At 41.4% G+C, this 72,089-nt stretch overlaps 1 long non-coding RNA gene across 1 annotated transcript; it reads right to left on the bottom strand.

Annotated features, from left to right (window-relative positions):
- Nucleotides 1-37,213: 37,213 nt before the first annotated feature.
- Nucleotides 37,214-55,937, bottom strand: LOC135318682 (uncharacterized). The gene is made up of 3 exons (XR_010376953.1): nucleotides 55,788-55,937; nucleotides 40,029-40,169; nucleotides 37,214-37,508 (listed from the first exon to the last, which is right to left on the bottom strand). It is a non-coding gene; the product is annotated as an uncharacterized LOC135318682 (long non-coding RNA).
- Between the last annotated feature and the right edge of the window lie 16,152 nt (nucleotides 55,938-72,089).

The raw sequence follows: 72,089 nt of genomic DNA, 5'->3' as shown, positions 1-72,089 counted from the left end.
GTTTGCCTAAACTAAGAATCGTTTTCTCTCTCCTGTTCCAAGTCACAGCAGGGAAGTGGACTACCTCCTTATATCCAGAAAGTATCATGTTTACCCCAGAAAATCCTTAGGGCAGCTGTGGCTTGCCCTCATCTCCTGACAGCGTGGATGAGGAGAAAGAGCCAAAAGACACAGCATCTCTCTTCCAATGAAAACTCAACTTCAAAGAAGAAAGGGACCACAGTTAAGGAGGTGAAGTCACAGCCGCAGCAAACCTTTGAAGCTGGAGGAGAAGATGTAAATTAAGCACAGATGAGCAGAGTACAAAAATAAAATCCTTGAAGGAAAAGCAGACTCCTCTGCCATGGGTGTGAAAGTAAAGGAAGCTGGCCAAGGCAAGGAAGAGATAATCAGGATTGCGTGATGTAATCACACTATAAAAAGGCAAATTGGATGAGAAATATAAGGAAAATACATGGAAGTTTGTAAATTGTCTATTTTATCTGAGAACTTGTAAGAATCAAAGTGGAAGCAAAGTCAATTTTCTCAATATTCAATTCATTGTAAACCCTCCTGGGAGACAGGAAACATGACTTTATTTGCTGTTCCTGTGATAGTGTTATTCTGGTGTTTGACAGAGCCATGGGGCTCTGTAATCTTGTGTAGGGCTACACGCCAAGTGTCATTCATGAGCTTCTTGTAGCTTTTTTCTTATGTCTTGTATTAGTTAGAAATTCAATTGCGTATTCATTAATGCATTCATTCATATATTCATTCATTCAACAAACGGATTTTGTGCCTGCATTGTACCAGACACTGTGCTGGATGCTGAGTAAACAAACAGAAACATGAAGTGTTTATACACTTAAAGGCTCATGGCCCCATACAAAGATGCATTTAAGTCAGCAACCAAAGGTCAGTGGAGTCAGTTTCTGACAGAAGGAAGCAAATGATTCCAAAGAAAGATAGGGTGTAGTGAATCACATAGTGTCCACCTCAAATTCATGGCCACTGGAACCCCATTATGTAACTTGATTGAAAAATAGGGTCTTTACTAATGTAATTAGTTGAGTTTCAGTGAGGTCATAGTGGGTTAGGGTAGGCACTAAACGCAATGGCCATTTTTTTTTTTTTTTTATAAGAAGAGGAGAGCACACACAGAGAAGAAAGAAATATGGCTGTAGAGTGGGTGATGGGAATGATGTGGCTGCAAGCTGAGAGCTGCTGTAGGCACCAGGAACTAGGAAGAGACAAGGATGAATTTTTTTCTCTAGAGCCTTCAGAGGGAGCACAGCTCTAAGGACATCTTAATTTCAGATGTCGAGCCTCCAAAATTTGAGAGACTAAATCTATTGCTTTAAACCACCCAGTTCTTAAAACCAAGAACTCTTAACTGATATGGGGCCCATGGTGAATTTTCTAGTTATTCGTTACAGAAAACATAATAATCTTCTGTGTTTAATTTCATCTTCTATTATTATTATTTCTTTGCTCTGCTGCTACAAAGTTTGTGCTATATTTCTGGTTACCTCTGGCCATAGTGGGAGAACAGTTTATGGTGCACATTTTGCAAACATACTCCATTCTGGGCTAAAATAATACCTCGATTTATGCCTGTCGCTCTGTTTGGAATCTCCTCTCCTTTGATCAATTTCACATATCAAAAAGATCTTTTATTTTTAAGATCCAAGATGTTACTTGAAGAATGAATAGGAGAAATAACACAGTCATTGGTGTTTAACTAAACTGGGCTTTACCTGAGGCACCAACAATTTATGTGGCCTGTATTTGGCCAGTCACTGAAGGTTCCGCATAGTCTTTTCTATGCTTGGATCATTGTTGGAACCAAGGAGACATTATCAGTAAAGCCCTCAGCCCAAGGCCTAGCACATATGCTAAAAATTGTGTTTTTCTCCTTTACTTCTTCCAGTCTGGCTCTTCAAAAGTCATGCTAACTACCTTCTCAGAGCCTGATGTTTTCTCTCTTCACCTTGAACTGAGGCTACAGTCTAGAATGAAAAATGGAAGCGTGACAGTAGGTACCTCTTCAGCCGCCCTCCTCCTTTGAGCTTTTTGCCTCCTGACCGGACGATACTCTGCTAAGAAACCCCTCTCCCAACCTCACATACATAATAAAAGGGGTCATTCTTACACAGTATGTTGTTTATCAATTCAGTCCATTCTCAAAGCATGTTTTGCCTTTTGAGTTGAAATTTTCTTGCTTCTTCCTCCAAAGTATACAAATGTGTTTAACTGTAAAAGTGATTAATACCTCAGATCATTATATGTGGATCACTGTCTTTCCAAACATGCACAAGCGTTTTACTTGGATCTGCAAGAAATTCTGAGACACATTTTCGTCTGGGTGACTTCAGGGTTTATTTTGATACCAGCTGAAACATTCTTCCAACAGAACGGCCAGCCATCCAGACCTGCTGAATCTTGTAAAGTGATTGATACCGTAACCCCTCCAAAGGCACACGTTATTGATTGGACATCTCTCTTAATTGCATATGAGAAAAACTGACTTCTCACGGACTCACCTTGGTGTCCATTTGACGTCTTCATTTCCACAACAGCGTAACAGAGTTATCAACACTTGCTTCAGTCAGGCTATTAAAACAGTTCACTTGGGTAGTTTCTTTTTTTGAGTATTTCTTCTTAGATAAGGAGTTTACCTCATCACTGTCATTTGTAAATTTCTAGAAATAAGTCATCGGTAACATCAGTGTACTGGTCCACTGAGTGGGTTAGCAGCTCTTTCTTGGTTTTCTTCCATCAAGGCCCCCATCATACCCTGTACTACGTCTAGGATAGCAGTTATCACTTTGTACCATGACAAAGATGACCATATAAAATGTGATCCTTCAAACCAGGACAGTTTTTAGAGTTAAAGGGAGTATAGTTAATGATTAAGTCAGGGCAATCAGAATAAACTGATACTGTCCTGAGGAAAAAATAGGTCACTCTGGTTTTAACCATCCATTCACTTGTCCATTTAACTTGTCCACATCCTCCCTGGCATAGTTAGCTTATTCTCTGCTCTCTCTCCATCACCTACCGTAGTGCCCGACACAAGGAAAGCTCTCTACTTCAATCATGGTCCTATGTCATGGCAAAAGCACAGATAAAGTCATCTTCCCCAATCTACAATCCTTTAGGTGTAATAACTAATTCATAGATCATGCTAATATTACATAGTGCAGCAATCGTTCAGTCTCTTCTTGTTGCCTGGTTCACTACTTGTCCTTGAAGATATCTGAACCCAAGTGCATTAAGGGGCATCATGTTCCTAAAGTGTCCTGTCTTTATACCTTTGTGTTGACCATGCTCTGTCCTAATGGCTGGTTTGTAGGAGGTGTTGGCCCTTGAGCCTCTGGGCTCCCTTTCTTGTGTACAGCAGCATTTAACACAGAGCCTGTCACAGAATAAGGAAACAATACCTGCTAGTTGAATGAATCGCTGATGGAGTCATGGGTGAAAAAATGATATATTCAGGTTGATAATGAGAAAATCTCAACTGCTAACTTGCCATTTGGTTTATTTAATATTATTTAGATACTCAGTAATACAGAGAGCTAGCATCATGGGCCTATAGACTAATATAAACTTAGAAGCAGTTCCACACATTAGTGAGGTAGACTAGAATTCTAGTATATTATAAAAGACTAAATCTGACACTGTAGTCACCAATGGCATGATGTACTTAAAGGTGATGTAGAGCTATCGTTCATGTAAAAATCATCCTATGATATTTGTTGCTGGTTAACATTTTTATTCAGTCTTACTGGAGAACAAAGCGAGTGATTAAGAGCCTAGAGAATAGAATTCATGAGAAAAGGTTAGAGAAATTGGAATTATTTAGCCCAGAGAAAAAAAATATATGTAGCCATTCAGTGAAATCTCATTATCCAATATCAATTTACTCAAATGAGGGCATAATTTAAACTGACAGCTATGTTTCCAATGAACAAATGACCTACTGTTCTTTAAAAAAGAGAAAAATGATAATCAGAAACTATATAACTCAAATATCATTTTTTTTCTTTTTGACTTCTTCCATTTTAGATTATCAAGGATTCATTTTATATGAAAACTTCTGGGCCACATTCTGCATGTAGTGAAGGTAGCAGTTTATCAGTTAGAATCAGAGGGGTTCATGCCCCACCCATTTCTAGTCCCTAATATTCTATTCTCTAAAATGAAGGTGTTGGTTCATTTATTCAATAAACATTTATTAAGTGCCTACTGCGTATCAGGCTCTGTGCCAAGCACTAGGAATATAGAAGTTATAATATGTGATTTGCATTATTGTGAGCTATTTACATCCACGTCTCTCCCACATTCAGCTTAAAGGTACCAGGAAATCTATTAGAAATTCATATCCCTAGGTTAAGACATCTCCAAAGTGCAATCTTTCAGTTTTGGGAGAAGGGAAGCAGCTTGGTAAGATACTGTCTGATCTCTTTTCACCCAGTTGCTTTTCAGATGGGCACCTGTCCCAATGAAAATAGGATACAGAACAAAAGAGTATTGAAAAACAAAGAAGGATGGATATTTTAAGAACTGACAACCAGGAGATGTTAGAGCTAGGAAGTACCTAAGGGTTAGCTGAGAAATACGAAGTTCACGGAAGTCAAGTTGCATACTCGAAGTAACTCAGTAAGTTAGTAGCAAACTGAAAGCTGTAATTCTAGTCTCCTAGCTATCCTGACCTCTGTCTAATGTTATTCTCCCCATCCATATTAGTTAGTAACTGCATTCAGTTACTAATAGTAAATAGTAGTCTATGGTTGCTAATAATAAAACCCAGTATAATGTCATAAGCACATAAAGATTTATCCACTCACTTAAAGTCCAGAGATGGGCAGTCCATAGCTGCTATCAAGGACCTAGCCTCCTTTTGTCGCTCTGTTTGGTAGGTAGCTATAATCTTCACAGTCACAAGAAGGCTACTTGAGCTCCAGCTCTCACACGGTCTTCAATTAGGTACATTTCTGCCTAGTATATATATTCAGTTTTTATTACTAAGTGGAAGAAAATGACTATTAAGTACGAAATTTGTCATCTGTACCACATTGTTGTTCAGAGACACTTTTCCATGGGGCCTTTTGCATTTCTGCACATCTTGCAGGTAGAAGCCCTGCTTCCATTTGTTCTAGGCTGTTTTTTCCCTCAACGTTTGTATAGTGAACAGCCTTGGAAGCTAGAGATAGAAGGCAGAAGGCAGGTTTATTTACTTCCAATAGAAGAGGTAGTGACTCTCTCTGGGGCAAAGGTTCGGCATGGTCAGTATTCCTCCCCTGTCCACTACGTACTGTGTATGTAGGCATCACATGGCCCTAATTGTGTCACCCACCATATGGGAATTGAGGCTCAAGATCTTGGCTTAAAAAAATGATGTTACTCTGGTTCCTATTATTGCTATAAATAATCACTTGTCCTCTTTCTCTGACCCGGGAGTCTCCTGTCCTCTGCCAGCCACCATGAAACTGTGGCAGGCTAACTTCTTAGCTTAAAAGGAGAGTAAACCTTAGACCCTTCACTGTTCTTGACAATCATCCATAACTTGCTTTGTATGGTATAGTATCTAAGGGGCCTAATTCCCAGGCATCTAGAACAGAGTAGCTGACCAAGACACACTTGAGTACATCAATAAATAAGCTTAAGCCCTCAAAGGACATTTTAATGCAGCAAGCCACTTGCTAATGACACCCTGGCTACAGCCCTTATAAGCCTTATGACCTACACAAAGTCGCTTACCCTGTCTGACCTCAGTGTCTTGACTCAGTGGTCTGCACTTACTGCCTTCACTTGCTCAAGCTTGGTTGACTCCCTAACCTACTACTGCTCTTTGGCTTTTGGCTTCATGACTCCACAGAATTTCTCTTCCAGGGTCTCTAGTGGCCGACTAACTGCCACAGCCAGCTGACCCTTTCCCACCCCTTATCTTAGTGCCTGTTGCTCTGTTGACACTTGGCTCCTTAAAACCCTTGTGTCCCTTGCCTCAGTGAAAGCTTTCTCTTCTCACTTTCCTTAATCGTCCAGTAAACGATTTCTCTATCTCTTCTTCCTTCCTTTACCCTTAAATGTTGGCCTGCCATGAGTTTCCATTCTCTGCCTAGCTTTCTTCTCACTCTAGAGAATAAAGCTTATCCCTTTTTTCTTTTCTTTTCTTTTTTCTTTTTTTTTTTTACAAAAACCACCTCTAATTACCACTTGTATGCTGATAACTTGCAAATCTCTATCTCTAGCCCAGACTGTTCTCCTAAACTCCAAACTTGTTATCTTTAATCCCCCATTCACTATCCCTACCTGGTTGTCCAAGTGGAACTTCAAATGAAAACACATTCAAAGACAAGCTTATTTATTTTCAGCTCTTCTGGAAACCTGTTGGACTTGGAACCCCTCTCTTGGTGAATGATGTCACCATCCGTATTTTTTTCATGTCAGAAACCTTAACAACCCTCGTCAGTATTCCATCGTGTTCTCATGCTTCTCTCTGAAATAGCTCTCAGAACACCTGTCTTCCTTTTCCACTGCATCTACATTCATGTAGCCCATCATTATCTTTAAATTTGACCCACTTTCAGACTGGATCTAAAATCTATTGGAGCGTAGTTCCCAACAAGCCACCAGAATGAGCCCAGAGAACGGAAGTCTCATGACACTGCTGTCCTGATTAAAATCCTTTGTGGGCTCTTCTTGGTCAGAACAGGAGAAACTCTAAACTGTTTAGCATGGTGCACAGGCCCTGGCTAATCTGCCTCTGGCCTGCACTTCCTATGTCTGTCCATCTCATAGGCTCTGCCCCAGTCATGATGGACCGCTCACAGCTTCCAGCGTGTCTCCTGGTAAATCAGCCCTCTGAACCTCCAGGTTGACTGATTCTTCTGCCTGTTACTCAACAAAACCTCCAAACCCAGACCAGGGAATCTTTTATCCTTTGAAAACTAGCTCAGCTTGCTCCAGCCCTGGGATGTGGGCTTGGAACTACCAAGCCCTCACTCTTGAGAATGAGTCATTGCTGCCCACTTTATGCTTCTCTCCACCCTAAGGAGTCTTGTCACAGCATTTATCATATCACACTTGACTTGCTTGTTCACATTCCTGAATTTACAATGAAACGTATCTTATTTATCTTTATATACACACCATAGAGCACAGATCTAGGTGCACAGAAGAGGTTTAATAGAAGTATTTTAAGTGGTAAGAAAGCTAGAGAGCTCAGGTTATACCAGCAAAAAGGCAGTCACCAAAGTAGAATGAAAGAAAGAAAGGGCACAATTTACCTTCTTCACAGTTTGCCTCAAATAAACCCTAGAATGTTCCTGGGCAACGTTCACCCTCCTGGGTCCCACAATAAGAAATCAGGTTTACCAAGAAGTAATGAATTGGGAATTGCACATACAAGCACAGCATCCGCCTCCCAGTTGGTCCAAAGATAAGACAGTGGGGAAAAGGGCAGCTTGAAAGCAGTGGACCGTCTTGAACCACACCCATGAAGGACATGTTGTGAACATTGGGAAACTGGAGTTCAGAAGCACAAGCTGGCTTAGATGAGGCTGTACATGAAAAGTAGGAGAGAGCGTTGCCAGGATAGAGTCATGGCAGAGGGCTGGAGTGGAAGTGTCACTCCAAAACGTGCTACTCCTGGGTCTTTGGGCAGCTTCCTTCCCCTAAGTCTCAGTTTCCCCATATGGAAAATGGGAATAAGTACACCTGCTGCATGGGTATGTTAAGATCAGAAAAGAAAACGTACCAGAACCTAACACAACATTGTAAATCGACTATACTTCAATTAAAACAAATGTGCATGGAATGCTTTCAGAGTGCCCAGAACAGGGATCAGTGCTCAATAAATGTTAGCCATTATTCATAGTAAAGGTGGTGTTAATAAAGCCAATTTTTTCTAAGCATCAGATCCTTCATTTATAAAATGGAGTTGATTTCTCTCCCCGAGTTGTGTGAGGATTCAGTAAGGAATATATGTAAAAGCATTTCCAAAGTTTAAAGCATCATTCCACTGAGAAACTCTTCTTAATGCTATTATTATGAGAAACTAAGGGTCAGAAGCTAGCCAAAAGGGGCCCAAATACGTTTGTGGGTTTAGCTCAGAACAAAAGAGTAGTGTCTTTATGTACAAGCCGCTTGAAAAAACACACATTGGGAGAATAAATACTGTTGCCATTTATTAAGCATGGGGCCTGTGTGCTTTTTATTAATGTATGTGACTAATTTCTCCCAACAATATACCTTTCAGTTGGCATTACTGTCCTTGTTTAGACTAACAGCTACACAGAATATTAATGTAACTCACAAAACATTCACCTAGGACTCAGCCCTGTCCCAGCGATTCTGTAGGAGGTGCTGGCATCTACAGCTGTGACGACAGCTGTTACTGGTTTGGTTCAGGGACTTCTCTTCTTCTCGTACAGTATGTGGTGGGATTCCTCTAGATTTTATTACAGAAATTAATTTTAACTGACCAAATACACCATGTGGCATGAAAATCATAAGTAACTACTGTAATATCAAATAGTTATTACAGCATTAATTGCCCAAAATTAGAGAATAACCCACATGCATGATATATTATAGCTCTGCTCGTGATTTCTGGACCGTCTCTCGTTAGGAAATTGATGGAACCCTTAGCCAGGCTCAACTAAAGGAAATGTCTCTGTCTTTACTCCACTTCAGTCTTCCTGTTCTTCCCATAGGCACATCCTGCAGTGTCCACTGATGTCTTTTATGCCATCCAACGTTTTCATCTCATATCGTCTGCACTCTGTGGTTGCTTTCTTTACTAGCGGTTTTATACTAACTGCAATAAACTCTTGGTCCTTCTCTGATCATTTCCTCAGAGTTTGAACTTTAGGCACAGTCTGCATCAGTTTTATTACGGATTTCCACCTGCCTACTGATATTTCCTTTTGCATGTTCTGCAGACAAATTAAGCTTCACAAGTCTAAATTTGAACTCATTTTCTTCTTCCCAATGCAGATTCCTTTCCTGTGTCTTATAACAGCAGATAAAAATCTCACACCATTGATAGCATGGACTCCAAAGCCAGATTGTTTGAGTTTAACTCCTGGCTCCAATGGTAGCTTGCTGTGTGACTGGGGGTAAAGTATTAATTCTGCTGTGCCACATTTCTCTCATCTGATGTTTATGTTACTTAACTTTAACTCATAGGGTTTTATAAGGATTACACAAATTACCATGTGTAAAATGCTTATAACAGTCCCCGGCATATGGCAATTATTACATATACAAGTATGTAATATACTTGTATATGTAATATACAAATAGCCACTCGCCATGTAATACTAACCTGGAAGCCATCCTTGAACTCCCACACCCAAGTGATCACTTGCTAACTCAGTTCCTCTGCTACATCCACGTCAATTATCTCTCATTACCTTTGTTTACCTCCCATCATCTCTCATCTGAGCTAGCACAACAGGCTCTTAAATGGTCCACTCATTTGTTAATCTGTCAGGAAACACGCATATATTCACTCCTTCTTTGGAGCTGGTATTATGCTAGAGTGGGAAGCAACAATGGATCCCCACTGTCTTCATGTCCAAATCAAAGCTTCCAACATGCCATGATCTGGCCCTATTTACCACTCCAGCCTGTCTACTCCCCATTCCCTGCTTGAACCTTAGCCACAAGCTTTCAACTCTGCTATTTACAGAAGGTGCCATGTTCTTCTTTCCTCTGCACCCTTGCACCGGCCATTTCCTCTGATCCCTCCAACTCCGCCGGACCCACATTCTTCCTCATCAGTAATTCCTATGGGCTATTTAGTTTTCAGCAGGAAGTTTTCCCTCATCCCCAGATCTGTATTCCCATAGTACATAGAATGATCAGGATACAAAATTAAGTGACACTGTAATTTCTGGTTTATTCATCTGCCCTGAACACTATAGGGTGTATTTGTTGAGGAAATCCTAGTGGATTTAACAAATAAACTCTGAAACACCAATGGCTTATATTTTCACGTACAGTCAAAAGTGTGTTTTCTACTCATGTTAGCAGTTGGATGCAGATGTTAAATGCCAGCAGTCAGCTTTCTACATGTGGTTCAGGTAATCATGGTCCCCAAGTCCTTTAGGGGATTGTGTTCATCCAGCAAATGAGGAAGGCTATGTGTAGAAGGCATATCCGCTCCTTAGGTCCTCTCCCTGGAAGCATAGCACATCCCCTCTGTTCATTCTGTTTGGCAAAAATTCACCCTAAGGTCTCACATGATTTTGAAGGAGGCTGAGAAAAGTAGTCCCTGCCTGGATGGCTTCTCTCCAGTAACAGCTCTCATCTGTGGAAGGGGAAGCAAATATCTCTGATGGCCAGCTGGTCACCTCTACAACAGTTTATAAATTCCCTGAAAGGCTGTGCCTGGTTTATTGTTTGCTCTCTCTGCCTAACATAGTACATAGCACGGAAGAGACTTTCAGTAAATGTGTGTTAAATAAAGTGATACTTTCCTTCTCTGGCTCGACATGCCCTCTTCCTAATCATATAGATATGGGGAGGTTGTCTAAGCCTCAGATTTTATAATGAACCCTTTTAAAGTTATAAACATCATCTCTCAAGTCCTGTGGCATCTCAGTCTCCTTCTGCCTCTCTGCTCTAAGTGCTTGTAGGTCACCCGAGGCTACAGCTAAAGAGGAGACATCATGCTCCCTTCCAGTTGGTGGTAGGAGGGTGCTTCTCCACTGGACAAAATATTGGATTTGCTATTTCCTAAGGGTCACCATCAAGAATCTTTTTCACAGACTGCAAGTTTCTGGGGTGGTGGGAAGGAGTAACTAAATGGTTAATTCTTTCATTTCCAAGCCAAGGAGGACTTCATTAGAACTTGAAGGGACCTCAAAGCTACCTCAAATATCCTCTTGTCTATGGATGGCAAATCATATCATATATGATACCAACACCTTAATATCTATGGCAAGCATTGCTCATCATTCATATTCCTCCACCAAGCCTGTCTGTGGCTTCAAAATGAGTTTCAACACAGAGATTCAGACTTCGACTCAACGCTTATTGGAGTTGGCATTGGGGTGACTCTACTTGTTATCTTTGGTTCTTTCTATCTCCTTTTTTTTTTTTTTTTTTTTTGTGGATACAAGGAAATTGAAGGAAAGAGAGATGAAGTAATTTTATAAAGATCACACAAGAAGTTGGCAGGCAAGCTAAAACCGAAACTGAGGGATCAGTCAGTGGTTCCAAAGCAAAAGGAACCACTCTGGAAGGCTTGATGTAGGTTGGGCAAGTGGATGTGGGCCTGTGCCCTGCAGACAAATGCTGTGTCTCACAATTTGACTGAGCACATTCTCTGGCATTTAGGAAGGTCTTGAATTTTGGGTTTACAACATGCTCACTCATTTCTCAGTGGCACCAAATTGCCATAAGATGCGGTTACGATCCTGGGCCCTAGAAACAGGCGGGTAGGTATTTCAGTCTGTTGCAACAATGAGCGGCTGGGTGACCCTGGGCAAGTTGGTATCCTGCCCAAGGTCTCAGCTGCCTCTTCTGCAGAATAGAGAATGGAATATTTGCAGTAAGATTAGATAATGCATATAAAGCACTGAACCCAGTGCCTGGTGGGTACTATAGCTTGGGTCCCCACACATTACCAGAAAAAGAGATGTTTGAGCAGCTTAAGAGTAGGATGAAAAGAGTACCTGCATGTTCTCCAGCAACCTAATTCTAGTCCTGGCTTTTCTGCTCTCAGTTGTTTAGATTTTGGGTGAATCACTTTGCTCTCTGGTTCTCAGTTGTCTGAGTAGGAAGATTGGGAAAAAATCTGAGAGTCTCCTTTCATTTCTACACTCTCATGATTCTATGTTCTGTCACTATCTGAGTCCCCAGAACTTTTTTTCCCTGAGCTTTTTTCCTCAGTTGTAAAAACATGAGGGGGGCCACTAACCAGGTTTATTTTGGGTGGAATGACCAGTCGCCCTTGCACTTGGCGTTTGAGATGAGTCTCCTTGAGCAGAGTATGCTCCAAGTATGACTTCAGCCTGCTGGCCCCACAAGGCCATTGGCTGCTGCCAGCGGGAAAAGGGGACAGTTCCAGCCATGAGGCAACTGTTTCATTACAATTCACGGACATGGGGGTAAGGGGTACGTCCCTAGGGCATATCCTTGTGCCCACCCCAAAGAGGTTATCCCAGGTAAAGGCTCTAGGGAGAAATATTAGTAGAAATATATGGCAGAATTGTAGCTTCCAACTCCAGGCAAACTGCCACTACAAGCAGAGTGAAGAGACATAAAAAAGCTTCTGGGTGTGTTATGGAAGGTGAGTACCTTGGTCATTTCTTTTTGGACCACAGATCACTTTGTGCCAAGCATGGTTGCTGGGTGCTAGACATACATAGATGACAAAGAACAAAACTGTGGTCCCTGTTTTTAAGATCGCAGTTTACTAGGGCAAGTATACCAGTAACAGCCTGTCTTACGACTGTAATATATAATATCATGGGCCTACAGACTAAAATTATGATTTCAGCAAGAGAAGTTGGCATCTACTTCAGATTATAGATGAGGATGATAAACTATCCAGAATCACTAAGCAGGGCTTCCTTTAGAAGAACATAATTCAAAGCACATTAGTCTCGCCAATGCTGACTTCCCCTTAAAGGAGGATACAGGAGGAGAAGACTGGACTGCACTGGAAGGAAAAAGAGTCAAGACCTGGGAGAAGGAGCATCACCGGAAGGACAAGGAAGTGGATTGTTTCTGAGCTGACATTGTGGAAGTTTCTAGAAATGGTCTTTACTCATGTACCCGGAGACTAGTCAGTGCTCCCAGCTGTATGTGGGAACTAAAAGATCTAATTGCTGGAGCTGTGTTGCTTTTGACTCTAGCCTAATAGATGCTTCCCCCCTGAACTGTAGCTCATTGAAACTTCCTAGAGCTACTTTTTAAAAAATTCCTGGACCTACCTGTAGAATAGCTTTAAAGGCAAAGAGAGCTTCTCACCTCTTCTTAAATCAGTTAAGCTCTGCTAGGGGAACAATGAACACTAATATAGTAGTGACTTAATACAAGCTTCTCACTCTCATCACAGCCCGAGGAGGGCTGGGTTGCTCCCTCACCCTAGAACTCATTAGACATTGCCTAGAAGAGAAAAAAGAGCAGGAGGGTCAGGATTTTAAAGGCCATGCCTAGTACGCCTTACATCATTCCATGCACATTGCTTTGCCCAGAATTCAGCCATATGACTGCAGCCTATTTGCAGCGGAGGTTGAGAAATGTCTTCCTACTTTCTCAAGGAGAGAGAACAGTGTGGGGGAACACATGGCACTTGTTCCTGCCATACTTCCCTGGGATGCATGCTTCCCCCAAGCATTTCTTCAATCCTTTGTTACAGTGTCCCAAGCCCTTTATATTTTCTGCAGAGGAGATTTGAATACCGTGGGTTTCCAATCTGACTTGAAACAACCAGGCGGCACCACAGTGTCCCTGGGTGCTGTTCCACCACAGTGCCCATCTCCATGCCTTATGCCACTCAAGCAGCAGGGAGAGTCTTTGATTCCAAAGGCCCTGCACAAGTCAGCTGGAGCTCTTCTGCAGGACACCAAGCTGCTGCAACGTCTGTGGCCATCATTGGAACCGTGGTATTCCCTGTAGCTGGGGTTTGAACCCAGCCTTCACAGGCCAGCTTCTGTCACTCCACCAGCACTCCTATGCCGTAGAAAGTACACTGACGTGAGACCCAGCCGGAGGGACCACCTCCCATCCAAAGGCACTTAGAGTCACCTGGAGACCACCAATTAGTAGCAGAGAACTAAGGGAGACTTGGAGAGGTCTGAACTGCTGGTTCTCCAGCTATTGGATAGGTCAGGGAGAAGTGGGGATCCCAATTTTATGCATTCTTGGTATAGAAAAAGGTACATTCATTGTATCACAAACTTTACAGGGAAAAACTCCAGTTATACTAATGTGACCTCATTAAGTATTAATGTGATGTAGAAGGAGAAGTTTTCATGGAGGCAGTAACATGTGAAGTCAAAACTTTAAGAAAGAGTAAGACTTTGCCAAATTGTTCTGAGAGAAGGGGGAGGGAGAAAGTACAAATCAGGCGAAGGAATAACGTACGGGATGGAATCACGAAGGAGTGGGTTCCTTACTCCTCAGGAACAATCTGCAGGCCAGAAGCTAAACTGTTCACTCCAATATAACCTGAAGACCTTCACATTGGCTTACTGAAGCTTCAGGGTTCCACTGTGATCCATGAGACTCCCTTGAAGAAGTGGCCATCAGTGACCTGAAGGGAAAGACAGAGCCAGAGCATCTGGGGACACTGACTCAGAGAGCCAGGAGGAGAGCCATGCCCTCCTTGGTGTGAAAAGGTGGACAGAGGGTCTTCTCCATTCATAAAAGGAAAAAAAAAAAAGACTCTCGGGCAGTGATTCAGAAGAAACATGAAGAGGGAGACCAAGAAAACAGTGCCTGCCCTTCATATGCCTTTCATAATTGGGTTTTATTTACTCTTCTTTCAAGTGACATGAATCAAGGGTACCATCTTTCACTGAACACTCAACACTTGATGGTTTAATCCTCACAACAATTCTCAAAGTGAGCACCAGCATTTCCATCTTATTGATAAGGATACTGGGGCTTTGAAAGCATGAAGGACTTGTCCATGGTCTTCCAGTTTGTCTGAGGCAGAGCCAGGATCGCACCCAAGGAGATCTGAGTCCAAAGCCCACGCTGTGTTCCCAAAGGGCCAGAATGAGCTACTGTGTGTTCGGAGACAAAGGCTTGGAATGAAAATAAATCCCATTGGCAGGTTTCCTTTTGCTGTAAAAGGTGCATGTGGGAGAAGGAGCAGTTGAGACATCATGGAGTTAATCTAAATTTAGGTTTTCCTTTCCCCTCAAGAAGGCACCATGGAGTATTCTCCAGCTTTTTCTCTAAAACATATTCTAATAACCTTTCTCTCCACTTGGCCTTTCATCTCATTTTAATTTCTGGGTTCTTATCATTCTGAGCACATTATAACATTCCAGCTCAAACGTCACCCATCTGCCTGAGCAGGGTGTCTTGAGGGCTTAAATGTACAGTGTGGTAGAGGAAAGGTTAGCACTAATTTCCTCTGATAACAGAAGAATTTGCTTACCAAATATGAGACAGGAAAGTTCACTGCATTCATATGGCAGGTTACTTGTTCGTCTGCAGAATGGAAGACGACTTAGTATTTTATTACCAGCTAATTTCTTCTGTAAATGAATGAACACTTTCTGAATTTAATTTGACTAAACAAACATTTATTGTGAGTCCACTCTGCAGCAGACTCTGTGCTATATGAGGGAATACAAAAAATGAGTAAGGCAGGCTGCACTCACGGCTCAACAGTTCAGTTGGGTAAAGTTACTAGGTAAGTGAATAGCGTCCTGTGCAATGGGGGTTAAAATAAAGATCTTTGGGTTCACTTTACAAGTCATTGAAGACTATCAGTAAATAATAAATTGGCTGATTGCTAAAGTACTAGAGTGTTTTAGGTCTAGCTGTTGAATGTGATTTTGTTGGATGGCTACACAGAAATGCCTTACATTAGCTTTAATACTGACTACAGCTCTTACCTGAGGACAGAATGGCTTCCAACCATTGAAAATAATGCCAGAATTCAGTGAGTACTTGTTATAAGCCAATTGTGTCTAACAGTAAGTGCTCAATAAATGTTAACTATTATTATTGAGCTTTAATTAATCCCCTAGCAGCACTAGGTGGTAGATACACTTATTACCCCAATTTTGCAGGTGAAGAAACTGAGGCTCAGAAAGTTAATTTATTTGCCCAGAGTCACCCGAGGAGATTTGTGGATCCATTTGACTTTTTCTAAGTCATTTTTAAGCTTTATTAGGACTGATCTGGGGATTGTTTAGCACCCCCTTGCTGTGCGCCCCTTCCGACATCTGTAACAAAATCCCTGTGTGTTCCATAAGGTCTCTGTGTCTGGCTGGCATGAACTCAGCCAATTCCCCAGCTCCTTGTGAACTGTGGCAATTTTTTTAGCTTAGGGCTCCCTAATAATTCTTCGTTCCACAGAGTTGCTCTTTGCCTGGTCGCATGGAGTTTCATCGCGTGCATGTAGAAATTGCTACCCATGGTGTCACAAAGAAACCCCACGTGCACTTCTGGGGCACTTCATCTTCTCCAGTGCTGTCCCCCAGCAAACTCCCGCCGCCTCTGCTTCTCCCCGGAATGAGCCCTTCCTCCTCAACTCAGGAGACAGCCAGGCTGTTTCAGAGCCTGCCTCTTGCCCCACAGTTCAGAAATGGTCCCTAGGGAAAAAGCGAAGCTGATGGTAGGGCTAAGCTAACTTGTTTCCCTCACCTGCGGATCGCGGTCCTGCACTACCTGTTGTCCAGTAGTTGAAGTTGTTTTAAATATTTCATACCATTGTCTAGTGGCTTGTGACAGGGCAGTAAGTCTGAAGGTTACTTCCTCGTGGCTGGCAGCAAGTGATCTCCCAACATGTAACAATATTCATGGTGTTTTGAACGAAAAAAGTACATTTTAATGAAACATGTTCAGTGTAGTCCCATTATGGAAACATATAAATACATGTTAAGAAAAGATCTAAAAATGTATACCTGAAATGTTAATAGCGGTTTCTAGGTGGGTAAAATTGTAGCTGTTCTATTTTTTTCTTCTTTTGGTCTCCGATTAGAAACATACATTACTTAAGTAATATAAAGAGGAAAGTTTTAGGGAAAAATCAAATGATGAAATATACAGTATTCAAAAGCAGAATTATAACTGAAATATGCCACCTATGCTTATTCCTGAAATTGAGTGGTACCAGTCAGAATCGTGGATATCCTACTAGAAAAATCAGTGGCACTATTTATGCATGCAAGAATCAGTTATTGCTCTTTAATTTAATTTAACTTTTTTTTTCTTTTTCTCAGGCTAAAAAAATTTGACACAAAGTATTCCTTAATTACTCATAACAGCTTCCCAAAATTTCAGCAACACCTCCTTCTTATAAGGAGTTTCTGCTGAAAGTTGCTTTTAATACATTTGTCCCTCTAAACTGAAGAAAGGATTTAATTTCATCAGTCATTTGTCTAAAATTTGCTGTGTAATTTTTTTTTCCTCTGGCCTGTTCTATCCTGAGAGGAAAGGGAGTTGAAATTTACTATTGATACAATTTACTATTGATCAGACACTCTAGTCTCTTTCATAAACTTTGTTCCATTTGATCCTCAGAACAGCTCTGCAAAATATTTTTAATTCCCATTTGATAGGTGGAAACTAAGTCTTAAGAGACAAAAGGACCTTCTCAAGATTTTAAAACCAGAAAGCAATGGACCCAGGACCAAGCATTGGACTTCGGATGTACTTTTCAATTTACTGAGAGACTATTACATAAGAGTTAGTTGGAATTTCACCTCCCTCTCCACTAATCTCCACTGAAACTTTACAATATGCTACCAAATTCATTCACAAAAAAATGTGGCTCTGTCTCTTCAAACCGTGTGTCTGAGTACAACACTGCAGAGTATACATACCACAGTAGAGAGATTAGCTTAGTCCCTGAACAAATTGTACATTCAGATTTGTGAAGCTGTTTTTATTTTGATCATCGTCTTCCCTCTGCTCCCATAGAACTTGGTTAATTCATTTATATAATCTTTTATTGAAAGAAATTTACTTAGAAAGCATTATGCTTAAGGTTCTGGTTCTGGAATGATAAGGAAGACTCGATTCCTACTCTCAACAGAATCTAGTATGAAAACACTTGCACATAGTGTGGTATGAATGATGTCAGAAGCAGGCATGGAATGCTATGGGTTCACAAAGAAAAGACCCCTTATTTAATCTGGGGAGGAGACCAGAGATGGCTTCTTGGAGAAGATCATGACTGGGTCAAATCTTGAGGGTAAGTACGAGTTAGGCAGATAAGACAGGAAAGAGGGTTCGGGTGTTGGACATATCCCGCAAAAGTGTTTGTAAGCATGAAAAAAATCAGTACATTTGAAACCTCATAAGAATCTAAATCTGGTTGAAGAAAAAGCAAAACCGCAGAATGGTGAGAAAGAGACCAGAGAATTTGACGCAATGTAGATCCTGGGAAAGATGGCAATAGTGGAAATTTTAGATCTTAAACTAAGGGCTGTCTTTCATTGAAGACTTTCAAGAACCGAACGATGTGATCAGATTTCCTCTCAGTGAAATCATTTCGGATCTCAAATGGACAAACTAGTTACAGATACCAGGGGTTAGGACTTCAGCGTATCTTTTTTGAGGGGCACAATTCAACCCACAATAGAAGGTATTAAGAAGAAGGAACTTGTAAACAGTGTAAGATTCCTTTGAAAGGGCAAGGCTATAAGAACTGAGAAATGTCTGTTGGATTCAGCAACAAGGAGGTCATTAGGTCTTTAGGATAATAAGTTTCAATGGAGTGTGTTACCAGCGGGGCACTGAGCACTGTATGGCACATTGCCTGCTTGATGGAGCCCAGGAAGTCAAGCAAAGATTCAAAGGAAGGCAGCCCTTGGAGGGTCATAGGAAAAAAAACTCCCTGGAAGAGGGAATAATGGAACTAGGTTCTAAAAGATGAGCAAGAACAAGTCATTCAAAGTAGAGGGGAAAGCATTCCATCTTGGAAGAACAGGGTGGGCAAAGACACAAAGGATAGAGAAAGCACGGTGTATGACAAGCTGTAAAGCGATTCAGCAGAGATGAAGAGGAGAGAATGAGGTGGGCAGAGGGCAGAAAGCATCACCAACCAGGATTCACATGCAGGACTTCAGAATTCTCTCTTCCCAGCTTCTTTTTTGTCTCTGCCCAATTTAGGAAACTGTTTTGTGGGGATTCCACTAGGTTCGGCTGTCACTTGCTGTCCAAGCATGGACTGGCATATGCTACAAGGCAGGCCAGCCAGCGGATGTGCAGGGTCAGAAAATGACTTTCGTCAACGTTCATCCCCATCCCATGCCCCCCACCCCCACGGCATTAACTAGAAAATAAGAACGTCTGCCCAGCTGTCCGGCTCCATGTCGCTGGGTAAATTATCTTTTATTAAGGATCTGTAATTGTTCTTCACTGAGCTGTGACCTAAATTTAGTGGTACTGAGGAGGGAGCCCCAGCCAACAGGATTTCCCTGAGAACACGATGAAGTTCCTGTATCAATTCAATTCATTAACTAGAAAGAGAAAACAAACAGCCAGGTTTTTTTTTTTTTTTCTTTCCCGTTCTTCAGTGAATCATTTGTTTAGCTTGACCAGAATTTTTCTAGGATCCAGTCTGAGACTCTATCAGAAAAAAAGAGACTGCAGAGCTTATTCAAATTCTTCCTGAGGCATTAACTGTGAGGCAGAAAGCAGATCACATTAAATGAACTTGACTTTCTTGCTATTAAGGACCTGGGTTTGCTCACTGGGCATTTTCACCCTGAGGGGAAGAAATGCCCTTTAACCCAGATGACTTGGGGTGAAATGAAGGAGAATATACTTGTCTCACCATGAGACGGGGGGAAAAAGAGGAGAAGGGAGAGAGAAAGAGAAAAAAAAAGTAAAATACAAACCTAGAAAAAGCCCCTAGTGAGATGCACGTGCTGTGATAAAGCTTGTGAGAAGGAACGGAACGAATATAAATGCTCAATACTTACAAAAATGTCCTTTAATCATGACAGCCCAGTTGAGGCTGAGAGGTGAAGTAATTTGCCTAAGGACACAGGGCTTCTAAAGAACTGAGCCAAGATTTAAAGCCATGCCTTCTGACTCCATCTCTCGTGTTCCTTCACCCCAGCATTAAGTCTCGGCTTTTGACAAGGTGGGCTGCTGACCAAAGAAGGTCAGGAAGGTCTTGGAACCTCACAGATGGATGCTCACACAGGTGGGAAGAGACAACCCTCACCTTGAAATCGTCCTTCATTTTGGAACAATCCCCCAAAGGAATCACTCCATGGACGCTTCTGTTGTTCTGGCTGGAGCCGCTTGATAACTGATGTCTTCCTGTCCTGCCGTTCCATGCACACTTGTGTGAGAACTGCAAAAGCCTGTGGAGAGGACTGTCTACAGCATACCTTTAAGAAGTTTAGTCTTTAGTCAGAAAGCTAAGAGATGCACACATCCTGGTGTTAATTTATGCTGGCATCGTATTGTCACTGATATTATCTCAGTTGAGCTTCATAGCGAATTTGTGATGCAGACTGAGGAGATGACATTCTTCTTATAAGGACACTAATCTCATTCATGAGGGCTCCACCCTCATAACCTAGTCACCTACCAAATGTTCCACCTCTAAATACCATTATATTGGGAATAGGGTTTCAACATATGAGTTTTGGAAGGACACAAACTTTCAGTCCATAGTACATCCCATCTCTGCACTTACATGGCTTAGCAACAAGCAATTTAACCTGTATCTGTCTCAGTTTCCAAATCTATATAATGGAAGGTGCAGGTGGAGAGAGTATAAAGTCTACACTGCCTACTTTATTTACAGCTTTCCAGAGCAGTCAGTGAGACTTTATATATGAAAATGGCTTTAATGTATAAACCCCAGCAATATCTTAAAACATTGAGAGCGCTTGGTGGCTTACTGAGCACGTTCACAGGTGTGTACCCCAACCAACCCTTGCAACAGACTCAGACAGAACAGGCATTACTTCCTTCCAGACAGAGGGGGCAACTACTGAGTGTTATTTTTACCCCTCATTTTTGGGGAAGTAGGGGTATTATAATCTTCTTTTTCCCTCTCATTTCCTAAAGTAAAAAAATTGAGTTTGGATATGTTAAAGGATTTCACGCAAAGTCACTATGATATAGATTAACTTTGAAATTAGAGCTAAGTCTTCTGTCTCTAGAGCAGGACAACAAAGAGTCTTACGGTTTAAGTTTCCAGATGGGGAACATAAATGAATGAAGGGGCTGAAATAAGACAGCAAACAACCTAGTACTGGGGAGGCAATAGGGAGCGGGTGGGGCCTGTAGAAAAACAGAAAATATGGCTCATTTAAAAGAGAGTGATAGCAACTCAGTTCCACTGTTGCCATGTAACATTAGGCCCAGAGTTTTCAGAACTTTCAGTTTTCTTCAGTAGAAGCTATAGATCTACATTTTTATGCAGAATTGTCTCAGTTTGAAAATAATGGGCAATTAACTCAAATATAAAACATTTTTGACTCAGCACTATATGGTCCAAATAAAATACATCTCTAGGCCACATGCTCTGGAGACAGTGTGCTTCCTGCTCGCACACACGGTTTCAAACCAAGTTAGGACTGCTTAAGTATACAGTGAACAGTGTTGTAGTGCAATGACTCGAAGCATGTACTCCAGAACCAGATGGTCTGGGTTCAAGTCCTAGCTCTGACGTTAACTAGAGGAATGACCTTGGGCAAATCACTTTATCCCCCTTAGACTTCTCCTTTCCCACCTGTAAAATGGGGTTAGAACAGTTCTTACCCCTTTTGGTGGCTGTCAGTATCAAATGACTTGACATGTGGAAAACGCTTAAAACAATTCCGAACACATAGTAAGAGCTATGTAAACATCAGTGCTTAATAGTGCCCTCATCCCACTATGAACATCTCCTAGAAAAATGTCTTTCCACATACAGCAACTTAGCCACACTTACTCCATAGTCAATGTTTGTGTCAATGTTATGTTCCTTCTTGTTAGAGTAGCCTGAGGTTCTTCTGTTTATCCTGACCCTGGAAAGAACAAAGCAGCTTAAACCCCCCCCCCCAAGGGGGCTCACGGTTTAACTGAGAAGGATCATCCAGTTTCCCCAAAACCTAAGCCAGGCGTCTCTATTCACAGCTGCACTGAAAAGCTTCCTTCCTGGCTTGTGTCTCCAAAAAGGGGAAACTATTGCAAGGTCTCTAAGAGGAAGGAAAGGGGACCTTTTTAATTAGCTTTCTCTTTTGAATGACGCCATCACAGACCTGATTCATTTCCATGAATTCAAGAAAAAAAAAAAGTGGGGTGGGTGGTAGGCTCTCTGTGAAGGAATGAGTGAAAACCATCAGGAGAGCACAGATTAGAGGGAAGCTGAAGTTGGAGAAAACAGCTATGTGAACTTGGCCATTCACCATGACCCACGTTCAGGCCAGGAGATGACGTCAAAATCTAAATTTAAAATGGAGGCGGCAAAATGTCTGCTTCCATGGCTGGAAACTGGGGGCCAAAAGACTGATGGAAATACTGGTCTGATCCTCAGTGTTTTAGAACGTACCAACTGGTATATCTGGAATTTTTCATGAAAGAGTCTCTTGTCTGTAGACCTGTTTCTCTTTGTGGGAGATTTTCTGCTTTCAGGCCATTTTGTATCGTGTGTGTGTGTATGTGTGAGATACCTATATGAAATTACACAAGCCTGGAGCAGCCTATTGAATGCATACCATGGTCTTCTGAAAACCTTTACATCATGACAGATCAATCAAGGACTTAGATTTAGAGTTGGGAGGCCATACCGTTTCTCTAGTAGCTTCCATCTGCCAGGCGCAGTATCAATCCATTTAATACTTTACCTGTCTACCCTCAAGCCAGGCCTCTGAACTAGGTGTTATGAATTCCACATTATAGGTGCAGAGTCTGATCCAGGTAAGTCTCCTAATTTCACAAAACTGAGTGGGATTTAAGTTAGATCTGACTTTTTAAAAAACCTATGCGCTTTTCATTGCCCATTTATTTCCAAAAAAAGAAAAAAGCCCATGATCAAGAAGGTTTATGCTATAGACTCTCTGAAAAAATTAATAAGCAGACTGTTTTCCACAGTGGCTGCACCAAAATACATTCCCACCAACAGTGTAGGAGGGTTCCCTTTTCTCCACAGTCTTTCCAGCATTTATCGTTTGTGGACTTTTTAATGATGGCTGTTCTGACTAATACAAGGTGATACCTCATTGTAGTTTCGGTTTGCATTTTTCTGATAATGAGCGACATCGAGCATTTTTTCATGTGCCTGTTGGCCATTTGTATGTCTTCATTGGAGAAATATTTGTTTAGGGCTTCTGCCCAATTTTGCATTGCGTTATTTGACTCAGCCATAAAAAATAAGAAAATAATGCAATTTGCAGCAATATGGATGGACCTGGAGAGCAAGATTCTAAGTGAAGTGAGTCAGAAAGAGAAAGAAAAATACCATATGATATCACTTACATGTGGAATCTTAAAAAAAAAACACAAATGAATTTATTTATAACACAGAGATAGACTCACACACATAGAAAACAACCTTATGGTTACCGGGGGGAAAGGTGGTAGGGAGGGATAAACTGGGAGATCGGGATTTGCAGATACTGACTACATCTAAAATAGGTAGACAAGAAAGTCCTACTGTGTAGCACAGGAAAGCATATGCAGTACCTTCTAATGGCCTATAGTGAAAAAGAATATGGAAAGGAACATATGTAAATCACTATGCTGTATAGCAGAAATTAACACAACATTGTAAATTGACTATACTTCAACCAAGAAAACAGAAAAGAAAGAACAAAATTAATACAAAGAAATCTCATTTAAATGCAGTCTGGAGACCAGAGTGGAGGGCTCTCATCCCTGTGACTACAGAGCCCAAAGGGAAGAAGAAAGACTCCTCTTCTTTCCTGGCAAGGACTCAGCCAATGAAAAGCCGTGGCCTCTCTGTTTACCATAGCCATCTCAACTTCCTTTTCCCCTCTATAAAAGTGCTCTCTTTTCCTTACCATGTGAGGAGACTTGCATGTGACTTGCCATGGTTTCAGAACCCAAACTGCAATTCTCTGCTGATCCCAAATAAACCCATCTTTGCTGGAGGAATACCTGGAAATCTATTTCAGGTCAACAACTCCAAATAAGGGCATCTGTCTCCCAGTTGGTTTCTGATCTGCAGTTTCTTTCTCCTTCAGGCCATCCTCCGTGCTGCAGCCAGAATGTTCTTCTTCTAAAATATTCTTGCTATTAAAGCTTTGACTGCTTAAAAGATCTTTCAGTTGCTCCCCCTTGTCCACAAAATAAATGAAAAAATTTCTTAGCAAGAATCTTCTCAACCTTTTGCCAGCCTGCCTCTCTAAGCTCATCTTCTCCCTAAAATACAGCCAGTGTCAAAAATACAGAAAGCTATTGACCATTCCCCAAAACACCATCTACCTGCATGCCACTGAGTTTCTTTAATTCTGCTGGAAAAGTTCTACTGACTTTCCAAGACCCAACGCAAAATCTCTGTCCACAGTGAAGTTTCAGTGACTCACGTTATCTACCCAATTCCCCTATCCACGTACCATTCTTCCCACTTCTGTGATACCGCTGCTTGTTCTAGACAACCCAGCTGAGTCAGCGACCATCCTGCAGAACGAGCAAGAATGGCTCTCCGGTAGCTGTTGAGCTTCATCACATCTAGGCTACGTTGTTCTCATCACCAGAGCCCAGCCTAGGGTCTGACTCCTGGTGCCAGTAAGGCTATTTTGTATTTATCTGTAGAAGGAAGGAAGGAAAGATGAAAGGAAGGAAGGAAGGAAGGAAGGAGACGCATGATAGACTGCTTTTGTAAGTAGAAGAAACTTCAATAAGAATCACTGCTCTGAAGTGAAAAGTCTTCTGGTTTTTGATTGAGCAGACTGACTCCTGATTCAGCCTCCCTCACTGTGTGATAACTCATATGGCATATAAATGCACACATAAGCCTCAGTTTCCCGTAAACTGACCAGAGTACATTGTCTCTGCAGGTTGGTTAAATATTCTGTGGAAGTTTTTCACTCATTGTTTTTAACATTTGGTTTTTTCCTGGTTGACATTAACTCAGTTCTGGCAGCAGGGAAACCAGCTCAAATGAGAGCAGATTGCCTTCCTGTATGTTTTTTGCTTCGTTGTCCATTTGGGTTCATGCTGTTTATTTTTGTTTATTCCCAAAGCCTGCCCCAACTCCACTTAGAATACAAATATTTCCATCTGGGTCAACAGGTGTCACTGTTGAGTAGTACAAATACGCCCCCCACACCTCATCTTTTTGGTGCTGAATGTCCTGGTTGGTTACAAAGCCCACCCTTTGATCAATCTTGATATAACCAAATAAGTTAACTCTGTGGTCCCTGTGCCAGTGGCCTTTGTAAACCTCTGGGAACACCAATATTTTTTTTAAGTCTTGTTGCTGCATATGACCACAGACCTGATTGTACTCAGAAGGGGGGAAATAGGAGGAAGAAACCACAGCCACTTCCATTTGTAGGAGATAGCACTGTGTGGAGGTAGCATCCTTAGTGCGGGAGGTGTCTCACTGACAGAGTGAGAAAGTCTTGAGTTTTAAGTGCCGGCACTATCCCTAACAAGTTGCCACTAGGGTAATTGGCTCAAGCCAGAGTTGCCACTACTTCAAGCTGGAATAGGAGAGGATGAATGTTGCAAATTATCAGAAACACCAGTTAACTGGTTTAGACCATATATCCCCGAGAAACCCCCAGACCTATTCAGGAGGAATTTGAGAGCGGAATATACTTGTAGAAAACTGATGGAGACAGAGCAAAAGAAACATGGGAATTGTTACCATTTTCTTACCCTCAGGCTTACATGGCCTGGGAGACATGTGGCATTGGATAGAATGGAGTGAAATGAAATCAAATGGAATAGGGAATGGAATGGGAAATGGGGTATAGTGGGAAAACATGGAATTTGACAGAGTTGAAATAAAGACTAAATTAAAATGAGATGAGGTAAGATGGAATATGGGATACAATGGAATGGAATGGGATATGGAATATGAATGGAATGGGAAGGAATATAACACTGTGGAATGACTAGGGGTGCAGTAGACTATATACAGAATGCAAACAATGAAATGAGCTGGAATAGACCAGGATATGAAGCAATGTTGTGTCAAAATTTTGAAATGGAATACAGAATGCAATAGAATGGGATGGACTTTCTCATTAAATGCTTTGAGACATGTAGTGAAGCGCTGTGTTTAATTGGCATGAAAGTAATTAGCATGCTCAGGAAATTGCCATCATAATTCTAGACCAGATGATTAGACACTTAGGGACCTAAAAGCCTGATGCCCTCATTGAATTATTCCTCAAGTGGCCACCTGCCCTATGGTTATGGCATACAACTGACTGTAGCAACAGCAAGCCACATTACTGGATTATTTCACTTAATTCTTGCGTCGGTCAAATGACGTCAGTACTATTTGGATCTTCGTTTTTTATAGAAAGGGAGATGGAGGCACCAGACGGTTCAGCTGCTTTAAAGTAGTGGAGTCTGAATTTGAGCATCAGGCAGCTTGCTATGCGCTCCAGCGTGCTCACCCTCTGCACACACTGCTTCTCACCAGGCAAGGGTCTCATAACCCACGACAGTGCAAGCAGAAATATTAGGATCAGTATAAACTATGGTTAAGCTGTAAAATGTCACATACAAAAAGGCTGGGAAACTTGGCAGAGGCACTGTTCTGATACGAATATGATGAAACAGGGCATGGTCCCAAAGCCCACTTGGCCCTGCTGCCATATTCAACACGTCCAGAACCACAGCTATCCCTTCTCCCTTTAGACCCGGTCTCGCTGGGGGATTCCCTCACCTGTCAGCCCTTCCTAATCCTAACACTCATTTGTTCATTAGACATTTCCAAAGGAATTTCATTTCTTCATCTAACATTTGAGCACCCATTCTTCCCACTTAGGTTTCTAAGAAAGTAGATTCAGTTATTGGAGAAAGAGTCTCCACAACCAGAAAAGAAGGCAAAACAATTAGAAGTTTGAGTAACTAGGGGCTCCCTTCCTTAAGATCCTAGAAATCAGTTTCAATTCCCGACAATGTCCAGTAAGGATACTAACAGCTGCCTTTGTGGAGTATTTACTACTTGCGAGATTCCATGTAATCTACTGATTGAGAGGGGCTTCCTGAGTTCAAATCCTGGCACTGGCTCTGCCACTACATAGCTTTGTGCCCTTGTGTGAGCTACTAACCCTCTCTGTGTCTCAATTTTCTCATCTGCTAAGAGGGGAGAAGAGGATACTTTGAAAGATAAAATGAATTAATACACATGAAGCACTTAGAACACTGCTTGTCCCAAATGAAGAACTTTGTAACATCAGCTGTTATCATTGGCCAGGCTTGGCATCATGTGTTCACAGGCATTATCTTTTTTAATCCTTATAACCATCCTATGTGGTAGGTATTCTAATTTTTATCCTTTCACAAGAATGAACATTCACTATTCTCATGAAAAGCCCTTGGAACTTAGAGCCTCCACTATGGCCCTGCAGTATCAGGAAATTTAAGTAATTTACCCAAAGCCACAAAGTTAGTAAGCAGCACAACTGAGTTTCAAATCCAAGTCAGTCCAACTCAAAAGCCAGTGTTCTCAACCACCTTGCCTCCTTTTCTGTTAGGAAGTCCGCAGAGCGTAGACAAGGACACCAGCAGTCGGGCAGGAATGAAGAGTTTTGAGCAGTCGGGGGCGGGGGGGACATGGAAAGGAGAGAGACTCACATGGGTAGAAAGTGGTGAACTTCACGCAGAAAAATTTCAAAACCACTGGGGCATCAAAGAGATGTGCCATCTCTTCCTGGAAATAGCTCATGGCTTCCTGAGGGCCCCACCCAAAGACCACATTTAACCTCCTCCTGTACTTCATCTATACCTGCTGGTGGCCTCCTACCTTTCTCCTGCCACGCCCGAATTAAGTCCTTTCTGGCCGACCAACGACAGCCACGCCAGTGCGGACCCTAGAACGTAGTGCCTCCAGTGTGGTCCTGCCGTGCCAGGCTTCATGTGCTGTGATGCTGCCGTGGTCCGAGCCACCACCTTCTCACTCCTGATCTCTGCAGTCATTTCCTAGCTGGTCTCCCTCTGCTTACACTAGTCCTCCTCCAGCCTGTTCTCTCACCTGCAGTCAGCGTGAGCTTTCCAAAGCTTGAATATGATCATCTCACTGCACTGTGTAATAAATAAGTAAATGAATATCTGTCTACGCTGAGAAGCTATAACTTCACAAGACTTGTGGTATCCACCAGGGTGCCCCCAACACATAGCAGAGCCTGGCTCAAAGAAGATGCTCAGTAAACATTGTTGGTTGATGAATAAATGGAGTCGGGAATGAATGAATGATTAGGGTAGTTCACTGATTGTGGGGTGAGGATCACAGGATGTGGGGTGGGAGGGTTTTCTGTGAAGCAGGGAGTTCTGCCTGGTTAGTTGTCACCTAAGAAAATCACTGGGGAAGGACAAGTAAGTATCTCTGTTTCAAAGCTTAAGATTAGATTCTGGGCAGAAGAGTGGGACAGGGCTGCGGGAGCAATCTGGAGTTCAGAAATAGGGCACTCGTCGGGAACTTGAAGCCTTGTCCAAAGATGTTGGAGCCTGTGAACTTTCTCTAGCCTCACAATGATTGATTTTAGAAATAGGGAGGAGGGGATGTCCAGTGGAGTGTCAGGTGGCCCCAGGCAGCTGGGGAGATTGAGCAGTGCAGAGTCTAGGACAGCCAAGGCCTTTGGGTATATGGGGGCATTTCCAAGTTGGCTTTTGGTTTTCTCAGGGAGGCCTCTCTTGGGTGGTCAGGAGGACTGTTAGTCCACGTGGAACCTCATGGCCTGGCCTGAGTGTGAGCCCAAGCCTGCTGCAGAGACACTGAGCACCCCAAGATGTTTTATTACCACGCAGGCACGACTCTGGGGCCACATTCTGCTGACCCACCTAAATGCAAATAGGAAGAGCCTGCTTCGCTTCAGCTGTTGCCTTACTTCCAGCTCTGCAAGAAGTCGATCAATAATGATTTCCTTTAAGACACTAGGTTCCAAGGGGCTGAATCTGAAAAGATGTCTTGATATAGAAAGGGGAAGTAAATGGAGGGTGGAGGACATGTCATTTAAATTGCGGAGAACATAAACAATGAGACATCTATACTACGTGTCCAACAGGCAATGTGATGGGGGAGGAAAGAAACAGAGTTAAGGACTCTGGTTCAAGCCTCAGCTCTGGTACCAAAAGACTGTGGGATTTTGAGATCGTATTTAAGGTCTCTGAGCCTTTTACCCAGAAAAATATTGTTTCCTGTGTACCTCTTCAAGTTAATTACAAGGTTAGAAACAAGAACATTTACATGGCATTTTATGAAGTACGTATCACATGTACGTGTTGATTTAATCCTCTCAATAGTCCCATAGAGTGGGGATGACTGTTACCATTTTCATTCTACAGATGAACAAAGTGTGCTTGAAGGTGCAGGGGCCTGCCCCAGGTCCCACATCCCCCTTGGAGGTGGCTGTGGTGCTGTGCTGGTCCAGTCCCTCAAACTTCCTCCCTTCAGAGTTCTCCACTGTGGAGGCCATGCCGCAGGGGTCATCAGCTAAACAGAGAATAAATCAACGCTATCCATAACCAGATACATTCCCAATCTCTCTCAACGGGGAACCCTCTAGTAAGAAATTGGAAGTGCAGGAATGCCTGTGTCCTACTCCATCCCCAGACCAAGGAGGATGTATGCACAAGGACCCACGACAAACGACTCACCAGGGTCCGGGTCATCCTGACCTTCTGACGCTCTCAACTCTGAGTAAAGTGAATGGAGTTCCAGGCCTCCAAGGCTCCTCTCATTCCATCCTACTTTGTTTGTTACCATCAAACCACGGAAGACAGATGCAGAAGAGTAGAGGAGGAGCGCAGAAAGCACTTCTAGAAGGGCTTTCATCCTAAAGACTAGGAAGAATGGAGGAGAGATACTCACACTCAGGTGGCTCACCTTTCATCGACTACTGATGCCATTCAGTGCTGACCCTGACCCTCAGTGAGGCCAGGACCGAGGGGAGACAGGCAGCGTCCCTACAGGGCAATATTCAGGGAGTCACGCGCTCTCAGATTCCTGCAGCTGCAGAGTGGACACCCGAGAGCAAGTGCCCTAGAAATCCTGCACCCTAAAAGCCTCACCTGCCTCTCCCTAGTCCTGGCTCTGCCACTCAGTCCCCTGAAATCAAACCAGTTAGATCAGTAAGTTCTAGGTCTCTTCTGATGGAGGATCTGGGGAGAAGAGGTGGCAATCTGTATCTCCCCACGAGGCGAAGGATGTATCTTCTCCTTCCCTTTCGTTACTATCCCTCTAGACTCTCAGTCCTTCTCAAATTTTAATGTGTGTATGGGCTGCCTGGGGATCTTATTAAATCAAATTCTGATTCAGCAGATTTGGGATACAGTCTAAGATTCTGAAGTTCTAACAAGCTCTCAGGTGATGTTTGTTTGTGTCAGTTCACTTGACACTCTCTGAACAGCAAGGCCTAGAAGTGATGGTTCTCAAGCCCAAGTGGTAACACGTACCAGTCATCTCAGTTCTACAACCAAGTCAGCACAAAGGGAACAGAACAACTACACGAGCGGGGAGCAGGAACCCAAGAGCCTGAAGGAATAATAAAAACATGGACCGGGGGGTATTTGCAGAAATGTGGTGAGGATGTAACATTCGGGTGTTCGAGACAAGGTCTGATTCAACCAATAATGCTTGTTTCCAACTGTTTCCTTTCCATACTGCTTCCTTCTGGGTCCAACCACCCTGTCCTCAAAGAAGGCTCTGGTTGTCTTATAGCAAGACTCAAACGGCCAACTGAACCATTTGGGCACTTTTGCATGCAGAACTCCTCTTCATAATCCCTGGCAATTTGTGCACACAAATAGAGCAACTGAATGGTGACGGCCATTTTCAAAATTGGTGGTAAAATTAGGTACAAAGATACATACTATTAATGGAATAGTTTCTATTCTTCTTAGTCAAAATAGCTTATTTTCAAAAAATGCCATACTTGGCATCCTAGGAGATAATATATACATATACACTGTGATTTCTACAGCCAAAGAGAGTCCTTGAGTAATCGATAAGAAATGTAAATTTTTTAAAACAATTTTGTATCAACAAAAAAGGATAGCATACCTGTTGTGTAAAAATATGTGAGACATGATAAACTGTGTCTGATAAAAAATATCTCTTCTTCCACTTCTATTATTTATTTCCGTACCATCAATCCCCAGTAAAATTTCTCATATATAGTAGGTAGTTCATTTACATTTTAACATATGAATAGATTATTTTAAACCACAAAGAAATGGAAATGCCATGGGTCCAGGTGCTGGTTCCACTTTGGAGCAGTGTGTTCACCAGGACTGGAGGAGAGAAAAGACAAGGAGAATCCCTGGAAATGGGGTCTGGAAGAATCAATCAGGAAAAAGATTTCAACTCTAGTACCTGGACATTTAGGGCAAAATTCTGGGCTTTTGGTGAACTAAAGGTACTCATGCGCTCGACTGTATATGTCTATCCTTATTACACCTCCTTTCTTAATGGGCAGTTAAAGGAAGATTTCAAGACAGTCAGCACTCCTGCTGTTTAGGATCCACACTGGGCACATCAGGAACTGGCCGTAGGCAGGAAAACCGTTCTTGACCTCAGCTGTAGCCAGACTAAGGTTCCATGGAGACAGCCCGATGTTGTCAGGATGGCCTCAGGAACTGTTTATGCTCTTCCTTATCACTTCCTTATCACTGTCTAGCTTCCTATGCATTTCACTTCCTCCAACCACTGGAACCTGAACTCCAGGAGGGCAAGGACTTTTTGTCTGTTTCATTTACTCTTAAATACCGAGCTTCAAGAGAATACCTGTAATAGAATAGGTTCTCAATAAATATTTATCACATGAAACCCTAATGGTTGAGAGAATGAATGTGGTAACAGGTAACAGGTGGACGCATGCATGAACCAGGTAGCAGAGGCTTCAGTGGAGAATAGCAGTACCCAGCTCTGCATCAGGCGTTGACCCAGTGGAGTGCCAAGATACGGTCCTGGCTTCAGAAGAGACTACAACCGAGGGAGTGTGGCAGGAGCACGGGAAGGGTTAAGTAAAGACACAGGATCAAATAGCAGAGTAACAGTTTCAGAAAGCGATAAACACTGTTGGCATCTTCAATCAGGTCACTTAATTGGGGAATGGATGTAGAAAATGAAAGAAAAGACTTGTGTGGAGTGGCCACAGCAGAATTGTTAGAGATGGGGTTTGATACGGCTTTTTAAAACTTCCTGTGGGCCTTTGGGATCTTTTCCAAAGAGTCAAAATCAAAGGCGGTCTTGAAAGCGCTATGACTGGGCCAGTTAAGGGCGAACAGATCCCTGAGGCTCACAGACTCAACAGGAATGGGGAACTGTTTCAAGGAACAAGGGAGCTCAAGACAGAAAGAGAAATAGTATTATTATCAGCGCCGTCTCCCTGAGCCCAGTTCTCCTTACTCTTGGTTGTAAGGCTTTAGAAGTTACCCAGAAAGTTGCTCAACCTTGCTCCATGTGGCTAGCTTGGGCTAAGTTGCCCTCTGTGGTTTTCTAGATTTATGAGGATGTGATTAGCTTCACAGGCCGCAATTAGCATGACATGGCTTTGTTGGTGAGAACAGTCATTCACTGCAGAGGCAGTGGAAATGTCCCATGTTCAGCTCAGATGTGTGGCTCTCTAGCTCGTGTAAATGCACTGTCGCAATTTGCCGTGACCCCTTACAAGTCTCCTGGATGGCTGATACCAACAGCGGGGAGGGAGAATCAGCGAGGGTCCTTTCCTCAGAAGGTATCTGCATCGAAGGAGATATAAAGGCTTCATCAATCCCTCTTTACGAACAACAGGATGTTTTAAAAATAATTTCTAAATTCCTTCTTAGTAAGTCATCAAGTCAAAAATAATCTGTCAAAAGCTCAAAGTGATGTTAAAGTCAAGCTCATCTGACAGGTGAGTCCGTGTACACAGCTTTCAAGTCACACGAAGCTAATGGCTACATCATCACAATGTTTCTCTCTTCCACGGGCAGAAGAAAGTGTCTTCCTTATGATGAGGATGAGTTGGTCACGAGAACTCAATATATCCAGAAATAAAACAAATCTATGCTATTGTCCCCTCTACTTCTTCTGTGTGGAAAGAATGAAAGATTACTTATCAGGAGGTAACGTTGATAGAAATCATTTCATTCACAGGCTGTGGGGAAATAGCTACATTAATAATTCCTTAATTAGAAATACTCATTGCTAGAACGTTTGAGAATCCATGTGAATGAATTTTAATACCAAGTTCATCTGAAGTTCCACAGCAGTGCTCCATCTCATAAAGCTACTAACAGCAAAATTTGGCTGAACAACACAGGAATGAGCATGCAAGATTGTGCTGTGACTAGTACTTAAGGGAGAGTGAAGAAAGTACTGACTTTTACCTTCGATTTTAATTTTTTTCTAAAAGCATTCATACATGTAGACATGTAGAGTTTTACTCAGGTCTGTATAACAGCTATTTATGGACACTCATATATATTACCTTTATAATTATTAAAACTAAAATTAACAATGTAAGTTCAGTTGTACTAGTAAAATTTACATATTGCGTTTCAATCAGTAGTAAGTGAAGAGATAGATCAGCTTTTCCAAATAACCATGAATGAATGAATGTATGCGTGAACAATTATTATTCAAAGATGGTGATCACAAGTGAGACCCCTGTTGCCACCTGGTGGCAGCATACCCTAATTGAAGAATTAGTTTTTGAGTGAAATCGAGAAGCCTCACGGTATAGACAGAAATCCCATCACATAAGATAATATAGCACAAATTGAATATCAGAGGATCACAAACCCATGCAGTTTAAATATAATACGTGTATTTTTCAGTTTCCATCTCAAGTGAGGAAGAGAAACACAACTCCTGGCCTTGGGTACAAGGCGGATTTCCCTTCAGCTATATCGAGAGTGTTCACGTAATGAGCCACAAAGCCATTTTGCCTGTAAGATGGCCCCAGGCCTATTCAGTTGCCATGTTGACTAAAAGGTTTTATTGTGTCCTTCCAAGGGCCTGGTGTAGAGGAAATAACGTCGGGTATAGAGCTAAACCAGCAGTGGGTTCTAAGAATAGCTACTCTTGATCCTTCGAAAATCATTGTAGTTCAGTGGATTCCTGCACATACTTACAAAGGATTATTTTATTAAACTAATCTCATTACCCACAACTCAGACCAATTACATTGTTATCTCTGGAGATAAAAACAGGCATCAATTTTTTTGTGAAAGCCTCCCAGTGGTTCTGATGTGCGGCCAATGTTGAGAATCGCTGAGCTGTAGTAAAGAGAAGATTGAAACGTGGGTCATGGAGAAATGATGTTACTGTTTAAAATACTGTTTAAATTTAAGCAATTCTGCAGCAGAACTAAATATAAAATTCAAGTGTGTATGAAAAATATGCAAAAAATGTCCAAAATGCCATTGGCACCTGCCCGCCAAAATTCTTTAGAAACTCGGAAGAGTAATGGAAAGTAAACTTTAGTTAATTGACAACTTTCTGTGCAGGTGCTTTCTGTATACATGTCACTTAATCTTCACCGACATGGTAGGTAGACTTTATTTATGCCCCTAACAGTTTCAAAAACTGAAGCAAAAAGTAGATTTGTTAACACAAGATCACACAAGTTGTAAATAGCATAGTGTGGGTTTAAACTTAAGACTCTCTAAATCCTGTGAGTATTTCCATGACACCTTGCTGAGTTCAAATTGTTTAAGAAACAGAATAGCCAGCAGTTTTCCAAGGGTCTCCTTTGATTCATTAACAACTTCAACTTCTTCTTGAGCCTTACAAACCACTAGAGCCAAAGCTTTCACAGGTTTAGAGACAGAGACTCAGCCCAGTAGTTCAGCTGACTCTCCCTGTGTCTCTTCTCCTTGCTTACCAGCCAAATGGGTTAGAGGAACTCTAGCTCAGATGCAAAGAAGGCAGGGGCTGTCAGCTGATCAGGGGATGAATCAGAGGCAGATTTTCAGTGGGAATCTTTGGTGGAAAGAGTGACTTTTTTAGCCAAAGATAGACTTCTCCCAAGATTTCAAACTGAGGTGGGGTGCAGTGTCTGATCTACTGTGCCCTCTATTTTTGGACTCTATACAACCTTCTGAATTTGCCCAGACACCTGGGCTGTTTCACCCAAGATACTGGGTGTCTTGATGATCCGATTGGTCAACAGTAAAGTAAGACTTAACTGAGTTTCTGCTACAGATGTTCAGCATAGATCCCTGCCATGATGAGTTTGCAGTCTAGTAAGAGAAAAAAGCTGTGCGCATGCACAAATCTAACCGTGCTGGTTCCCTGCTGAAAATCCCTCCAGTGACTTTACTTTGCGTTTAAGATAAAAAAGCAGATCTTTGACAGGTTCTAAAGAGTCTGCTTGATTTGAACCTTGTCTGTCCCTCCAAAATCTTCTGTCGTTTTGTCTTTCTTTTGGTTCCTTGAAAGTGCTTTCTTCCCTCTGCAAGACTTGTTCATACCCTCTCCTTCTGCCAAGAATTCAGTCCCCTCCCCCATACTACCCTTGGTGCATTGGCAGCTTATTGCCATGTAACAAACCAGCCTCAAATCTAGTGTCTTAAAATCACAGTGATTTCACGAGCTTGTGATTCTGTGGTCAGCAGATTGGGCTGGGATCTCCTGGAGTTACTTTTTGCCGCTGTAGGCATCTGGCATCTGGACCGGGGCTGGATGATCTAAGATGGCCTTATTCACAGTTGGAGTTCTGTGTCCGCTGGTTGGGCTCAGGGGCGCACTTCAAGAAAGCGAAAGCAGAAACCTTTACTTCTTCCATATTCTGCTGGATACCGCAAGTCAAAGTCCAGCCTAGATTCACTGGGTGGGGAGACCAGTCCTGCCTGTTGAAGGGAGAAGCTGACGATTTTGTATCTAGCACACCTGACTGATGAACGCGCATACTTCCTTCAGATGTAGTCCTCATGGTCCTTCTGAGGAAAGCATTACTCTGAATCACTGGATACAAATTCTCCAGTCCATGCTTTTAAATCACATTGGGTGTTTTATTTTTTTTTTCCTTATAATATTTATCTCATTGTCTAGGCAAATATTTATTTGTGTGGTTATTTGATGAAATCTAAATCCTCTCCTCAACTGTGACCTCCATGAGGGCAGGGACAGGAGCTGCGTCCTCAGCGTTCACCACAATGCCAAGGCCCCAAGTTACCATCCCACAAGCGCTTGTTGACTGAACACAAGCGTGTGAAAGTAAGTGGAGAGGAAAGTGGTTTGGAAGGTAGATTACCACTTCCTAGCTGCGAGAACGTCATCAAGTTACATAACCTTGTTACACTCAGTTTTCACATCAGCAAGCTGAGCATTCACACAGTCGGTGCCAATAAATGCCCTTGAAAGCAGTGTCAGATTAAAGACATAATTTTCAATGAAAAACAAGAATGCATTTCATCCTCATATATTGTCTAATGTGTGAAAAATCACAGAAAAACAGGCAATTATTTACTCCTATGTTGATTAATTAATACCAGCACATTTTAAAACACTGCTCTAACTAATCGTGTGCCCTTATTGTGTTTATGAATAAGGGCAGAGGTAGATGGTAAAGACAGACAGAAACCTTAGGTCAGCCTCTGCAAGAGTCTTTGCCAGTCTATCAAGTGTTTTTTTGTTTGTGTTTTTTCTCTTTTCTTTAAGCAGATGGAGAGAATTTCCCAGGGCTTGAATCTACAGTCTTGTCAAAAATACCCATGATTTGTCAGTTAAGCCCCTGATATTTTTAGTGCTGGAAAATCTGTCAGAATGACTCCAAAGGCTCACATTTTTCGGAGTATAAGAAACAAAACCACGGGGGCAGACTGAAATGAAACACAGACATTAGTAGTAGGTTTGAGGTTGCCAGCGCTTTAAAAAAAGAAACAAACCAGTTTCTTCTGTTTTTCCAGTGGTGTCAGTCTTCGTGGGCCCTTTACTCTGTACTCTCTGAGAATCAGAAATATGCCTACCTATTTCTGGTTTCCTGTCATCATGTTTTAAATACGGATTTTACATACTTTGGGGTTATCACCACAGCAACCTCTTCAGTGAAATTGACCTTCATAAGTTAAAAATAGTCTAATTTCAGAAATTCAGTGTTCCGTGGGTTACAGATGACTGACCAGCATGCTGTTCCCACCAGGGCAGATGACGTCTCTTGTAACTCCTGAATCATAAAGTAGTTTTTCCTCTCTCCTGTTCTGTCTTTTGAATTTCCCCTAACCCAAGATGTGTACAAAGGACTTCCTCAAAAGCACTGTGACAGAGAGAGAATTTGAAAAGCATGAGAGAGTTATACCAAAGAGAAATAGTTTCAAATGTCTAAAGGTTACAATATCTCTGGGCAATAAGCTACCATAATTTCAGCATTATTTGGATCAGATACGTATTAGTTTCGTCTAGACTGTGATAACCACTAGATAGAAACTTGTAAGGGCTCAACGCGATAAGAATCTTTATTGTATCGTTATGGAACAGTCCAGCGAGGTGGCAGATAAGTGTGTGTTTGGGGGTTGGGGGCTCTGCTCCACTGTCACTCAGGAATCCAGGTGATGCTGCCATCTTGAATATGTGGCTTCCAAAGTCCTTCTCGAGGTTGTCATCACGATCAGCCAGAAGAGGAGAGAGAGTGAAGAAGAATGCACAGGGGTGGCCCACGTCACAGCCATTCACGTTCCGCCGGCCACGGCTCAGTCTCAGAGCCACAGCTCACTGTAAGAGAAGCCGGGTGACGCCGTGGCTGTGTATGTAGAGAAGAGAGGATGAGAGACTTCGGTAAATAGTATCTGACACAAGATACTGACTCAAGAAAAAATCAGAGCTTTCAATGTGAGAACACTATTCTTCAATATTCTCTCCCATGACTTCTCAGAGTGACCCTTCTCTCACCCCTTAGACAAGCTTTCACCCTGACTGTCCTCCAAAACATGGTATTCGTCCAGCCTTCCTGTCTCTAGCTTTTCCATCTCGCCGACCTATGCTGTGCGCAGTGGTCACGATCACTTCTCTAATACGTAACTGCAATCCTCTTACTACTCCTGTTTTCCAGTCACTCCCAGTTACTCCTAGATGAAGTGATGTGGTCCTGGTATACAGGCCCCTTCTTCGTCCATTGCTGAGGCTGGGTGATGTAGCGGTTGGGAACACAAATTCTGCAGCCAGACTGCCTGGACTTGACTTTTCCTGTGCCACTTACTTGTTGTAAGACTGAATGTCTCTTGGAGTTCTTGTCTTATCTCTAAAATGGGGGTAATATTAATGTCTGCCTCACTGAGTTGTGAATTTTAATTGAATTCGTATGTGTAAAGCACTCAAAATAACAAACACTTGTCTGAATTATCAAGTGTTACCATCCATAATTCTGTCCCATGCACACCCCAGTGCAGCCACGCACAGCGTCAGCAAGGGTGGTGGTCAGGATACAGTGCTTCCTGTGTGCCAGGAAACATTTTGCACTGATTTTGCATTGATTTTCGTCTCCAACTGTCCTATATTCCTCATTTTACAAACAAGGGAACTGAAGTATAGAGGTTAAGTAACATTCCCAAGGTCCAATAGCTTGCTAGTGGCAGGACGGAGTTTCAATCCAGATAGTCTGCTTTTAGTTATTATACTGTGACTTTGCTATTTCGTGCATATTATTTTCTATATGCCTTCTATTCTTTATGGCAAATTCAGATTCATCCATCAAGACCTGGTCCAATGTCACCTCTTATTTGAAGCCTTCCCTGATTCCCTCAAATTCAGTTAATCACTCTAGGGTTTATTCTGCTGGTGCATAGTGGTTCAGAAATTACTCTGGGATATATTTATATATCTGTCTCTCCCATTAGCCTAGGTTTTGTTTTTGTTTTTGTTTTGTCATTTATCTTGTAAGTTCCATGCCGAGATGAGTACTTACTTCCCTCAGTCCCAATACTTGCTTATGCAAAAATTCCCAACCTTCTCCCTTTTGCACTAATCTTACTTATTGTATCAGTCAGGTTCCCATTGGGAAATAGACAACAGACTCAAATTGGGATAATTTTAGGAGGATTTATATTTATTTATATTTAAAGAGTCTAATTACAAATATATATGGGGGGGCATAAGGGAATGAAAAGGAATAGTGCAGGTATCCAGGACCAGGAGTAGTGGAACTATTACCATCCTGTGATATTTTTCCCATCAAAAGGCGGAGCTTAATTACCACGCCCCTTGAAAGCAGGCAGATCATAGTGGGTCATGTCTAATGAATAAAATAAAGTAGAAGTGACAGGTTTGACTTCCGAGATTAAGTTTTACAAAACATTGTGGCTTAATCTGTGCTTTCTCTCTTGAAACACTTACCCTGAGAGAAGTCAGAAGCCACATTGTAAGAATGTTCAAGCAGCCCTGTGGAGAGGACCATGGTCTGCCAGCAGCTGGCAAGGAACTGAGAATTTTAGCCAACAGTTCATGTGAATGAATTATCTTAGAAGCAGATCACGCAGCCCTAAGCAAGCCTTCAGATGACTACAACCTCACCTGACATCTTTTGTCATTTTTTAGACTCCACATACAAGTGATATCATATGATATTTGTCTTTCTCTGTCTGACTTACTTCATTTAGTATGATCATCTCTAGGTCCATCTATGTTGCTGTAAATGGCATTCCATTATTTTTCATGGCTGTGTAGTATTCCATTGTAGAAATATACCACAACTTCTTTATCCAGTCATCTGTCAATGGGCATTTAGTGTGCTTCCGTGTCTTGGCTGTTGTAAACAGTGCTGCTATAAACATTGGGGTGCATGTATCTTTTCAAATTGAAGTTTTCTCCAAATATATACCTAAGACTGGGATTACTGGATCATATGGTAAGTCTGGTTTTGGTTTTTTAAGGAATCCCCATACTGTTCTGCATAGTGGCTGCATCAAACTACATTCCCACCAACAGTGTAGGAAGGTTCTCTTTCCTCCACACCCTCTCCAGCAGTTATTGTTTGTGGACTTTCTAATGATGATCATTCTGACCAGTGTAAGGTGTAGTTTTGATTGTAGTTTTGATTTGCATTTCTTTAACAATTGGCGATACTGAGCATCTTTTCATGTTCCCACCTGACATCCTGACTGGAACCTTATGAGAGACCCTGAGCCAGAGCTACCCAGCTCGGAGAAACTTTCTCAGAGTTGATTTCCTTATCTGTAAAATGGGGATAATACAAACATCTACCTCCCTGAGTTATTGCAAAGTTTGTTTGACTTCATATACATAAAGCACTTAGACTAGCACTTGCCTGAATGGGTCCTATGCTGTAACCTTGCCTTCTGTGAGTCTGTGCAGGCATGTGCCAGTTCAGCCGCACACAGCATCCGGACCAGAAGCATCATCAACAAAGACAGCGATCACTCGTCCAGCGCTTCCTACGTGCCAGGGGCTGTGAGACAATAACCTTTGTTATTTTAAGCCGCTGAAGTTTTGGGTAATTTGTCACATAGCAATAGATAAGGTAATGAATGGTCATGTCTAATTGATTTAACCTCTCCCTGCCTAAGTTTCTTGCAACCTCTGATTCTTCATTTACAGAATAGAGATAATACCCATTTCACCAAATTGTTGTGGGAATTACATTAAATTACCTTAGACTAAATCACACGTTAGAAGGGATATGAAAGTGTTTGACTCAGTGCCCAGTACTTAGGAAGTGTTTAGTAAACAATCACTTCTTCTTTCTCCCAGAATAAATCACTGCAGGTCTCTCCTCACCACCAGCTTGGATTTCCAGTAATCAATATGGTGTCTTTAATGGATTCTTCTGCATAATTATCAGCCCTGGTATTGGTCTCAACCTGAGGACCTTGAAAAAATATTATTGTGCAGACTAACACTAAGCAATCCTGAACAGCTTCCAAAGGAAGGTCTCTCCGGTTCTGTGTCACACCCCAGGATTTTTAATGTCCCATTTCTGAGAAGCCATTTCAAACTGCAGTAAATGCAGTGAGAATGTGTAAGGACTTGATACATTGGTAACAAAGGAAATGCAATGAAAATATGCAAACTCAGGAAAAATGTAAATTTGAAACAATAGGGGATTTCACCTTTTCGTGAAATGCCTCAGGGAGTCCACTAGGGCAGCAATTTACTAAGAGGATGTGTCGAAGTAAACACACCACGTCAAGCGCTGTGTGGGCTTCCATGGACCAGGTTTTTATCATTGTGAGAGATTCAGTGCTGATGGGCCTTTAATTATCTACCCTTAAGAACCTAAATAATAAACATTGCAAGGACTCAGCGAGTGCATAATTATCCCCATAACAGTGACTCTCTTGAGGGTTTGCTGATCTGTCTTCACTTGACGGGTGTGAGTAGAGTAGACCAGTGGGGAAAATGAAACGTAAGAAAGAGGCAGTGGATCTATTTCCTGGAGGAAGATTCATTTGGGGGAAGTATCCTTAATGTTTACAGGGAAGCTAGAGTCTTATCCCAAACTCACATCAGATGTATGCTTCCAAGGGAAAGCCTCAGGGATGGTAAAATTAATAGATAAAATGTATTAAGCACACATGGTCAGTACCATTCTCAGAGAGACAGGCACACATACACAAGCATAAACAAACAAATATAAACATAAACAAACATAGATATCCATCCATTAATCCATTATCTGCATTTTACAAATGAGGATCCTGAGGCACAGGGAAGTTAGCAACTTGACCAAGGTTGTATGGCAAGTAGGTGGTACCCACAGGATTCTAACCCAAGCACTCTCATTCTAGGGCCAGCCTCATCAGCGTTATCCAAAAGAATAGCAATAATAATGAATAACAAAAAGCCATATAAAGACCCTAAACATGTCATACTTTTTCCAATAGACGTCATCTTTACATGTGTACTGTCTCATTCTGAGCTGGGTCCTAATCATTCCCATTTCGTGGCTGGAGAAACCGGGACTGGAAACTTAAAGGGTCTTGACCAATATCACTAAGTGAGTGTGTGTCTGAACCAAGAACCCCGTATTTCCCATGCAAGCTTCACCACTCAACAGCTTGGGGGATGGTTGAGGGAGTTGCTTCACCTCCCTAAATCCCCTTCAACCATGTCCTAATCTACAAAATGGGAATAATAATAGTTTCTGCCCAGTGGGTTGGTTGGCGCATCGAAGAAGGTTATATGTGTGAAATATTTAACAGCTCATGGCGTATAGCAGGTCTGTGATAAATATTTGTTATCATCATTAGTAAAATCACCTCCGTGATGACTGGAGTTGATTTTCACATTATTGGAAAGAAACAATGGATGATTCCCCAGCTGAGTTTTCCTCAGCATATACTCTTACATGTATATGCCCTACTCTTAAAACTACCTACTTAGGCGAAATTCTTCAACGTTAGACTTCAAACAAAGAAAAACTCTACTCTAGCAGGAAACTAGTGAAGGAGAGAGGTGAAATTTCACTTTGTAAGCACTTTTCTCTTCTCTCGGAGGTGGACACTAAATGATTTGTGTGTGTGTGCACTTGTCTATGCAGCTCTCAAAATTAAAATTCCTTACAGGGAACCATTGAAACCCAATCATTCAAAAAGCTTAAAAAAGTGACATCTTGAAGAGCTCCTTGGTGCTAATTCATCAAAGTTAGCAGTGATTCAACTGTGATTCTTTATTCAGATTCGTTTCTCCCACAATATTAAATGCCATGGAGCTTTACAGCATTGTATCCCGGTGAATGGAGATACCAAGGAGAAAACGGAGTGAGCGAGTGGGAGGAGAACACTGGGATGAGCCCACTCTCGCAGCTCTTGAAAAAGAAAAAAGAAAAAAAGTCTCTTTGGGAAGAATCACTTAACCTTGACAATGTCTGCACTTAATAGTGCATTCATAGTGTCACCTATTTCAAACAATTGAAGATTTGCCTGAAGTTTACAATTAGCCTTTCTATATCATCTTGAAAAGCATTTTCACTGGCACTGCCTCATCCAGCCTTAACACTAACCTGCAGAGTGAGCCATATTGTGTTTCCATTTTACAGGAGGGAGAACTGAGTCAGAGAGGTTATTTACTCAAGGTCAACAAGTCAGTAAGACTAAGAACCGGGAATGATACAGTCTTCTTTCTCCATATCTCCTGTTTTTCACACTATCAGTGGTACTTAAAGAATTAAGATTAATAACTGCTCAATAATAATAAGCAAATGTCCTCATATGAAGTTCAAGTTTTAAAAGTTAGGAGGAGGAGTTGTAGGTACAAAAGGGTTCTTTCAGTTGAAAGCAACAGAACAGGTAGAATCAACTAGTTGAAGTAATAGAGAGAATGTATTGTCTTATGTTAATCAAATGTCTAGAGCGACCTCAGATTTCCAGTTAGGCTCCAGCCCTTCTAGAATGTAAGCTCAAGGTAGGCAAGAGGTTTTCTATTTTGTTACTGCTGTTCTCCTGGTATCTAGTATCCTGCCTGCATTAGGGTGAGCACTCAATAAACTCATGTTGCATGAAATGAATAAGATCTGGTTTCTTTCAGGGTCACTCTTTCCTCGTGATTTCACTTCATTCTTAGTCTAACTTGCCTCAGGGACACCAAATGGCTGCTATTAGCTTCAGTTAGCTACATACTTCCTTTTTTGCACCTGTGAGAGACTATTTCTTCTCTAAACCAATTTCTTCTTCCTGAACGCGCAGATAATCTACATTTCCGAGCCTCTCTTACAAGGAGGTGTGGCCATGCAGCAGGTTCCAGAGGGTGGAATGGGAGGAGCAGAGACGTCCCTCCCTTGAAGACCAGGCTGTAAGGGCTCCCAGACACATATCCTGTGTTCTTTCCCTGACTCCTGTTTGACGCCAATGAGTACACTAACCTTAAAAACTATATATTGAAGTTGACAGAGCTCTCATGTTTAAGCCCTTGTATAGTTTTAGTTTTGTTGTAGTTTTTATTGTCATTTTTATTACTACCCTAACCTAATTTAAAAATGTATAGAAATAGAGAAAAATGAAGCATTTTTTTCCCCTGGGTTTCTCATCAGAAACGTTGAGATTCACTTCATTTAAACTGGGTTAGTTTATATGACCGTCCCTGAAATAAGCATCCCCTAGGTGAGGGGAAGGGGGTGTGCTGATTGGCTAAGCTAACGTCACATGGTCCAAATTGGGCTTGGGGCCAGTTTCCCTAGGACCACATAGACACCCAAGTGGAAATCAGGCTCTGTTGACAAGGAAGGAATATATTTTAGAAAAGCGTCTACAAATGTTTGTGATAAGTCTGCAAGTTCCAAGTCAGGAAGGGCTTCTCATTACAGGTTTTGGATGTTGTTTGGTTGGCAGTTGAAGGTCACTAAAGTATTTTTAGCAAGGAAGAAACACTGTCAGATTTTTTCAATTATAAAATGTCTTAACATAGAGAAAATTATAGAGAATAATGTAAGTAAGAGTCATGCACTCACTACCCTGCTTAATCAAATGTCATACTTAGCCAGATTTTTTTTTTTAGAATAAGAAAACACTGCAGATACGGTTTAAACATTTGATGTGCTCTGTTCCTGTCACACTCCCCTCTTCTCAAGGGTAGTCACTTTCTGATTTTGATAGTTATCATTCTCACACATGATTTAATACTGTTGCTGATTTGTACGTATGCATAAGTGATATACAGAATTATTTGTGTACTTTTCAACTTGATATAAATGGTAGCAAATGATTAAAATTTTTCCACAGTGTGCTTTCTTTAGTTCAGTCTTTTATGAGACTGCTAATGAAGGTATTTCTTTACATCATTCATTGTGGCTATAATATTATTTTTCATTGTATTAATATGCCATGGTTTATCTATCCATTCCTCTACTAGTGAACTGTTGTCTACATATTTTTGCCACTAAAAGAATGCTGTTCTGAACATTCTTGTGCATATCTCATTGTGCACAAAAGCAGGAGTTTCTCTAATATATTCCGGAGTATATTTCTGGGTCAAAGACTATGCAAATCTTCAATGTCTACATGTTATAAAAATTGGTGTATATATATGATCAATGTAAGAGTTTCTGTTGACCTTTATTTTCCAGATTTATATTTACATGGAGCACAGATGACCTCTGGGTAAGATTGGCTGATCAGAAGATTATTGCCAAACCAACGTGAGAGATACTGACAGTCTGAGGAACGGAGACGTAATCAAGACAAGGTAAGAGAGGAAAGAAATTAACATACTTAGGAACAAACCCCACAGGACTTGGTAATGTATTGTGGAAATATGAGGAAAGGGAAGGAACCAAGAATGACTCTTCAATTTCTATCTTGAACTCAAGGAGGAAACTTATGTGTAGTCTGGCTGATGGTGAATTCCCTTAGCCTTTGAAGGACAGGCAGGAAACCAGAAAGCATTACCTGTCAGGCACTGGGATATTTAGGTCTGGGGACTGTGAATAGATCAAGACAGAAAACCCAATTTATGGAATTGTCCAAATAGGTGAAATTAGAAGAATCAAATTGGGGAAAGTAGGTAGAATCAGAAGAGAAGTGAGCTAAGAACATACCCCTGGGAAACATTAGTAGGAGTGTAGAAGTAAGAGAACATTGTCAAGGAGACAGGGATTAAAGGAGCAGCCAGAGGAGTAGAGAGTTTTAAAGAGTGAGTGGCCAACTACATTAAATGCCAGGAGGAAATCAAGAAAGTGAAATCCGAAAATTAAGCATCAGTGTCACAGTGAGGCCATTGAACTCATAATGAAAATGGTTTTAGTGGTATGGCATAGGTGGAAATGACTGCAGTGGGTTAAGGAATAAAAAGGAAGAAGAACAAATGCATATGCTTTTCACAAGTTAGGTTCTCTGCGAGTAGATGCTGGGATGGAGATTGTGTGCAGGGTGTGTATTGGAAATCAACACGTGTGAAAGGAGGAATGATCCCGGGGAATGTGGCGTCGGAGTCCATGAACTTAACCCTGCATTATAGTGACTCTCGAGTCTTAAAAAAAAAAAAATCCACCTCATGCCACCAGAATCAGATTCATCAGATCCATTCTGTCCCACTATGGTCACTATTTTCATCCTTCTAGCCTTGCTAGGGAAACTGAAGTAAAGGGTTAGGAGAGCAAAGAACATAAATGAAAATTTTGTATTTCTCCCTCACTTTTTCTCTTTTTGATTTTTTTCCCATTGTTGCTAGAATGTACACTTAGAAAACATAAGATCAACTTGTGCTTGCAAATGAAGCCTCATGATTATGAACTACAAATCCTGGTAACAGAACAACCAGTGATGTTGACACATGACCCCTACTGCTAGAGACTGGGAAGTCAGGTGACTGAAGTTCACTGAGCCCGACCACAGGCAAAATAGAAACAGCTTCTCTTTTTTATCATGAGGCTGCTCTAAAGTATCAGTGAGCACTCACTGTTGGGCTCGGCTCCTAGCACACAACAGGACTCAGGACGCAGTACATATGGGTGCCCCTACCCATCCCATCCGTGTTGCTGGAGAAGGAGCCTGGGGAGCCTGCAGTTCCCCAGATGCTCACTGGGAAAAGCTGGACTGAAGATGGGAAGGTGGGGGATCTGCAAAGATGTCTCCTGTCTGAAAAGGACTTCAGTTAACTTTTAGTCAACTTCTTAGGATCTAAGAAGTGAAAGTTTAACTTGACTATCAAGGAACACACCAGTTGTTAACTGGGCCCCCAGGAGGAAGTCAACAAGCTCCACCACATCTAACACCACCTACTGCTTTCAGCCCTTCCCCCAAGTCAGGCAGCTCTACCCCCAGCTCGTCTGCATTCCAGCCAGGGGAGGATGAATGGGCACCAGGAGGAAATTATTTCACTTCCTTCCCAGAGACAAGAAGGAGGTGAAGGAATCAACATGAATTGGGTGCCTACTACATGCTGGTTGCTTTATATATATCATTCAGTGTTATTATCTCCACTAGACAGGTGAGGACTCTGAGCTCAGCGACTTGTTCAAGATACATATCTAGTTATCAGGGAGCTAGGATTTAAAGTCATGTCAGGCTGGTACCCAAGTCCCCATTATTTCTATAGCTACATGAGGTGTTTCTCTAGGTAATTTAAGTTTCAAAGCAAGGGGCCCCCATGAAAAGAGACTGGCTCTTGGAATATATCCCCTTAGGAAATCTTCCATCATCACTGTGCCTTCTTCCTCTGTGCCATTTCAGCACTTATTGTTGGGCCCTTCTAGAGGGGTTTGCAACCTTGGAGGAGAGATGTACACATGAGGAAATAATTTTAATGTAATATGGCAAATGCAAAACTAGACGAACGCATTGGTAACTATGAAGGACAGAGGATTAGGGACCCCTAATTTAACGTGGGGATTCATGAAAGCTTCTTGAGGAGAAACCCCTGAGTAGTGAAGTATAAGTAAGAACTGAACAGAAAAAGAAAGAGGGGAGGCGAATTCCAGAGTGAAGTAACATGAACAAACACAAAGAGGCATGAAACAGCCTGAACTCTTTGGGCAAATGACGAGCAATCTGACAGTAGTGGAGGGTGATGTATGAGGTCTGGAGAGGGGGGAAATAAAGCTAAACAGATAAGAGAGATCTGCTTACAAAAGGCCCTCTATGCTAAACTCTAGGTGCTGCTGTAAATATGCAGGTAAGGACACTTACATGGACTATTTTAAGACCTTAGTAGAATAGTTTAAGAACTTTGGTAGACATCTCATTAAGCACTTCTATCTGTGGCGCAGAATCCCATGTCATGTCAAATGTAAGACTTCCATCACTCACTGACACATTTATTCAAAAAGTATTTATTGAGTACCTACTATGTGCCAGGCACTCTCTTAGTCATCTAGTATCCCAGTACCAAAAAAATCACAAAAAACACTTCCCTGCTTGGAATGACCTTCCAGTGTGAGCAGACAGTAAAGAACACAAGTGAATTGTATGTTATCTCAGCATCGAGCTGCATGCTATGTAGAAAGATACCTCAGGGGAGGGAGCGAGAAGTACAAAGAGAGGGATTACAATATTAATAGAATGTTCCTAAAGACCTCGCTTTGGAAGGTCACGTTTGAGAAAACACTTGAAGGAGATGAGGGAGTTAGCCAAGCTGATCTGGGGAAAGGACATTCCAGGAAAAGGGACCAGCCAGCGCAAAGACCCTGAGGCGAATGTGTGCTTGGCATATGTGGAGAATAGCAAGGAGGCCAGGATGGCTAAAGCGGACTGATCAAGAGAAAGGGTAGTAGGAAATGAGGTCAGAGAAACAGTAAGAAAACAAGGATTTTAGGCCACTGGGGATTTGTTTTTTCCTGAGAGGGAAGAGAATTCCCTGGAGGGCTTTGAGCAGAGGATGATACGATATAACTCAGGGTTTAACTGAATCATTTCAGGGCAAGAGAGGGAACAGGGAGGCCAGTGAAGAGACTGTTGCAGTAATCCTACAAGAGGCATGGGGGCTTAGAGCAGGGAAAGAGCAGCGGAGGTATGACTGGTCTCTGGGCGTAGGAAGGGGTGGGCAGGAGAGAGTAATGTCAAGGATGATGCAAGATTTCGACCCGAGGACATGGAAAGAAGACAGTGGAGTTCTGCTTGCAGCCTTGTTTTACTTTAAAAATATTTGAAGGAATTACACTTGTGAGTCTCATTAATAAATTTTCCTATATGTTCTTGTGATTGAAACTTGCTACATTTAAATATAAACAATTAAAATTTGAGTAGGGTTAACCTTTATATTATATACTGTAGACAATTCATCAACATCTATCAATTTTTGATTCTTCAATTTTCTTTTCAAATTTTGGAACGATATATTTGTTTTTTGATTGTCAGGCAAGCCACTGAAAAACTCTTGGTCCTAATCACTGTTCCCATAACAGGTGATAAATGAAACATCTCTGCTTGCCTTCTTAGAGCTTGTAGTTGAGGGCAGAAAAAATTAATAAAAGAAAATATATGCATTTTTAACTTACATGGTTTGGGTTCTAAAGCTCATATAAATTATTTCATTTCATTCTCACAACAATTCTATGAGGTAGGTACTGTTATTGCCTCCATTTTAAAAAGGAAGCTGGAACACAGAAAGATTGAGTGACTTGTCCAAGATCTCACAGGTATGTGTTGGCTAAGCTGAGATTTGAATCCAGAAAACTAAGTTCCGGGGATCATTGGGTCCAGGAACCAAGTCCAAATCAGGTTACAGTCAGGAGTGATAAAACCCCAGGAAGCATTTGGAAATGGATAGGGGGCTCTTGGCTCATTCCAGTGGTGGAGGAGCATCACTACCATCTGGGAGGGTAAGTGTCTTTTAGCAGGAGGAACCATCACACCATGAAGAACTTCCCCAAAGGTCAATAGGTCCCCTCCCCTTGAGGAATATCAAAAACTAAGCTGCCTCTTCATTTATCTTGCCCATTTCCACCTTTTGAGCCAAATGTTTGGTGACATAGAAGGCTAGATATTTGTTGTCTGTGAGTTTTGTTTGAGTCCTCTCATGTTTCCTGTTTCTTCTTTCTGTATCCCGGATTGCCACCGGGACCCTGAGTTAGCTTCAAGAGCCAAGTCCCATTACATGGGCTTTGGGGAACTGGAAAACTCTTTGGGCTGTCCTGAATTTCTAGCTATTAAAGATTGCTTGCTGTAAATAGAATATCAACGGGGACTTGGCGATATTTTCATTTCAGTATATCCTGCAGTAATGTGTGCTCTGCATGTGAAACCAATCAATGTAACATCTCTGGGGCATTTCTGAATGAACATGGGGCGTCACGTCAAAGAGGAAGAAGTGAAAATACCTAAGATGGCTTGAAGACCTGCTTTGAGACAGGCGCTCTCATGGGCTTAGAAAGGTTAAGGTCACACAACTAGTTGAGCCTGGATCTAGTGTCAGGTGTGAGTCCACAGCCCATGTCTTGATGCTGCATCAAGTTTCCTCCTATACTGGCAGTCAGAAAAAGTGGGTTCTAATCCTGATTCCACTGTTACCTAGCTGAGTGACACTGATCAGACCGTGTAACTTCTCTGAGTCTTAATATCTACATCTATAAATAAGGAAGGCTAGAATACTGGCGCCTCTTCCATCTCTTCCAGTCATTGATTTTATAGGCTCTTGGTCAGTAAATAGTTTATTATACTTTAGAGAAATAAATTTTGTCTTCATGTGGTTAGCCAGACCTATTGCTCCTAACTGCTACCACTGTTTCTCTTTGTGGAAGACATTCAGCAGACCAAATGTGATGGGTAATAAGACTCTGGCATTTTGCCTAGGTCTGGCACATAGAATTCCACTAACAGGTCCACTGGGTATCTGAGACCACTGGGCTATTTGTCACACCATGCCAATTGTGGTTGGGCAGAGATAAAAGTTGGCTTTTATGGTTTGGGGCCAGAACTTGAGAGACAGTTGGGTACAAAGCATTGTCCTTAGAGTCAAGCAGGCATGAGTTCATATCCCAACCCAACCACTTTCTGGGCGTGTAGCCATAACCAAGCCTCAGCTTAAGGGGCACTTTCATGAGAGGCCTGGCAGGGTGTCCCAAGTTGATTTAGTCCAGAATGTGAGTTTTACCCCATGGAAAACCTTATTGTATATAACCATATATAGTGGGCTTTTAATAAATACTGTGGGAATAAATGTTGAATAAATGGTCCTTGAATAAAAAGTCACTTAACCTTTTTCAGTCTCAGTATTCACTCCTATGAAGTAGGTAAAGAATAAGAGAGGGTTTTTGTTCCCAAAAATCAGTTTGAAATACTTCAAAAATAGCAAAACAATGTCACAATGTTAGATAGTATGATTACAATCTGAAATAAACTAGCTAAAAAATAAATCCCAGATTCAAGTAGGGCTCTTTTGTAGTTTAGAACTTGAAGTTAGGGGGGAAATGAGGATGCTAAAGATCACTGCGTGTCTGCGATGTGCCAGACACTGCATGATAGGATGAGGATACATGTTTCATATTTGTCTAAAAGTTCACAAGTTCAAAATTCAAAAGGAATTTCCAGAGGAGGGAAATGGGCTTGAGAAAAGCAAGGTTTGCTCTAACTTTTCATACTTAAGTGGGCTTTTTTGGCCTTTCCTTCTAATTTGGATCTTTTGAGGCCACTACTGTTAGAAGGAAAAAGCTAGTGATGCTTATCTATGTTCAGAACTAGCAAATACCCTCTTCCGCTCCCTAGGTTGGCCCCATTGTTGTTCAGGTGCTGCCTGTGAACCGACACCCACAGAAGACAAGATGGAAAAGATGAATCCGCAGATTGCTACACACATATGCTCATCTAGATGAGGTAGCAAACATTGCAGTGTTGGGTCAACCAATATGACACGGTCCCATTTCAGAATGACCATAACTTTCTTAAAAGTAACAGTGGTAGAACATTGCCAAGAGGAATACTGAAAGGGCAGTTGAGTTCTGTGTGTTGTACTCAGAGTAAGGGTCAGAAGATCCAAACTGTAGCCCGAGAGCTATCGTTTGCTGGTATACTTTGTAAGCCTGTTTTATCACCTGCAGAATGGGTCACTGAACATCCACACATTTGTTTGTTCATTTATTTATTCACTAAATAAATCTACGGTAAAAACCTGTGTATGTATATATGTGTGTGTGTGTGTATGTATATATATATATATATCACAGACTATGCAAGACACTTAAATACAAAGATTTGATTACTACAAATTCTTGCATTGAAGGAGTCACCATCTAGTGAAGGAGAAAAGAATGAAAACAAATATTGAATTTAGCAAAAATTCTTACTGAGAAGTGTGAAAAGTATCGTGTAGTCACAGAGGAAAGAAAGAATATCTTATTCTCTCCAGGTGAGTAGAGGTGTTCACTGAAATGAAGGTATTTGAGAGAGTCTTAAAATATGTGTTAGAATTTGCCAGATAAAGTAGTTAGAGAAATATGTCCAAGGCAGAGGATGTCCTAAGGCAGTGAGTCATGAAATGGCACAATGCCTAGCCCAGAGTAGCCACATTAAATATTTGTTTTATGAATGAATAAATGTATGAACAAATTAATGAATGAATGTTTGGATAAGCATAAAAAAATTTATCGTTCCTGGGTGGTTTGTGTAGGATTTAGAGAAGACAGCAGTGGCGATATGACCTGTGGGAAAATTGGGGGTGACTTTAAGTAGTTTTGACATAATTGTGTTTTCTAATGCGATTTTGTCTAGCAATTGACTCAAGCTCTTGTTTAAATCCCAAAGTGCTCTTTGTATTTTCTGATATCCACCATGTTAGAATCATGTTAAGTGGTTTAGTTGGGGAAGTTGACGACTTGATATGATCGTAACTAATCAAGCAGCAATGCTGTGTAAAGGGTTACAATTTTAAGTTAACACATTCATTAGTCATTCATGTACCTTTTAAATATGAATTAATCAAAAGAACGCGCTTATTAACTCAGAAGATGTTTATTAAGCACTTGCTGTGCCCCGCGTACTGGGCCAGGACCCATATAGTGGTGAGCAAGGCAGTCACGCTTTCTGCAGTTGCAGAGCTTGTGGAGAGACAACAGTGGGTAGACAGACAACATACAGGTAAATGTTCAAGTCAGTACAGCAAATGGAGGTTAGTGCTATGAAATAAAGAGCAATGTTCTAGGAGAGAGAATAATGGAAGTGAATGACCTAATCTAAATTAACTGCTTATGGTATATGGTAGATATTACCTCTGCCTGTAGCAGACACTGTTCGTTGCCCATCTATTGGCCATCTCCTTTTCTTTATTGCTAATAGCATCCCAGCTTGGTTTGGGGTGACCATATAAACAATTCTAGTGAAATCACCATGGCTAATCTACATTTTCCATGGTAAATCCACTCTTCTTTTCCAGAAACTCACTTTCCAGCTTCTCTTATAGCTAAAGGTGATCTGTGGTACAGAACATGCCATTGATATATGAAGCCTTCAGATAAGTCTCTGGAAAGGATTCCACATCTTAATAAAGGGGGTTAATACTAGAGATGGCCCTGCCCCTTCTTTTCCTTCCTCAGACATTTTAGTGGGAAGTTGGTGATGTTTAGAATTGCAGCAGTCATAGTGATCTTAAGATAATTAAAAATCAACAGTATGAGTATGTTAGAGAAGATGAATAGAAAACCTTTGCTCTTCTATAACATTTTTTCTGCACTAATCCTAAAATCAAATGCCTCCAGATGTCCAGTTGTATTAGAAAATTAGATAGCTTTTTAAATCTAAGAATATAGGTTTTCTATTACTTGCAACTAAAAGCCACAAGGTTGTAGGCTCAGTAAAGACAGGGTTATGTCTATTTTGTTAAAAATGGATTTCCCAGTGCCTACCAAAGTGCCTAGCACATAAGAACCACTTAATAAACACCTGTTTAATGAGTGACTAAAGAATGGACAGGATTAGTGAAAACTGCGTAGGCAGTAGAGAGTTTTAGGAAAAGCAATTCTGAGATAGTCTAACCTCAGTCACTCACTCCTTCACAAAGTTGGACCAAGAAGTCACATCGGGCATGGGACAGAACCCTAACAGAATAATTAGCTAGTCCTGAGTGAGTAAGGTTTGCTAATGCAACAACGAGATCTGCCTCACCAAAACTGCTCCAGAGGTGGTGTTCTTTCATCTTAGACTAATTATAGGATCAGAGAAACTGAGTTTAGTCCCCTCAGTTTCTCTATTTCACATATATTTTCCTCACATTCAAACTATAGCTCTCTTATGCCTCTCGCCCATCACCATTTGTGGTTATTATTAAATAAGTCTTGGCCAGCATGATAAATCAAGAAAAATAAATAAAAGGCATACAGATAAAGGAAGAAGTGAGGCTGTCTTATTCAGAGATGATATGATTGTATAGAGAGAAAGTCCAAAAGAGCATACAAACTATCAGAGCTAATAAGTGAGTTTAGCAAGGTCATTGGTCACAGAGTTGATATTTAAAATTTAATTGTATTTTTATGCACTAACAACTGCAAATTTAGAAAAATGTTTAAAACAATAACCTTTACAGCAGCATCAAAAAATACCAAATCATTAAGACTAACTCTAATCAAAGTTTCCAAGATCTCCTCTCTGAAAATTAGAAGCTATCGTTAAGAGAAATTAAGGAAGGCTTACATAAATGGAGAGACTTACTATGTTTATGGTATGGATAACTCAGTATCTCTAAGATGTAAATTCTCTCCAAACTTATCTACTGATTCAATGCAATCCCAATTAAAGACTCTGAAATTTTCTTTTTGTTGTTGTTGAAATGGACAAGCTGATTCTGAAGTTTTTATAGAACGCAAAAAACAAAACAAAACAAAAAAACCAACCCTGGAATAGCCAAAGAAATGTTGTGGAAGAAGGAAATTGGAAGACTTAAATTGTCAGATTTTGAGACCTACTACAAAACCACAATTATTAAAACATTATCTATTGCTATAAGAATAGGCAAATAGACGAATGCAATAGAAAAGAAAATCCAGAAACAGAACCATACGTGCACAGTCACCTGATTTATGACAAAAGTGCTAAGGCAATTAAGAAGAGAGAGGAGGATGTTCTAAATAAACTATTAGATATCCAGATATAAACAAATAAACCTTCTCTATATAAGACAGTATCCAATACCTACATGCAGTGCCCCCGAATCAATTACAGATGGAATGTACACCAAATGTGAACGTAAACTTTTAGAAAAAGAAAAAGGAAAGCATTTTTTAAATTTTAGAGAAAAAAAAAGGGAGTAGTAGGTATTTCTTAAATCAGGACACAAGAAAGTGAAGACAAACCACAATCTGGGATAAGGTTTTTATAATATTGTATGTATATGTTTATGTCTGACAAAGGACTCATACCTAGAATACAATAATAACTCTTACAAATTAATAACAAAAGGACAAGTACCCACTTTGAAATGGCAAAAGAAAATCTTCAACGGACACTTCATACAGATCACTCAGGAAAATGCAAATTAAAACCGTAATGAGTTACCACTACCACTAACATCCTTATCAGGATGGCTAAAATTGTTTTAAAAAGAGTAAACAATGCCAAGTATTGTTAAGTAGTAGGAGTAATTGGAACTCTGTACATTGCTAGGGAGTGTGAGTAGGTTCCTCCCCTTTTGAAAAACCACTGGAACGATCTACTAGAGCAAAATGTTTTCCTACACTATGACCCAGACACCCTATTCCTAGATGTGTACACAAGAGAAACAAAATATATGAAAAGACGTGTGCAAAAATATTCATAACACCTTAATTCATAATAATACTTACAACTTTACCTCCAGTAAAAGGAAAAAAATATATATATATATAATTATATAATATATATATATATAATTCATCTGAAGCAAGGATGATGTTCACACCCTAGCAATGGGGAGGGATGGGAAGTGAGGGTTCAGCAGGCAACAGAAGCAGTGATACCCTGTTTCTCTTAAAACAAAAAAACAGCTCCAAACATATTGGACTGACAGGGTTCTTATGTGTCCAGCTGGGGGTCTGAGTATCTGGGGGTCTTTCTATTTCCTTCTTCCCACAAACAGTACAAAGTCAACGCCATGCCAATGTGTGTGTGTGTGTGTGTGTGTGTGTGTGCACAAACACATGTGAATGGGTAAGGATCTTTACACATAGAGTGAATGTGCATAGCGCTATATTTTATTTTGTGTACCTTAGTGGTTGCCTGTAAGGATGTGGATATGTGTGACATGTGTTTGTATGAGTATGTGGTGGGGGGAGTACACAAAAACTGTCCGAGGCTTTATCTCTCTCTAAAAGCTGCGTAATAACGTGAAAAGTATGAGTCAGAAAGGTGAAGGGTTAACTGTTTAATGAATGTGAGATTCATTCAGAAAATTTTGCTTTGTAACTGGTAAAAGGAAGTACTGAGCAGTTTCTCGTAAAGTTACAATGGCCAGACCTGCTAAAGGAAACCCCTCCTAGCTTGAAATTCCAGAGTGTTTCCTAGAGTTTGAAAGGTGGCCAAAAAATGACCAGGCATTTAAAAGAGAAGGTGATGGAGTGGAGATACTTGGAGTGAAGGGCACAAATTCATCTGCCTATCCGCTACTCCTTTCCTCTTCTTTCAGAAATAACTTTAAGAGAAAACTATGGATCCGTATTTAATATCTTTTCTCTTACCTGTTTGCTTGTGTTGTTTTCATGTCCTATCTTCTAGTGTGGCCAATGCATAGTACAGGAGAAACCAGTAACCCTGAATCCCCACTCTTCTTCCTTTCACCAAATGATCTCGGTTTCCTCATCTGTCAAGAGGATATAGCAATTCTCCTCTCAAAAGTCATCGCTCTCAGCATCAGATGAGCATAAGCTTGTAGCTTACAGGCTGTCAACTCTGAGGAAGTAGGAAACACCCCTGATTTGCTCATCTTTATCTAATGTTTAGCACCGCACTTGGCACATGATAATTACCCTAAAATATTTGTTGAATGAGTATATTAAAAGGTGACAATTTTTATAAAGCCATTTGGTGATAATGGTGAAGGAGGAGAGGTAGAGAAGAATTCCTCTCATTTGTATTCTGCAGGTATTTCAAGAGTGGTTGGGAAGAAGGAAGGGGATAGTGGGGATAGTCTGGTTGGGAGTCGGAGGCTGGAGTCAGCAAGACAGGCTGAAGCCAGCTCACGCTTACAGAGCCCTCCTCCTTCTTCGTCCGCCCCTCCCCTGCTCAGAGTCCCTAACCCATCTGTACCTTCACATCTCTCACAAACACAAATCCCTCATTCGACCAACAGGGGACGCTCTTCTTACAAGCTTGGCACTGGCATTGATGCCATCTGCCCCGCAAGGGGGGAAAATAGAGACTTTGTAGACCAAGCACATCCAGGTTTATATTCCTACTCCAGTCTATACATAGTCAGGCCTTGGTGTTGGTAGGATTATATTTGTACAGAAAAAACAAACATTAGACACAATTTCGTTGAGATAAAATGCTCAGTGGAACACAGAATTAATGATCCGATATCACAAAGTGTTCCAGTGAGCCTTCCTACAAAAGGACAGAATTGTGGGGGGCTACCCACGTGAGTACCAAAATGCTCATCACTCTTCCAGATGATTAGCTGAATTTAGGAGAGCAAGCCACATACACATCCTTTTTCCCATCCTAGGTCCTATGCTGTTGGATTCCAACAGCCATCCACATCTTGTCTAAACTTATTTGCAATCATTATGTACAGTGTTCTCCTTGCTTAGGGGTTGGTTAATAATTTCCTTAAGTGGTCTCATTTCAATTATGCTTCAAACATTACTTCCCCAGTAAGTGTATGTCAGGCTTAGTTAGGAGCTCAAGGCTCAGGGATAAATGGGACAGAATTCTTTTCCTTGTAAAGCTCACCAATACACTCTTTATTGGAACAGCTAGCTGCATCATTTCTTCCTGTGTTCCTGGTGTTTGTTCTAAACACCAGGCCAAGGCTTTAAGGTTCTTTTTCTCATTTAATTCCCACCACAGCTCCTTGTGGTAGGTATCCTCATTAGACCCATTTTAAAGATGAGGAACTGAGGGTAAAATGGTTCCATAATTTGCCTAAGACAGTCAAGTTGCCGATGAGAGGTTCAAAATTCAAATGTAATCAGTCTGACCCCCAAATTGCCAGTCACTTCTGTGCTAGGAAAGAGAAACAGATGAAATGGCATAGAGCCACCTAAAGGACTCCGGGAGGCTTCTCCGGTACAGTGTGGTTTGAGCTGTGTCTTAAAAGATGAATAGAAGCATGCAGTTAAAGAAGAGAAGCCAAGGCATTCTCAGTAGAGGAAACAGCCTTTACAAATCACCTCGGAATTATCAAAGTTCCTGTTACACCCTAAGAGTGTGCTGCTGAGCTCACTGGCAGGCAGTCTCCCTCCTCCCGGTGGGGTTGAGCGGCGGTGAAGCAGCATGGGTGGCAGTGAAAGAGTCTAAACGTTTTCAATAGAGACTCAAATGGCCGTCTTCTCAACGCCAACGAGGGCTTCGGTGTTCGTGTGTTTGGGGTTTGAGACAACTCAGTTACTTAAGAGTTAAAAATGTGAACAAGTTGGGTGATTATCAGATCAGTGCATCCATAGTCGTAGGGCAAGTTTTCCTGTGTTGCTCGGGTATGACCGTAGAAAATGGTATCTGAAGCCAGTCCAATGTGTCTCAGCAGAAGTGTCGGGTTTGCAATGCCACTTGTGTTACCCTGGATAAGAATGTGTAAGTCCCAGTGCGGTAGTTAGGGAGTGGGGGGCGGGGGGGAGAATGGGTGATCTTTCCCAACAGTCTACGTTTGACCAGAAATATGATTGCCTTCACCAGCTTGTCATGGCCTGTGAAATGGGATTGAAGATATGGTCTTCCTGTTCCAACTTCGAAGGGGTCTCAGGAGACAGACACTAGGCACACAGAGCTGTGAACCAAAAAATTCCCCGTTAGAACATTTTTTTTTTTTTTTTGGAGAAAGAAGATTTAAACGATCCAGTAGGAGAGATAGTCAAGATCTCTTTCTCTGTCCTTTTCTCCGTGAAGGTTATCTACACATCAACTTTCTTATTTGCTACATTCAGTACTTGCAAAGGAATAGTCTGCACGTGAAACGTTGTTTTAAAAAAATGTACAATCTGATGATTTGATACGCGTATGCCTTATAGAACGATTACCAAAACCAAGGTAAATACACATCCATCACCTCACATAGTTAACGTAGGTAACTCTTTTTTTTGTGGTGATGATGCTTAAGTTCTATTCTCATCAAGTTTCAAGTACTTAGTACCATATTAACTAGTCACCATGCTGTACCCTCTCTTCAGAACTTGTTCTTACAAGTGAAAACTTGTGCCTTTTGTCCTCTGTCACCGCACATGACATGTGGAAAAAGTCTCTGTGCACAAGGGATGGTGTCTGAACGGGCCTGGGAAATTGCGACAGCAGTGAAAAGGTCCGGGGGTGTCCGCACCTCTGCTGTCTCAAAGTGTCCAGCTCTCGGGTTGAGTATTTTCCCCCATGAAATCCCCACTGCAAACAGAAACCAGAACTATGAACTAAAAGAAAACATCTATTTAAATTTTTCTTTTGGTGAACTGCCTTTCTAGCTATTTTAGTCTATTGGTGACTGAAGCATAGCAAACAAAGAGTTGTGTTTCTTTCTCACAGACATCGTGTTTCTCTGAACCGGACATGAAAAGGCACAAATTACAGGGCATTTGTCCTACAACGTCACAGCCGCTAGAGGGAACATGGGGTAGAGGAGAGGGTCGAGGCAGTGGGCGCCATCCCACGTGGGGATCTATTTCTCAGAGGTCACCAGGTAGCATCAAGTGATGTGTGAGAGTTTCATGGAAAAGAGAGAGGCTCTTCACTGCTACATGTTAACCACCATCCCTGCATCCCACTAACTCTGGAAGTCAAGTCAGCAGGGTCCCCAGTGCTGAAAGGGAATCACATATTACTGGAGAATCATGAAATCGCAGAGCTGAGGGCTGGAGAAAAGGTCAAGGGGACATCTGAGTCAGCCCTCTGACTAGTAGCAGGCGATGAGCTATTCTGCTGGTTTTGAAGACCAGGGAACTGGGGCTCAGAGATATTCAGGCATCCTCCTCTGGTCCAAAGTTCAGATCCAGGGACCAGGCTGCATCCTCTGACAGTGAGGAATGATTATCTTTCCATTATCACACATACCTCCTCAACAAATGAGCAAAGAACAAAAAAATCTGTGTGGTAGCCATGCCTAGAGCTGTGGAAAACACAAGGTCCCCCCTGCACACACACACCTTTAAGGGCTGCACTACAAATGTGGAACAGGTCACCCCTGGGGGTTAGCTTTGGGACTTTCTGATACTCTGAGCATGTCGACATAAGCAAAATGGTTTCACTTTGCATAGCCAAACACGAACCTGAGTAAAGTCATACTGGGTGCTTATTCTGTTCTCATTTGTAGCCAGGTATTTTTAAGTATTCTTTTTTTATATATTATAAAAATAATGCATGCCTACTGTGAATAAAGGATAAATATAACGACTCTTTTTCAAAAATATAATTCTGCAATTACAAAATTCACCAATTAACATTTTAGCATGTAGCAGGAGTCAGCAAACTTTTTCTCTAAAGAACCAGATGGTAAATATTTTAGGCTTTGAGGATCTATGATCTATCTCTATTACAAGTACTCAATTCTGTCACTGTAGGGTAAAAGCATCCATAGAGGGGACACAGAGGACCAGTGTGGCTGTGTATTTACAAAAAGAGGTGGCAGGTCAGATTTGGTACAGGGACTATAGTTTGCCAACACCTGGCTTCCAGAATTTAGAATTTTTCTCTCTACCTGACACATCATGTATGCAACTGTGTGTCCTGCTCTTTTCTCTTTGTGTTGTGCCGCAAATACTTTCTGAGGTTATTGAACATTCTTTATACAAGATTCTACATTATACTGTTGTGTGTTATTTATTTTATGAATATACCAAAATTAGCATGACCATTGAACATTTAGATGTTTTATGGTTTTCTTACTGTTTTACATACTGTGTGATGAGCATCTGTAAACATTAGATTTTTGTCTGCATTTGAGATTATTTCCATAGGCTGGATTTCTGGAAGGGGAATTTTTTTCATACTCTTGGAAAATACTGCCTTTTTTTTTTTTTTTTGTCTTAAAAGGCTTCACCAACCTACTCCCAGAGCTATGTATGAAATTGCTCTTTTCTCCATAACCACACCAACACTGAATATTACCACTTTGTAAATCATGGCTAATTTGATAAGAAACAGAATGTCTTAGGCAAGTGAGGAGCTGTATAAACACCATGCTTGAGTCTCAAAGCCTCCTCATCCTTCACTCACACAGATGACTCCATCCGAAGGGAATGCTGAGAGATCACAGGCCCAGCTCTTCCTTCTTTTCCTGCACCCTCCACATCTACCCCCGCCCGTGCTCCAGGCAGAGGGCAGAGAATGGAACCCATTATCTTTCTGAATGTTCCTTCCCTCTTCCTGCCCATCTCACATCTGGACTGAATACAAATTCCCTGGTTTCCTGTTTCTCTCCCCACAAAAGGTCCCAAGTGTCAATTCCAAATTAACCCTTTTTTTGCTTTTTGCTTCTCTATCTCCCTTCACTTCTGAGCCTTTTATTGACATTTCCTTCTTGTCTCAAATGAGTTTGAGTGAGCACTGCCTTTTTAAGACTCCCCATTTGGCTGATTTTGTTTATTGCCTTCCCTGGGGCAGGCAGTTCACATGCCTATGTGAAGAGACTTTGTGGGCATTTGGGAGTAGTGTGGTCTGTGGTGCAGCCTTTCGAATTCAAAATCTTTCAACAACTACCAGCCCAAGAGGTTCGGCATATTGACTAGGTCAAGTGTACAGGGTCGTACATTTGCAATCCTGATTCTACCAGTTAGCTTCTTCTACCCGTTATGTAGTTTGCGTTATTCCCAGATACTGGGCTGGGGTCAGATAAACTAGGCTCAAATTTTGACTGTGAAACTGATTAAGTCTGTGACCTAGGAAGTGTCGCTTCACCTCCATAAGCCTCTATTTCTTCAGCTGTCAAGGGGGGTTAATACCTTTCTCCTGGAGGTAGGCTAATAATATCTTGATATTGATATAATAATTACTTACTATGAGAAGTAATGATTCCACATTCTTATAACTGTGCCTATCCACTCTCTCTTACCCTCACTGCCACTGACTTAGTTTGGGTCAGAATGACTGCCATACGAGTCTGGAAGTGTCTTTCCACCTCGCCAGGCACACAGGCCTTCACCACGTCCAAACTTCCACTGCTTCTTCCTGCCGCCGGCTGTCCCAGTAACCCACTCCACGGCTAAATTCAACTGTCCCCACACACATTTTGGCACCGCTAGTCTTTTGCCCATGATGAGTGTTTTTCTCAAATGTCCTTTCCTAATATTTTTAACTATGAAAAGCTCAGATACCACTTCTCTGCTATCACTTCTTTCTCAGTTATTACCTCCCCCAACACCTGGCCCAGAGTCCTTTACATATGACTGCGTTGGAGCATTTCAGTCCTCTCTCAAATAGTTAGTTATTTTATTAGCAAGTTTCTCAACCTCTCTGAGCCTCAGTTTCTGCAGCAGAAGTATGGGGCTAATCACGCTTTCCTTGTGAGGACTGAATAATCTTTGGAGACTCATCATGTACTCTGGGCGTAAAGCCGTTAGCATTACCACCACCAAGGTGAACGTGTTGATTGACAGTCAGCAAATATCTCTTGAAAGCACACCATGAATATTGATGCTGCCTTGCTTAGAACCCACCACAACCCAGAAAGGAAGGCATTATTCCTCTTCTTTTAAGGTGAGGAACTGTAGACTTAGAGAAGTTAAGGAATCTGGCTAGGATACTCAGCCCCCCATCTACTTGCCTTTAAGAGGTTTAAAAAAAGTGCTTCAAGGAGAACTATGGTAATATTAATAGTAAAAATAACAGGCAACACTTACTGGACACCTTTTTCACAAATATTTATTGAACATCTAGTGTGTGCCTGGAATCGCACTAAGCACTGGGAGTACAGCCGGGGCGAGGCAGACCTGCCATTCTTCTCACACCACTTACAATAGTTTTTTTTTTTTTTTTTTTCCCCTTGCCCTAGAATTTCTGTTTTACTGAATCTTGCAATTCAACTCCATTTTTTAAAAATTTGAAGTATAGTTGATTTACAATCTTGTATTAATTTCTGGTGTATTGCACAGTGATTCAGTTATATATATATATGTTCCTTTTCATATTCTTTTTCATTGGAGGCCATTACAAGGTGTTGAATTCAGTTAGTTCCCTGTGCTACACAGCAGGTCTTTGCTGTTTATCTATTTTATATGTAGTAGTATCTGCACATCCCAAACGCCCAATTTATCCCTCCCCACTCTCCTTACAACAGCTTTTGCATTTTGACCACTACATTAATTAGGAGCCAGGGACTCTCCTCCCACACTGGGAGCTCCCTATGGAAAAGAGCGACGTTCCACGTGTCATTTAGCCTTGTGCTGGGCACGGGGGAGGTGCTAAGGGGATGTTTATGGAGTGACTGAATGTTTGGTTGCCAACAGGAAGCAGTGACCTCCTTGAGAACAGGACAGTGTCTGATTCACCTCTGCAGCCCCCACAGGCAGCCAGCACACAGCCTGGCACCTCACATCCTAAGTCCATGCATGTGGGAGGAAATGAATGACTGGCGCCATATTGCCTCCTGACCCCCTTTCCTCAACTCTCACCAAAGAAAACAAAACCCAGCAAAAGAGCAACAGGCAGATGGGAGGAAAACTGGCTCCCAAACCTGAATATCCCCATAAATGAGAAGTTCTCTATTTTACTTCCTGGAATATGTGAGCTTTCTAAGTTACGAAAGTCCGTGCGTTTTAACAATAATAATCATCACTGCCCGGGACCAGTTTGTATAGTCACCCCTTGTTGGTCGAGAAAGCTGGGATGACAGAGTGATCGCCTCTGAGCCTCAGTTTTCTTTTCCATAAGATGCAGATGATGAAGCATCTCCACGTGTGGAGAGGTAATTGCATTAAATGAGGTAAAATATATTTTAGTACCTGTCTCCAAGCACAGAGTAGTTTTCAAGAAGTATGAGGGCTTTTTTCTCCCTTTAATTCTAAAAATCTACTGTGACAGCAGAATTTAAGCTTGTTTTTAAATAAAAGCGTCTCCTGTTTTTCCCTTTATCGAACACACAGATTCTTATTTCAAGGAAGTCATGGCTCTTGGTTGACCCCCAGAGAACCATGAATCTGCTCAGTGTCCAGGGTGACACCATTGTACCTAGTATGGTGTATACCATTGTATACTAGTTAAGCGTGTTAACTGGTTAAGTGTTAAATGTGCTCTGCTCTCAAGGCACCTGGGTTGAACTCATTCATTCATTCGACACATATTTGTGAAGGAGCGGCCGGGTGCCGGACACTGTGCTGAGCATGGGGCGCTGAGTGATATCTCTGCCCTCACGGAGCTGACATTCTATTGAAGGGAGACAGAGAATCATACAATCAGTATATGAAATTTTTATATGAAATGAAGATGAGTGTGATGGAAGAAGAGAAAGGGTAAGAGAAAAGCACGTGCTGGAGGAGGCTGGCGGTAGGGGAGGAGGTAGAGGCAGAGAGAGGCTGAATCTCTGCTTTGCAAAGCACAGGTGTGTGGCTGTGGCCCACGCAGGACCGGCTCCATAACCGCGGAGCCCCGCGCAGGCTGAAAATGCGGGACCTGCTGTCCTACGTTCCAAGGAGAGCATTAAACCAAGTTGGGGGTCCTTCTAAGTGGGGGGCCCTGTGCACTTACACAGGTCACACACCCACAAGCCGGCCCTGACCTTGGACAAGCTGCTAGACTTTTCTCTTCTTCCATTAAGTGGGAAGGGACTAGGAAATATTGACATAGTCGATAAAGGACGATGGATCTAAAGCTTTCTGACCCAAAACACCTCAGCTTAAGAGCTATTTATCTGGGCTTCGTGGAGACCTAGAATGGATAGGCTTGCTGAAGTTCTATCAACCTTCTGGAATGTTATATAACAGTGTGTGTAAAAATGTGTGTATGTGTGGTGTGTGTGTATGTTTCTGTTGGGAAGCAGGCCCATAGTTTTATTGTATTGTCAAAGAGGTGCGTGACCCCTTACAAGGGCAAGGAACCATTTACTCAAAGAAATGGACTCAGATATCTCACCTGTTTAGAGGGAAGCAGTAATATTAATTTCTGCCACGTGTGTGTCTCTTACTGTTATGATGTGTTCACACTTCATCTCATTTGAGCCCAGGACAACCCATGGAGCTAGAAAGCTCGGGGATTTGTGCAGTTTTTCTCACTGGCTCTGAAACCCATGATCCTGAATGTCTTCTCCATCGGAGGGCATCGCTGTTTACCCTGTGAGTTTCAGCTGTGCTACTGAAAGAAGTAAATAAAGGGCAGGACCACAGAGTGACCTTAAACTATTCAACTCCACTTAATTACCCATTGTGGTGGAAGCACATAAATACAGGATGTCCCTTCACTCAACCATTCTGCTTTGCATCGTTATCAAAAAGACAAATGTAATTCATGTCCAATTACTCACTAGCCGCAAGGTCAGAATGTTTATTTTTATCACACTTGTGATTCTCAGGATTAGGAATATCAGTACTTATTCACGGCTAACCTAAATCAAACATCCTGTTGATATCTATACGGAGCCATTTAGCTAGTGCCGCAGGTATGCTGAGTCACAGAACACATATGGAGTTTATGAGTTGACAAGGAAAAGGCAACCGAGAGGTAGAGATAAGCGTACTCGGGTGATCACAAGTGTGTTATGAAATATCCACATTGTTTATTTATATTGTCCATTTATTGAACTCAGTAGGTGCTTGGGAAATTGAAACTAGTTAGAAACAAAATTGTGAGGCCTTTTAAAAAAAGTTACTATTTTTTAAACTTGGTGGTGGCAGTGACTTTTTGGTTTAATTCATCAAGTATTCATTTTAGAAATCATTTTCTCTTTCTAGTGGAATAGAGCCTTGATTAGCTAAAGAAAGAGAAGTAGGAGAGATGGGGAAATAAGGGAACTCATGTGACTGAGAATTATTTACTGAGAGACCTAGAGTAGCAATAACTGTTGTCAATCCAAAACTGGCGTGGTCAATTAACAAGATTAGTTTGAAGTGGCAATATTGAAAGGGAGAACTCAAACACAAGTAGCGATGTTCAGTTGACCCATTCCTTTCCCCATTCAGATTCACCCATTCAAATACATCTTATTGCCTTTGGCCACTGTCTTCAAAATGTTATTAGCTAATTACCTGAGCTTCTCATCAATTCTCTGCCTTTTGAGACACCACTGCCATAGATTGTGTGTGTTATTCTGTCTTTATTCCTCTGCTGTATTTATCTATTTATGCTAACAGATTATATGCATAGAAACCTTATTTTTAAAGCCATACCATTGTTCTTATTGGTGTCCTTGGACAGATCAGCAGTCTGGGAATCAAACTTCTAGATCAAATCTTACTAGGAGTTGGTAGCTGTGAAACCTGGGCAAGTAATCTATCTCTGAGTCTCAGTTCTCTCTTCTGTGAAAGAAGGATGTGAAATCAAATGGTTTCTTTGATTCTTTCTTACTCCATCACTCTATATTTCTATAATTTTCTAATTTCCATGAGACATATGGTCATTAGTTATATGTCAGGTGATTTTCTTTAGGTTAATCAGACAAGCCAAGTTGAGAGATTTGTGAACAAAGTTTTAGTCTTTAGCTGACAGTAAATGAAATATGAGTCATTGATGTGATAGTGATACATTCTCCAAAGAAGTAAATTGGATGTTTGAATACATAGAAATTTATTCAGTTTTAGAATATTAAATTTCCATTTTGCTAGATCAAAAATGGTTGAATAAAGGCAGTTTCATAAGGTTCATGGTCTGTCGAGTGAGATAGATAAAAACCTGCTTTTTTCTGTTCTGCTCTGCTCAGCCCACACTTGATGCCACACAGAAAAGAGGGTGATGGATGAAGAGAGAAACATATTCAGTGGACAGAGATGATGTTGGGAGGGGACTGGAAGGCTGTTCAGTTAATGGGGAAGAAAATAAAGGGGTCCTTTAGTTTAGAGATGTTACCTGTCTTCTAATATTTGAGAGATAAGTGCAAAAGACAAAATATGTCTGTGTACATTTTTTTTAAGGAAAAGCTAAGATCATGACTATGTAGTTCAGAAAGACTCAGATTCATGTGAGGACTCTTTGGACAGAGCTGTCCAAAATGTGAATGTGCCATGCCCATTGGTTGTGAACATGCCATTGCCAGGAATGTTTAAGTCCAGACTAACAGTGGTAACTCCAGAAACACAGGGTAGTGGGTACAGTTCCGTAACTCTCAGATTGGGGTACGTTTGGCACCCAGGGAACAGTTGGCAATGTCTGGTTGTCACAAGTCTGAGGATGAGCAGGAGAATATTAGTGGCCTCTAGTGAGTAGAAACCAGAGATATTGTTAGACATCCTGAAACCCACTGGACAGCCCTCCACCAGCAAAGAATTATCTGGTCCAAAATGTGCAAAGGTTGAGACTCTCTAGTCTAAAAAGTTTGATAAAAATACTTAGCTCCTAATATCCCCATGCCTGGGTGGGAAAAATGAAATTGATCTATCAGAATAACAGTAATGTAGACAATTGTTTAAAATTACATTGTAAAAAGAATGCTAATAACATGCAGAAATGTAAATGAAAAAAGGGACATGCAGCATTTAACAGTAATGAAAAAGAACACATATCTCTGTTGGAAATAATAAAAAAAATTGGCTTGAGAGTAGTTGTCTCTGAGTAGTGGGATTATTTATGCTTTGTTCTCTTTTGTTTCTTTGGTTGGTTGTGTTTCTCTATTTTACCAAGTTACAAAGTACAGCTACTACTTTTAAATTTAGAGGTAAAAAAAAAAAAGGAAAAAGAAAAGAAATCTAGGTTGAATTTTGAAAACCTGATATGGCCCTGAGGATCTAATGGCACATAATAGTAAGAACAGTAATAGTAACTTCAATTTAGAGGCGAGCCTATGTGGAGACAGGCCAGCTCATTCACTCCCAGTCAGAATGTAAATTGTTATGACCCCTTTGGAAGACAATTTGGCAATGTGACTGCAGAGCCTTAAAAATATTCATCGCCTATGACCCAGTCATTCTAATTCTGGGAAGCTAGCCTAAGGAAATAATCAAAAATAGGCACAAAGATTTATGCACAAAGATGTTCATTTAAGCATGATTTACAATAGACAGAAATTCAATTTGTAATGGCTACAAATTGAAAACAGCTTAAAAGAACAGAAATAGGTGCATATTTAGCTAAATTATGAAAAATCCATACGATGTAATACATAGCCATTGAAAATTATGTTTACAAGGACTGATGATGTGGGAAAGTACTTATGATACACAGCTAACTTTAAAATAATAAGGGTCCAAAATACATGAAAAGGGTAACTTCAAATATGTAAGTATAGAAAGGAACAAAAGGGTTTAAAAGGAACTACCTTAAAATGTTAACAGAACATTTTTAGGGTATGGGATATGAATGACTTTTATTTTCCTTGTCTTTAATATGTTTATGCCTTTTCCAAATTGTATAATATGGGAAATGTAATTGTTATACAAAAACACTGGTAAGATTTAGTAATTGCCAAATGTGAGTCCAGTGCAGTTGTGCATTTAAGGAACATCACCTCATTTATCATTATAACTATTTTCAAGGGAGATACCATCACGTCCATTTCACAGATAGGAAAACGGGCTGATACTCTTCATTCTCCATGTCTGATTTTAGCTACTGTTTCCTCCTCCACGAAGCCCTCCTTGACCTTCCCAGTCTGGTTAAGTTACTCTCTCTGAGTTCCCATTGTCTTTCTGAGTTTGGTTTTTTGCTCCTTTTGTTTGTTTTTGGTTTGTTTGTTTATTTGTTTTAATTTTTGGTGTAAGCAGTTCCTAGCAAGTATATGACACAGAGCATTTGTTGTCTAAATGAATGGATAAAGAAATGAGTAACTTACCCAAGCCAGTGAGTGGCTGCGTTGGCCAGATCAGTGTAACATCAAAGCCAGTGTTGTCACTGAATCTTCTAGATGGATCATGGAAAAGACCGAAGTTTATTTCTCGGCCCCTTTCCCAAAGTGCAGAACCTACTTTTGGAACAGAATGGATCCTGGCCTAAAAGTTACACGTGTATCCAGCTCTAAAGACCTGAATGCCTTCAAAGGGCAGCGTGGATTTTTCTTTGTGAATTGTGAGCATTTTCACAGTGCTCAGCATGGCAGCTGGTAATGATTATTGCTTTTGTTTCCCTTTGAAATTTCATGTTTGTATATTTAACAGGACATTACAAATCTGGAGGAAAGGACTGGGTGAAGAACCCCATCTGTAAAAAGGATAACAGATTAATGAAAAGAAGCAGAAGCATGTGTAGGCGATGGGTTTTCTATAAGGCTCTGTTCAATTGGGATGATTTAAGGGCAAGCCTTAGCTGGCTGGTCATAATAAGGGCCACATTATGGAGGGGATTTACGTGGCAATTACCATGGTCTTTGCTAGTGGGTTACAATGTTTTAGGGCTCCCTGGATACTTAAGATTAATGTCTGAATCAGTAGTGTTATTGTTGCAAGATCTCGGTGTGATGGGGAGCCATTTGAGACAGGAATTTTTATCCCTTATCAGAGCATAAAATATCTCATAGTCTGCAAGAACACAAATGCCTATGGCTTGTAGCTGCCCTAAAAATAAGTTAAGCATCATATTGATTAGGTTTTCCCTTGGCAGCTGGAATGTGTAAATCATTCTAGGGCTACTTTTGCTCATCCAGGTAATATGATTAAAATGGGAATTTGGCATGTTCAGTCACTCAGAGATGAGGGACTAAAACCACTGACCTGAGCAAGGCAAATGCTTATAGAGAATCTACTATGTAAATGGTAGGTCGGGACTGCAATTATAGGCTCTTCCATGTGCCCTGGAGCAGATCCACAGCATTCTCTGCAAACTCACCACACTCTTATCTTAGTGTATTATTAGTGCTAGTGATCCTGAACTCCAAGGACTTTTGCAGAATTGATGGAGTAAGTGCTAAGTGTACACCTGACGGAGATTCATTTGGTCAGTCAGCAATTCCCAGGAATCATATCATGAGAGCAGTACGAGAACTAGTTGACTTCTCTGTTAGTGTGGCTTCTCAAGCCTGGGTATCTGTAAGCGAAAAAAGCATAGTGGAGGTGGGACAAATTCAAAGAAGTTTCCTTCCAAGAAAGTGGTCAAAATGAGTAACACTTGTTAATAAATCGCTTTGAGGTTAAACCATCCAGTCAATGGGATCAATGCCTTAACTCCTCCTCTTCAGAATCCCCACAGATTAAGTCTTAATACCATCTCATGACAAGTGAGATTAGGACCTAGACGTGGAGAGTATGATTGTCTCGAGGCTTCCAAACTATCAAATAGAACATTGAGAAATGCCATTGAGACAAGAAGGCACTTTTGAGGGTTTTGGTGAGATTGGGATGCCAGGAACATGTGAATGTCTGAATCCTGCCCCTGACCATGCCCACTCCTTTCCATTATATCTCTGAGAGCAAAGAAAGGTGATACAGATTAGCTGGATTGTTAGCCACAAACTTCAGTATGGAACTCCAACAAAACATACAGGACTACACGGAAAATGACTTTTGTTCCTGGACAAAAGTTTTGCCAACTACCCTCAAAGCCCTACTCCTCTATTCTCCCAAATTTTGAACCATTCCATTTAAAGTCCATATCCACAGACAGCTCTAATTCAATCCCTATGGTTTCACGTCTGAAAAACCACCCAATGAACATCCTGAAACCTGAATGCCCAGATCAGTCTTCCTCCACATCTTTGTGTGTGCATGTGGTGCTAGGGGTGGGGGAGGATGTAGAAACTAGAAAAACAGGAAAACGAAAGAGAGGTTTGAGCTTCTGCTTGAAGGCAATATCACAGATCCAGAAGGACAAGACAGAAACCAAGATCTAGATGATCTGATGCCATCTACTCTCCTTAATTCTCATTCACTCATCCATTTATTTACTAGACAGACATTTGCTGGGCACCAGCGATGCCATCAGTCACCATGTTTGAGCAGATGATGAGACTAGAAGCCCTGTGGGAAGGATAGGCAGAGTAGTACCCCGTCCTCAGAGCAAAGAGAACCACAGTGAAGGCTAGTGGACCCCAAAGCTTCCTCACTTTCTGCAAATACAACAGCTGAGAGCAACGTGGAGGTTGGGGTGAGGGACACCATCACAATCAGCCAAAGAGCGAGTCTGGTGTCTGTAAGAAAGTTGTGATACGTGGAATTTTCCATGCACACAATCACACACACTACTCCCACTTCCACCAATCACCTTTAGTTTGGATCCCAGATTTGCTTGTTAGCTGTGTGACTTTGGACAACTTGGTTACCCTGTCTGAGCAACTAGTAGCTCCAGGGCTGCTGTGAAGACGAAATGAGAGCATGTAATCTCTCACTGGCCTTAGGGTGTGGATGCCATCTGATGAATGATGGGTTTTTTCCCCTTGCATCTTCTTTGAGAGCAGAGCCTGTCTATTGTTTATTTTTTAGAGTAGACATAAAATTGTGAAAGAAACAAAGTAAGAAATGGAAATTAAGAGAAAAGAAGAGAAGGCAACCCTAGTATGATCAAGAAGCGAAGTTTGCAAATAGACTGGATCCACTGTTCTTTAACATGGGAACAGGTCCTCGATGGTTAGTGTCCAGCCCTATCATCATGAATGGAAATAGCCAACATTTATCCAGTGATGCATTTAAGATCATCTAGTGGAACAGAATACAAATGGCAAGTGGATATACCATTTATCCTCAGCACCATTATAAAACATTAGCTGATTTGCTTATCTGTAAGGCTGGTTGCCATTTTGCCGGGTGGAGAAGGCAGAACGTTTGGAAAGTATCTAGGCCCCTCGTGTGTCTCAGAATAATAATTACAAAAGCCACAGTTTATTGGTCACTTGCTACATATCAGGTAATTTTATTATATTTTTCCTTTCATCCTCAAACATCTCAGCGATGGAGGTATTTCTAGTATAACTTTCCAGGTGAGAAAACTAAACTTTAGCAATAGTTAGGTGCCAAGATTAATTAGCTAGAAAGTGACAAATTCCAGATTCCAAGTGAAGTCTATGTACCTCCAAAGCTAACACAAGTAACTACCACACTATAGAGTCCACCACATTTGTAGGAAAAAAGTGGGCTTGAACTGAGGGAAATCTAATGCCTGCTCCATTTGGCAAGCGAAGGATTTTCTGAAGTCAGTGGCATTGGTGTTGAGTGGGTAAGAATAAGGGATAGGGTGAGGGGCAGAAGAAACCCATGGCTGTGAGGAGGACACAGAAGCCCCGGTGGATCCTAAATGAATGAATGCGTCAGTATCCATGCAGCAGTGTTGGAGATGGGAGGATGGAGGAGGGTTTCAGTATTCCTGACGTTTTTCACGTGCACAGTCTGAACGTTTTAAATATACACTAAAGCACATAAAAATCAAAGATTCCAGTTCACAGGCTGAAGTACAGAGAAGATGCACTATTTACTAAACACTTACTATGTGCTAGGACACGGCATATATCTTCCCATTTAAACTTCATAACCTCTCTGCAAAGAATTGTATTCATTTATAAAGTTAGAAACTGGATCTTGGAAATGTTAAGCAACTTGCCCAAAAACCAAAAGCTGCTCAGAAAAATCCAGGATTGAACCCAAACATCTCCTACCTCAAAGGCCAAACAGTAGTCACTGCTCTACATGCTGATCCTGACCCGATTTATTTTACAAACTTCAACAGTGGAGTAAAACCAGAAATTGTTAACACAGGTTGCCTGCAGGTAGAAGAATGAATGGCTGAAGAACAGGAATGGGAGGGCAATTTCCATCAGTGCTTTTGTATCTTTCCAGCTTTGAAAC

This window comes from Camelus dromedarius, chromosome 20, assembly GCF_036321535.1.
Source record: "Camelus dromedarius isolate mCamDro1 chromosome 20, mCamDro1.pat, whole genome shotgun sequence".
Lineage (NCBI taxonomy): Eukaryota > Metazoa > Chordata > Mammalia > Artiodactyla > Camelidae > Camelus > Camelus dromedarius.
The sequence above is the reverse complement of the archived record's forward strand: the minus strand, read 5'-3'. Positions and strand labels throughout refer to the sequence as shown.